We start from the raw sequence: 72,089 nt of genomic DNA, 5'->3' as shown, positions 1-72,089 counted from the left end.
AAGTTCAAGTTAGGCTAATATATTGCACTGGGCACGACTGGACTCACTCGACGTTGCCATCTGTTGGCTGATTATGTGCCGTGCCCGGAGCCGGCCTCCACAAATATGTTCATTATTATTATTATTATTATTATTTTTTATTTCTTAGCAGACGCCCTTATCCAGGGCGACTTACATTTGTTACAAGATATCACATTATGTTTACATACAATTACATTATTTTTTTACACATTATTTTTACATACAATTACCCATGTATACACTTGGGTCTTTACTGGAGCAGTCTAGGTAAAGTACCTTGCTCAAGGGTAGAGCAGCAGTGTCCCCCACCTGGGATTGAACCCACAACCCTCCGGTCAAGAGTCCAGAGCCCTAACCACTACTCCACACTGCAGAGGACTCCACAGCAGAGGACGCTGGGAGTGGGAAATAGGGTAAGGGAAATACTGTTGTTGTTGTTGTTATAAATGTTGTGATTATTGTAAGTGCCCCTATGAGTTATACCCTGTAACTGCTGAAACCTTCCCGTGTTGTTTTATGTACTATGTGAATGTCACCTTAAAAGGCGGGGTAGCCCTCTGGGGTGGGGAAAGGGCTGTCTGTGTGTGCAATTGAGAATTTGGATGGTGCTGGCTGTCTAAATAAATCATGTTGTAGCTGTGAGCTTTGGTGTGTGTGTGTGTGTGTGTGTGTGTGTGTGTGTGTATGTGTGTGTGCGCGCGCGCGCGTGCGTGCGTGCGAGTGTGTGTGTGTGAGAGTGTGTGAGAGTGAGAGATCATTCTTGTGCATATGACAAATTGTGAAGCTATTATCTTACACTTGTTAAGTGTACATAGTTTATATACAGAGAGTACAATTGTGTACTCGTATAAGTTAAATTGTCACTAAAGCAGTGTTACTATCACTCTCCCAGTGTTATTTCCAAACCACTTAGGTAGTTCAATACAATAAAGGGGTGCTAGTTATACACTGAAAGAGACATAAATTTAACTCCCATAGTGTTAAATGTTTTACACTATGAAAGTATTATTAACTTTTTCAGAAGTGCAACTTTTACACTGTGGAGTGTAGAGCTATATGTACACTGGAAACGTGTTAGATTTGATCTCTGATTTAACACTGGCCAATTTGCTGTGCACTAAGATAAGAAAGACGTTTTACATAAGTGCATTTTTAGTCTTGACTTGAAAACTGTAATGGTCCCAGCTTCCCTGACAAATGAAGTCAGAGCATTCCATAATTTAGGAGCTCTACAAGAAAAAGCCCTACCTCCCGTGTTGCTTTTGTTGACCCTACGAATAACCGCAGCCCCACATCCTGTGATCACAGAGTGCAGCTTGGAAGATGGGGTCAGTAACTCCTCCTAATAACTAGGTGCTAATCCATTCAGGGCCTTGTAAGTTAACAGCAAAATCTTAAAATCAATTCTATACCGCATACGGAGCCAATTAAAGAGGCCAAAACAGGGCTAACATGTTCACATTTCCTGGTTTTAGTCAGAATTCTAGCGGCGGTATTCTGAACAAGCTGCAAGCGGGATACCACACGTTTTGGGACACTGGAAAGAAGTGCATTACAATAATCCATTCTAGATGAAACAAAGGCATGCATTAGTCTCTAGGCATTAGATACGGAAATAATTGATCTAAGTTTGGCTATATTTCTCAAATGGTAAAAAGATACTTTAGTACCTTCCCAAATATGAGTATCAAATGATAGATCAGGACCAAAGATGACCCAGAAACTCTTAATTTCTAGTTTTAAGGTTAGATGAGAGACTGCAAGGGTCGAGCTCATGTAATCCCACATTTCCTTTTAGTTGGTTCTGTGATCCCACTAGCATAACCTCTGTTTTATCTGAATTCAACATTAGAAAATTCTGTGACATCCAATGCTTGATGTCTGTAAGGCAAATAGCTAATAACACCCAGGCAGAAGAATTTCCCAGTTTAGGGATAAATATAGCTGGGTATCATCAGCACAGCAATGGAAGTTCACTCCGTGTCTGTGGATAATGTCACCTAACGGTAGCATATATAATGAAAACAGCAAGGGACCTAGAAGGGAGCCAGATACACCTTCCAATAATGCCAATTTTACCTCCCCAATAGAGACGAACTGAAACCAATCAGAAAGATAAGATTTGAACCAGGATAGGACAAGGCCAGACAGTACTGCTGTGCTTTCAATATAATTCAGTAGAATGGAATGGTCTACAGTATCAACGGCAGCACTGAGATCAAGAAGAATTAAAACTGATGGAAAGTCAGAGTCAGAGTTTATCAGCAGATCATTCACAACTCTGACAAGGGCTGTCTCGGTGCTATGTGCAGCACGAAAACCAGACTGAAACTTCTCAAATATACCATTAAGAGTTAGAAATGTTTGTAATTGAATTGCAACAACTCTCTAGAACCTTATCTAAGAATGGTAGATTGGAGATTGACCTATATTTATTGAGGCTTTACCACAGCTACCTTAAAGGGTACATAAGGTCCTTTTTATTTTATTGTGTTACATGTTCCCATGTGTTGCTACAACTGTTTATGTAAGGTGTGTGTATTGTTTTAATTTATTTATTTATTTTACATTTTCACCACTTTTTAAAACTTTTAAATTGCATTCCCTGCCTCAAGATGGCTTCACATGTACCCACATGGACCTCTCAGAACTACATTTCCCATCATCCTCCTGCTCACATATGTAACTGAGATGGATTTACCAGTGAGCAGGAGGATGATGTGAAATGTAGTTCTGAGAGGTCAATAAAAAAAAAAAACTGGAAAAGTTTGCTGTGTCATTGTGCTTATAAATGAACAAAATATGACTTGAAAGTCCAGTACATTCTGCAATTAAATCAAAGCACAACGTTTTGCACAGACAAAGGGCTTTCCCTAAATACAAGACATGGCAGTGCACCAAAATACAGTAATTATAAACAACTTTTATTTGTGCTGCAATTTCTCTTCGAGTTAAACCGCAATGACGTTAAACTGTATTACACAGCTGAACACTATATCTCTCTAATTAAAATTGTTATACCCTTTTTATTGAGTAAACTATTCAGTAAAGTGAGCAGAAACATAATTCATAAGATTAAGGCAGTTTACTCAGCACAAGACAGTGGGATATATCAATATTCTTTTAGTTATATTTAAAACATTCTCACTGTTTATTGCAACATTTTATATTTTACCAGAACTATAAATGATTCCTATTTACTTTTACAAGGCATGTTCCTGTGGAACCTGGTTGGTGTTTGATGGCATATTTTGGGGGAGGTGGAGACATAAGCTTCTTGCTGTGGAACAGTTGTGACCTAGAATAACAGATATGATAGTTAGCAATTCGCACACATTTTCCCAATTATAACATTGTTCAAACATAGTTCTTTCTTGTAACTCATGTTACGCCAGTTAAACATCAAAAACGGGTTAATAACTACTTACTGCCGTGCAGCGCACACACCCCTTAAAAGAGTGTGCAGCAGCAGGCACCTTTGAACTTAATTACTGATGAATTCACATACAAATTTCCGACTGACAGTGGAACACATCACCCTGCCTGTGTAAATAACCTCCCCCACTTCCCTTTGTGGTTACTATTACTCAGGTTTGTGAGAATTTTATTTCAACTAGCTCTGATAGCAGAATATGTGTCTGTGTTCAAAGGATCAATCACTATAATTGGTGAACATATTCCGTTACTGGTGGTCTGAGATCCAATACCTTTTTCTGCAAAACTTTTCTGTGTTTTTATGGCCAAAAAAAAAAAAAAAATAACATAACCATGATATTCACAGTTTGACAGTAGTTAATGCAGTATGTAAGTGATCACTTTTATCTTTATTCTTATTACTCAATGCTAAGAAAGCTAATTTTAAGATAATTCCTTCTAGAAATATAATATACGGATACTCTTTAAATATTTATACTAAGATTAAACACTGTTTGAAATGATACCCTTCAGAGGGTATAGTATACAATGCTGTGCCTTTATATAACTGCACATTCGGTAGGAACTAGTGAGTGGCTGGTTTTCTCCGACCACTTTTGCCTTATATAAATATAACTTAACAATAGTAATCAGAAGACATTGTCTATGCTGCAGACCACATAAGTGTCCCATGTCAAAATGTTAGAATGACAATTGTGTGACTTAAAGATAAATGTGTCTACTACAGGAAAAGTTGTGCTTTCAGTTGTGATTTACCTGTTGAAAACATACCAAACAGTATGGCTCAAACAATATTTGGGTAAACATTACATACACAAATGGGTAGAATGGCACCTTTGTTAGACCAATGATAAATATGAGCCTTTCCTGTGATGTCGTGTCTCAATTTTTCAGTTGTTCATGTATACACTATGCTTTTATTAGAATTAACCCTTGTGTGTCATCCTTATATGGAAAAGTGTGAAACATGCCATTAGGAAACCATTATTATAATACCAGTGTGACGATCCATTGCTTCTGTTGTTTTGATGTGTTGTGCATATGAAATCGATACCACTGTAACTGAAAATCTTGGAAAATTGTCAAAATAGGCAAGTTAGTGATTTTCTGATTTAATGTATGATTTAATAGGCTACACGTGCAATTAATTTAAAATAGTAAGAGAAAAGCAACACATAACTCATGAGACTTTTTAGAAGTTGTTTAAGATGCCTAATTAAAGCACAGTGTTCTAACATTTTCACACATGAGTGTCTATTGTTTTATATTAGTGATTACTGACCGAAAATTGAAATTCTCACTCCCAGTTTTCATGCAGGCCTCTCTCTCTCTCTCTCTCTCTGATATAAATTACAAATCTTGAGGTGTTCTAATAAACTTTTATAACTATTTTGTACTCGAATAATGAAAAATAAATGTTACAAGTGGTGTTCCTGTTTAACATTGTAGTAAAATAAATCTTTCTAACGCAGACCTTTTAAATTAAATGATGTATAAGCTGAGTCTGCAATTTAAACACCTTTAATGAAAAAGTGGTCTTTCATCATGCATCGTTGTTCTATGCATAAAAGAGTCTAAAACAGGCAGACACAGTCTATTAAAAGATTAAAAGGGATGATACATCTTGAACATAATAGGCCAGCCTTGTCAGAATAGTTTAACATTATGCATAGCAAACACGTAATCACACTATTCCTCATTTAAAAGTGCTATCTTTGTTAATGTGTTTTAAAATGCTGAACCCTGCGTGATCCGGAGAGTGTATCAGATGGGTGGCACTCAATTTTCGGTTTAGCAAATTCCCTGAGATAGAGAGGGGTGTGGGAAATTCTGAGGAGTTCAGATCTTTCTTGGATCAGCTGATGCTTTTCCCTTTTCAGTTCTTCGTACAGTTTCTATTGACACTGGGCCAATCTTCTGAGAAAGTCTGTCAGACAGAAGTGTGGAACGTGACTAGCACATATGCTGCCTGCTCTTAACAGTAGGTTGTTTTCATTGAGTTTCTAATTTATTCTGGATTGGTCATCTGATGAAAACAAAACATTGTACATTGAGTTAGATATTCATGATTGTCATACTACGTTCCACTCAGTAGATTTTAATTTGAACTGTGTAAACTGTAATGTCAGATATATTCCACTGCATATCATTAAACTCATGTTTCTTATATTGGAAGAATTTACTTATTGATGAAGTTTAATCACGCGCTCAAATCAAATCACTTTGCACCTGTTGGATAAATCATCTTTTTTTTTATATGACACCTTTTTTGAGGGATTTTAGTTCTGTTTCATAATAATAACAGGTTTGTTGTTAATAAATTCACAAATCCACTGTAGTGTGCCAAATTAGATCTGATCAAGAAACACTTGATCTAATAAAAGGTCATGTAACAGTGAACCAGCTGGTATAATGTAAAATCCATTCTGGAAGGCAGCATAGAAAGAGCCGATTGTGGGTACAAGCACAAAACACATCCAAACATAGACATCCTTGTTCCATGATTCCATTATATATACGGCTCTTCATTTTCGGTTTAATGTTTGGTCACGTGCTGTCTCTTTAAAGTTATATTGAGCTGACTCTGTTTCTTAATGAAACTCTCGGAAAAGCGTTGATAATGTAACAAACAAACAAAAAAAGGCAGCTCCTTATTTTTAATTCAAACCAAACACAAAAAGTGAGTTCAGTTAAATAACTTTTCCTGGATTTAAAATCTTAATGACTCGTTGCAAAAATGTTACAATCTGTTTTTCAAATAATAGTTTCCTCTTAATTACGATTGAATTAAATCAGTTTAACTTCAGTCGCTGTTTGTGTTCGGTTTGAATTAAAAATAAGCAGCTGCATTAGCAATGAAACAGAATCATAGTCTCAATCAAGTTATGGGAAAAAAAGCTAAAGTGAACTTGTTTCACAATCAACACTTTTCCAAGAGTTTAATTAATAAATGGAGTCGGCTCAAAAAAAGGGACATCACGTAATCAAAACTAAAAACCAAAAACGAAGAGCCCTAATTATATAGCATGCATGAAACAGAGGTATTGTTGTATTATTTCAAGATACAGTACAGCAAGTTCTAAAGCGTACTTTTAATAATTGACTCTTTTGTATTATAGTATATAATATTAGTACAAGTTTTTAATTCACATACTATAGCAGGATTTGAACCAGAGATCTTATGAACTCCAAACAAACATGTTTGTTAAAAATTGCCCACACTTTTAAAATACCGTCAACTGTATCAGCAGTGATTTACCACTAAAAACTGTACATAATTAGGTCAGCCTGATAATGAGGATGAGGATAATGCTGATTGTAATTGTGTTTTAATCAGTCAGCAACCTCTTCAAGTCAACTTACCATGAATGGGAATTAATCAATCATGATGATGGTAATAATGAAGATGTCAAAGGCTATCATACACAGCTCGATTTACAACATTTTAAGAAACCAAAAGTTAAACATAATTATGTAATACAGTTTTAACACACAATAACTGTCAATTCAGCAAACCATAGCGCTTAAACAGATCTTTAATAATCTGTGGGTTTTTTTGTTTGTTTTTTGTTTCTTTTGTGGATCCATCTGTACCATAATTTATGTTTGTGTATGATAATGAGCAGAAACTTGAACAGCACATGTGTTTCCTTGAATAAATTCCCCATTCACCTCCTCCAAAGGAATGCTCACGTTTCTCCATTGAACACTAATATTGGCATTTGTGGGTATATGACACCAGTGGCTTGGTGTGTCAGTGAGGAAAACTACAGACAGACCATTAAACCCGTTAGGAATGATGCTGGAGCAGAGTAAAAAGAATGGACTGGGGGCCACATTCATAAAGTAGCAGCATGCTGCCATTATGAAGTCATACACATGTACTGGTGCTCTAACTCTTTATAATCCTTGTCTAGTGGAAGAAGGTCTTAATTGTGTGTGTTATGGTCAAAAGGAACAAAGAAGTATAGTGGTGGCATGAGTTAATGTCTCCAGAAGCAGACAGAGTAGTGTCAGGCCATGGGTTTGAGAGTGAGAACAATGACAAACTCAAAAGGAAGTACAGTGACCCAGATTAGCAGGTATGTGTAGTGCTGAAAGAATAGGTTGTAGATGCAGCACATCCGGTGCCTACAACATTGAGAATAGTGGGGTTGTAGGGGAACGAGAAACACAGTTGTCAGGCATAATTAAGAAAAGCTCCTGACGTCTGTGGATGCTGAGATGAGAAGAAAGAGTTTCCTCAACTCGGTAGTGGGAGTTAGAGGATTAATTGATATAAAATTGAATTAAATAGAACTTGCATCTGTATATCAGAGTCCTTTGCATACACTTGGTGTGGTATGTGTGTGTGTGTGTGTGTGTGTGAATGTGTTCAAAATGGAAGGTGGTGGTATAAGAGTACACTGTTCTTTGTGAGAAAATCAGTCACAGATGCTCAATTCTGGATCAATTATTATTATTATTATTATTTGTTTATTTAGCAGACGCCTTTATCCAAGGCGACTTACAGACACTAGGGTGTGTGAACTATGCATCAGCTGCAGAGTCTCTTACAATTATGTCTCACCCGACAGACGGAGCACAAGGAGGTTAAGTGACTTGCTCAGGGTCACATAATGAGTCAGTGGCTGAGGTGGGATTTGAACCGGGGACCTCCTGGTTACCAGCCCTTTTCTTTTGCCCATAATCAATGCTGTTATTTTATTGTACGTCTTTCAAATTTGAACTTATCATAAGGTTTATTTTGCACATGATTGCATGTCCATCAATGTGTTTGAACTTCCTGACTAGGAATTTGTTTTTTCTACTGAATCGGTACCAAATATACTGCTCAGAGGGGTTTGGTACCTTGCCAAATGAAACCTCAGTTATATCCCCACCATTTAAACAACAAACCTCCAAGACAAGTAACTTGAGATAACATTGTCAAACATACTAACCCACTCATAATTTATTGTAAAAAGGAGATTTCCAGGAATCTAAGAACTGCCTGTTGAAAATCACATTCGGACATTAATCACACACTCACACACACACACACGCTCTGACACACCCTCCCACACACTTACTCATATCTTTCATTACAAGGGTAAATAAATCACTGTGTTCCTGTAAGTAAACGGTACTACAGTATGCCAGCAAATAAGGACTGTGAAAGCAAGAAAACATAACAAACTGACTAGTGGCTTCCTTTTTTGTTAGAAGAGAGACATTGTTGAAAGCCAGCGGTCTAATGGTTTGGTATACCACAGGAATGTGTCAGGAGAATGAACAATCGGCACAGGGCACATTTACCTTATCTGCTGTCTGCCAAAGGCTGTGTCTTTTCCCCTTCAGGTTACTCACATGAAATTATCTTGGAAACCCAAGTGGAATTCGGGAGGGGTATAATAATGTCCTGATATAATGCTATTCTTTGAGTAATTCCTCTCCAAAACTGTCATTGTATTGGTCCTTTCTTCAGTGTTTACTATAAATCTCTAAGCTAACAGTACTTATAAAAAAAAAACCTTGTGCCTAGCTATTTATATAGACCCAACTCACCATCAAGACCATTCTTCACAGCAAAATATTTCAGTGCCTATGCCTTTGACACTTAGTAAGTTGAAAAAGCTTATTCTTGCTTAATGAATTGTTGAAGATGTATAAACAGTAATTTAGGCATCTTTTGACTTCAGTTTGAATTCATCATTTTCCTGATTTTTTTGTACTGCTTATGCATGTTTTATACACATTCATATTGCATGTTGATGTTTAAAATGACTTTTGAAGATGACAGAGTACCGGGTCTGTTTATTTTTTTAAACCTAAACAGAACAGCAAACTGCATTACTCCTTCGTAAATCTCTGTGATTTGAGGCATCCCGAGTTTACATTTTTTGTCACAGAAGGTCAGGACATCTGGCTCCACACACAATGTTACTGCTGCCAAACAGTTTGAGATTACGAGGTCACAAAAAATAATCAAAGAAATTGATTACAATCTTATATAATTATGAGTCTTTTAATAATAAATAACTATGCCGGCCTTATAGATAATGATCCACAAAAAAAATCAATTTAAAAGTATCTGTATGTTTTCTGTAAGAATGTTGTTTATAGCATTCAAACAAATATAAAGTAATTGGATTCCACAAAGCATCCTTCAACAATAAAAAAAAACATTGGGTAATCTTGTGGTTTGGTCAGATTGTCATGGGATCAGAACATTACATTTTCATATAATCCAGTGAAAGAGGTTTATTCATTTAGAAAACCAACAGAAAGGGGAGTGGGAAAGTAGTTGGGCAATGCCTATTTTTATGGCGACATATAAACATAGTAACAGCAGCCGCAGCTCACAGAGAAGTTACATCTTTAAGAAATTATAATCATTATATCAAAATCTTCCACTGTAGAATATGTTTGCCTTGGGAAGAAGCAACAGTGGTTCTGCTGCAATATAATAGGTAATGTTTGATATCCAGGCAACACAGTAACCAAGCAACAAACATAATCCAGCATCACAACCAGTTGGATGTTCCTCAAAAGATATCCTACGATTTAATTCCTACCTTCTTGACCACCACCCTCGGTGCAAACCCAGAGAGGACCCAATCTGCATCAAGACATGAGGAACCTGCAAAGTTTCTATAAGCAGAGAGTTAACATTGATATACTCTCAACTGCTACTGTATTCATTTTGCCTAAGTATGTAACAGCCTATTGCTTTTAAGATAACAGCCCTGTGTAAAGATTTATCCATTTCAACAGTATACTGACCTGTGACCATCAATAGGAGCACACCAGTTACAACATGTAAATGTATGCTTAATAAAACCTGGGAGGGGGGCAATTTCAAGTCCATTTGCATTTTCAATTCCTTTTTAAAATCAATTCCCAATTCCAATCCCCATTCCCCTTTAATCAATTCCAACACATCATTGATTAAAATCGCAATTACCAGTGTTCTGTTATAATGAGCTTCTCACAGTGGCAATACATTTCTTAAATTGAAGTCACTGTTAGTGAATTAAATTGGCTTCAAATGAAAGCAGTTGAACGATTAAAACCATTATAATGTCTCTAAAGTATCAATCTTAATTCCAGCTCCTTTGAAGGAATCGGAATTGGAATTGGTTTTAATAAGGAATTGGAAATGGAAATGGAATTAAAAACAGGAATTGACCCCAGCCCTTTTGCCATTGATTGTGCGACTACACAAGAAAGCAGATCCCCTGGAGGCGGTGAGCCAGCTGCTAAATCAACAGTTGTATTCATATATACTGTAAGCAGACTCCTTTTGTCTGTATAAAATAGTATGGCACCACTCAATGTATTATAATTGCTTTCCTCCAATTTTGTTTTCTGACACCTAAAATATGCATATTGTTGTTTCAAAATGTTTTCCTGAAAAATATTTTGTTTTAAGATTTTTGTTCAATATCAGATTCCTCTGGAATGCTTAAATTCCATAACTGAAAAAAAAAAAATTCTGTATTTTAGTTTGGAATGTTAGCTGAAGGGCAATAATGCTTCAGAATGTGCTGGTTACTGTTTATCACTTATTTCTGAACACGGAACACTATTGTTTGCTTGAAAAAAAAATTACTATCCATAAACCAATTAATTACAAAAACAAAGCATTGTAGTTTATATTAGAAACCGCCACACTGTTATCCACCAATCAGAAAGCTGCATCGCCAGGCACTACATCAGTGTAGAACTTTCAAATAGAACAACAAGCTTTAAAAAAGCAACGGCAGGAAAGCAAAACACTGAAAAGGTAAATAAATCTGTAAATACATGTTTGAAATGACAACAAAGGCACTGCTTATAGTTTTCTATTCACAATAAAAGCCCTATTATTGGGCATTACCTTGGTAGTTGTCCTTGTCTATACAATAGTGGTCAACTACCAGACTGTAATGTCCTCTAATCAGTTGTCTATTGCTTATATAATGAATACTACCAAAACACAATAATAATACTTACTAAATAACTGAATTCAATATTAGTATTTAAAAAGGTTATTATCAAATATAAATTATTTCTATTAATTTAATTACTCTCAAAATTCTACTTGTTTTAATGGTTTTATGTACCAGTATTTATTTATTAAAATTGGCACAATACAATGGATGATGCTTCCTGTTCCTTGTTGTATTTAAGAAGAGTTCACTTAGACTGTTCTGCATAGACATGACTTCATATATAAACTCTATATCAAACTTCCCAACACCCTAAAATATCCTTGACTTTTATACAGCACACAGAATGAAAATCTAATTTTCCCACAGTCTTAAAAACAACCTGTGGTGGTTATTAAGACTGCTTTTCTTTCACTATTTTCCTTAAAAACACAATCTTGTTTATTTAAATAGTCATACATTTTAACTATAAATAGCCATGCAATTTAACTATATAGATCTTATAGATGAGAACTACAAATGAAGCCATGAGAACCAGAAGCCACCGTGTCAAGAAGATTACAATTTCTCTATGACAGTCAGACAAAACTGAGCTAAAGGAGCAGGAGGAGGTCATAGCCTCCCCATCTCCTTCAGCAGCCCTCTCGGTTTCCTATTTCTGACTCCATCTTACTGAACAGTGTCAGCAGGCCACATAGACTTGGCAGGAGTGATGCATTACTGAGCAGACAGCCTCAGGGAGGTGAAGGGAGAGAGAAAAAAAAAAAGCTGAGGAAGACAGGAGCAGAGTGAGTGCATTGCGGAGCTGCTTCAGGGTTAGCGGTGGCAGGCTGGGGGTCCTGTGAAAAGGGCTGCCTCTACTGGCGGCCCTCCAACAGGAACTTCTCACAGGCTTGTTCTCATGCCTCCCAGTCCCAGGGTCTAACAAGGCTTCAAGCGAGTTACATTTAATGAGCATCACAGAGGTTGTTTTGTGGGCCAGGCCTATGCCTGTTATTTGTTTTTGATCCCTTTTAAAAAGCTGGCCTGGCTGCCCACTGGGGTTGCCCTGAGCCAGAAAACAGGTGACATTCCTACTCTGCCCCTGACTGAGTCAAACCTGCTGAGCAGCAGCAACAAATACAAAAAAGCCTCTGTCCATGCAGAGACAAACCAGATCTGCTGCTCCCCTACTGCAAGAAAAAGAACAGATCTGTGTTTTAAAGTTAAAAGCGATGAATTAAGGAAAGAAAAAGAAATACACATATTCACCTCAAGTATGTTTCTACAAAGCCCTGGTTTTACTGCATTTTGGGCTCTTATTACTATTACTAAAAAAAATGAAATCATTACATACAAAGGTGCTAATGAGAGTGTGAATAAGCATGCTAGTAATTTTATTGTATTAATGTCACAAGTGACGTTTTATTAATTATTATTTTGTGCACTGAAATGATTTATTATTGTGTTTCCCATTTACGATGTACCTTTATCTGATTTGTTTTTCTTTTGTATTTTCTTTTTGTTGTTGCACTTTGCATGTTTTTAAAGCTACCAGACACTGCGAAACTCACTGGGATTTTAGAACAACGTTTTTTTTGGAGCTGTATACATCTTTTTATTTTTTTTGCTTGTGCTTGTGTTTGGCGGGCTACATTGCAGGGGCTGTCCAGGTTTGAGCAGATGGTGCCAGGAGTCCTGTGACCGATGAAGAGAGAGAAGGGAAGTGACGTTCATTAGTATTTGCTTATTTTTTGGAGACTTTGATATATTACAATCTGTATATCCATAACTTATATTTATCCACCCTGAGTCGACTCTTTGTTCTGTCAGGGTACGCCTGAAGCCCACCAGGGTGATACTTACCGGTTCCATGTTGGAGATCGAGGTCCAGGGGTCCATTCCAGGATGATACTTATCTGTCCACCGTTGGGGGTCAAAGCCCAGTGGTCCAGTCTGGGGTGCAACAGTCGGGTTTCAGAACCAGAGAGAGGGAGATACGCGAGACTCAGAGATAAGCTAAGGGGAAGTAACCAGCTGGGACACAGAAGTGTATGAGAAAGTTTTACTTGCCGTTGTACACGTTTCTGACGGTCTCCTTCTTTGCATCCCCCTTCCCCCTCTCAGGTTTCCCGGGATCTTCATCTTCATCTTCTTCAGTGTGTGGGTGCATCGTTGCAGTGAGGTCCATTGGCAGTTCGATACATGGGACAGTGGACGTCGGGACGAGTGGGCAGCTGAGCGGTTTGGGAACCAACTTTAATTGGAATTCCAATACTTTTATTGGACTCTTTGTGTGGCAGCTAAGCACAAACATTATTTTTATATATTTTTTTTAGAGACTTTTACCAACAGGAGGGGATTACCTCAGTTTGTATTTTTTTAGGTTCTCCCTTATTTTTAACTGTTTCTATTTGTTGTGAGTTTGTGTGTGGTTTACTTTGGAAACTACGTTTTCTTTCTGAAAGGGAAATCCACCCACTAATCACATACGTAATCAAACTGTTCCTCTAAATAGCCCCCTCGTCTACGCCTCCTTGTCTTTTTGTCTTTTTGTTTGTTTGGTTTGGTTTGGTTTCGTATCTCCGCAGGTCGTGTCGGTGGTGTCTCTTACCTTCGCATTATGGACTTGACTCTCCAATTGTACACCTTGGGCACGACATCCATTTTCAAGCAATGTAATTTCATTCTGCTGCATTTCTTCATCCTACAGTTCCGGTAGAACAGTGTTTACCAGTCCAGCCACTCCGTTGCCAAATGTCCTCGTTCCAATAAACTTGGGGCGCCAGCTCAATGGAACCCCTCTTCAGTCGTTTCCAGGAATTGTTTCTGCATCCATCTACACACATCTACGTGCTGGATTTCCTCCCAATAATTATTCCAGACATTCCTTCAGAATCAGCGCCGCCACTTCAGCTGCTTCAAGGAACATTTCTCCGCACTTGATCAAGACATTGGGGCGATGGACTTCTGGGGCAAAACTTTACATCCGGAAAAATGACTTGGACATTTTAGCAGCACAAAACACTGTTTAAAAAAAATAATAATAATAACTGTTATTCTGTTCTATACCCAGAGGAAGGGTAACCCTCGGCCATGGATTCCCTAAGGTTTCCTCCTGTTGCCGTTCGGTGAGTAGTGTTTTTTTCCTTACCTGAGTGCTGGGCAGTTTAATTCTGCAAGGTGGAGGAGCTTGAGGTGGGCCTGTCCACGGGGAAAGTGGAATGGCTTCGCTTGTCCTGCCCACTGGCAAGATATGTTTTGTAATTTTACTGGCATTTTTTTCTCTTTCTTTTTTCTCTTTTCTTTTTAGGTAGTTTGGCCAGAAAACGCAGCGTCTGTCGAGCGCCAGTGGACAGGCCTGGATCAAACAAATGTTTTCATTCTAAGCGGTCTGTATTTTGGGCTCTAGTGATCAGACCTTGAATGAATTCATCAATAAGTTTAACAAAAACTCCTCTTTATCCTTATCTTTATCATAATCGTGAGCTGTGCGATTATTTTGTATTTCAAGGTAGGCTAGGCAGCCTTGTTCTTTTGGGGGTAAGTGGCCCATACTGCCACACGTCTACCCACTGACAAGATAGGTTTGGCATCCTATTTTAGGTAGTCGGCCTGCATAGAGGCGGCCTTGTCCTTTTGGGGGATGTTGGCCCATAGTGCCACTTGTCCTGCCCACTGGCATTAGTTATCATTCAATCAATATGCATTTACGTCATAGTTCGGCCAGCGGATAGGGGCGGCTATCGAGCTACATTGGACAAGGCCATGGGCCAAATTATATTGGGCATGGTCATTTGTCAAATGCAATAAAGAATTGTTCATTTCAAATATTGTGGAGGTCTCCTTTCTGAATACATGTATTAAGAAATTACATTTTTTTTTAAATAATTTAATGCTTATGATAATGAAGGTTTCATGTTAGTGTTTACATCCACAATGCCAATATATTTGGATTAAAAGAGTGAGTGGTGATCAGTATTTTAAAATACTTTATTACTTTGAATATCTTGTGGTTATTTCTTTGTTTTTATACTTCAATTCCAGATATTCAGACATTTCAAAGACAACACAATACAATTATAAATGGCTGATGCTTCTGAGCACTTGTCTTCCTGTGTTATATATTTAACACTGGTTGCTGTGGCACTGCTTTAAGCTGTTAAGCTGAAAACTTTAAAAAGAACAAACACAACCTTTTAACTCAACATTCACTTATGACCCCTCGACCAAGTGGAAGAGTGAATGGAGTGGTATGCATGTCAACTGAAGTTGGGGTCATCTGAAAGAGCTGCACTATGGTAACAAGAATCAATCTGATGTGCACAGTGCAAACCTGTTGGATTGGGAGCTGTCACACACATACACTCATCCATCTTCTTATAAGGTCAGCTGCCAGTTAGTCTGACAGTGCCACCTCTTCTAGGACTACACACAAATAAACAGTGTGACAGGTCAGAGTACTGCAAAGAACTACAGTGGAACTAACACCTGTGAATGCAGAGCTAATAAAGTGGTATTGCACGGTGTATATTTCTGCTAATCTAAACCTCTCTTGGACATAACTTCTTAAAAAGAAATGTAAATGGAAGATTGAAATAGGTTTTCATGAACTGTGCTTAGAGCCCCAGTCAACTGAGAAAGATTTGTACAAATATTATAAGAGATGTGTGACAGAGAACGAATGAATCCTAGTCAACAATCTCCCTCCCGACTTGTGAGGGCACGGTGTAACAGGAACAGTGTGCCCTGGACTGGATGGTTTGACAGTTCATTCCAGGGTCAGTCAAAAGTCAGCCATCCAAAAAGGAGGCGAAGCCACAATACTAGAAGTCAGCGCCTTACTACGGTAGGTGATGTGTCAGTCATGGATTGGAGGAGACGTGATTGCACTTGCTACCAAAGGGGGCGTGACTGAAGGTATATCAGGGGATGTGGCTGAGCGATCTGTTCCTTTGTTATGGCTACGGACGGACCTGTAAAAGGAGTACAGATATAAAATAACCGTGAGTGTTTCGTGTTTTGTTTGTTGTTTGTTGTTCGTTGTTCTAACAGTCATTGTTTGTCATTGTTAGACAGCTAACACTAGCCATGAGCTGACGCTAAAGGCCAGCACTGAACCCGGACTACACTGCACTGTTTCAAAGTTGTTGTATAGCACCACCTGCACAAAGAGCACTCACTGTTTGGATAAGTGATCGTGTCTGTGTTGTGTGTTATTATTACTGCATTATTATTTCAGGACTGAACCCCGTGGTTTAACTGAGCAATACACACTGGTGTGTAGAGCCAGTTATTATTATTTACCAGCAAATAAAGAGCTGTTTAACCGTGAACTGTGTTGTTTCAAATCATTCCTGAACACTGCATCACCTCTACACCTGTGCACTACAAACCACTTTCCCACAAGATGGTAACAAGAAGGGTGTTTGCCTAACACGGCTGTGCTCATAGATCTTTAATAGTCAGTGGGTGGATTTCCAGAAAGATGAGAAGTTTAGAAGTTACACGCCTCACAAGTTTTTATCCAAACATGGAAATGTATAAAACTACATGCAGCTCGAACACATTTTAATATAACATACAAGTAATATCAGTATACCCAAGGCAAGATAGATACTCTACCAGTCCCTGGCTGGATGTTACATGGGTCAAATAGTGTGGTTTGTCATTGAAATCAGGATTTTCTTTGTGGTCTCTGAACTGGAGTCTTAAATAACTAAAACTAAATACTGAAACCAAAACCACCATTGTGGTCAAGAACCCCTGAATGTTACCCTACCCACCAACGCAGACCAGACCATGTGTAAGCAGAACACTCACGCATGCTGAGCGGCAGATAAATGGCCCCTGTATTTTCTATTCTATATAAAAAAGGACAAAGCTGTTTGGGAAAAAAACTCAAGCTTTGAAGACAGGATCGTTAAGGGAATACCAAGAAGTTTATATTGATGGGATGCATTTTTGTTTGAGTTCCAAGACAAGTGATCCTTATTACTATGCAGATTATATCATCTGATTACTGGTATAATGCACAATGCTTATACCAAATGGGCCTTAGCAGTCATAAACAGAAAGACGCTTACACACAACAACAGCATAGCCAGTCATTTCAATTGCAATTGGAACATTTCCCACTGTGGTAGGAAGACTGATCACCTCTTTGATAGGAAATGACCCCACTCCCACCCCCTTGGTGCTATCAAGATCTGGACACTGTTTGCTTCATGAGGCAGGCAGATAAGAATCCAGATCCCTGTGGTACTAGGTGGCAAACTAGCAAGCTTTAAATGCAGAAAGTTACCTTTATTGTCTGTTTTTAGTGCTATATTAAAAAAAAAAAAAATTAAGTGTTGTGGGCTGGTTCACAACCATGCCATCATGTGGACACTTTTCTTATACTACAATATCTTACTGCATTCCTCACAAAACATACCTGAAAGGGTGATGAGATATCTGTTATATATGAGATCTCACAGCAAGTTTTTTTAAAAACCTTTTTCTACATTATAATACATCTTTAACATGCTGTGCTTGTTCCTTGGCGATTGGATTTGTGTTTTTCTCCATATGGCAGCCTGTGATCACCCTGAGTCTTCACACCATAAATAATCAATAGCTATTTATTCATTTGCAGCAAAGTACAAATATAAATTGTAATATCTACTGCAGAATGATGCATTTAACATAGTAACCATAGTAAATGTATAAATACTGTAACCACCTTGTATTACTTACTGTAAATAACTGCAGTATATGACAGTATACAATAATTTACTGCATTTTACAGTAATATACAAGTGTGATTTGGAGTATTTACTGTACAGTACTTTGTTTGCCATCAAGCTGAATGGCTGTGGAGCAAGAGGTCATCGAAAGAGAAGATGTGAGTTTTTTTAAACTGCATGTTTCTTTAAACTGCACATTTGAGACCTTTATAGAAAATACAATTATTGACAGGTAAGATTTATGGGATCATTTTGTTAGCTGCAGCGATTTTAAATGGAAAACAAAGAAGTAAAAAATAGTTAGAAATTATTGAAATGTTTGATTCCTAATGGGGAAAAAGTTTTAAGATTAATTATTCCCACACAATGAATCAAGTGGATCCCAAAAATTAAGAAAAAAAAAAAAGTTTTCATAAAATAAATGTCAGCAGTCCAGAACAATAAGGATCAGTCGTCGGCTTGGACGCACTGACGTTTAGTCTGGCCATAAGCAGGCAGGCATTGAGGAAATGCTGAAGATAGCTGAAGGGAGGCTGCATCTGGCCACTAATGAGCCTTTCAGAACAAGCGTCGTTCTCATCAGTCCTGTTTGTTTTCTCAGGCTGCCTCTTGTTGACTTTGGGATTGTTTTCATTGCCATGCAGGACAATTATTCTCAGGCTTCAGGCTTTTATTTATTAAGTGACTGCCCTTTTCTTGTCTGGAGCACAAAAAGGCTAAATATAACTTCACTCCTGATTTTTAACACTATAGTGGCCTCTACAGACAGTTACCATAACCCCCCTCCCTCCCTCCCTCCCCTCCCCTTCCCTCTACCTCCAGACCTACTACCTACTGTATTGATTTGTTTGTGTCATGCTAGAGCACAGGGTGAGGTTGCCATGTAAGGAGGTGGGCTAGACAGCTGTGCGTTACTGGGCAGGTTCTTAACGCTTAACCTGTTGTCAGTGCAGACAGGAACTGTCTGTGAGGAGCACACTGTGGTTCACCCATATCTCACAGCAGGAGCCGAAACTAGCTAAACAGAGAGGTCACAGTATAAGGAGCGTGCCTTTGTTTTTATGTGTCTGCTTTTACTGAGAGACACACACATGGATAGACCATGGCCACAGTTAGATAGGCCATAGCCAAACAAGTACACTGGACGTATTACTGAAAACTGTAGACATAACAAATATTGTGAAGGTGGTCCATAGGCAGCGTCTGAGATAGTCAATTCTCTTGTCTTAATAGAACTACAGTACCAGAAACTGTTTTCACACCCAGTAATTGAGAAGTATGCTGTTACTAATCATTTGACATATCCTTCTTAATCTAACAGATAACCCCTTTACACTTCCTCAGCTGAAGCATCTTTCTGGGTCAGAATAAGATTGGTTGCCTGTGACCTGGATGGCTTGTGGGTGACGCCAGACCAGGAAGAGAATGGACACCGACAGTACTACGGGGTATGAAGCGCTGGTGCACACATTTAATAATAAATGACAGGGTTAAACAGAAAACAAAACACTTTCACAAAGCAAAACGGCACGGTGGCCAAAAGAGACAAACAAAACATCTCTTTTTTTCTCACGACCTCCGTCTCTCGTTCTGCCTCTGAATACAGTAACCCTGTTCAGCCAAAGCTGCAGGTTTATATACATGTGACTGTCTCCAGATTAGTAATACATTAATCAATCTGGAGACGGTCACATTCTGCATGAATTTTAACCCCATCCATGCTGTAAAATAATTAACAATAAAACACTGTATTTTTACGCACTAAACTATACATTTTAAATAGTAATAATACAAAATAATACAAATACATACAGGGGTGGGGTGTACCCCGTTACATTGCCATAAAGCATAGTGGCTAATTATTATTATTTTTTTTATTTTTTTTTTCTGGTTGGGTCAATGGTTTTTCTACATTTCTAGGACAGCTTAGTGAGCCCGGGGGCTTAGGAACTGTGGCTTTTATTAAGTAATAGTTAAACATACATTTTTTCTTTCAATGAACACAAAGCTTCTTTGGAACCTTGGAGTTTAAAGACTAATGTTTATCACTGAATTAATTAAACAGTAAAACAAATCAGCCCACATTTTTAGCTACATCTACCCTGTCTAAAAGGAGACCTTCTGTTTTTGTCAGCCCTACCTTTTCCTTCTTCTGCTTCTGTGTTGTATTATGATGTGTTGTATTTATGAGGTTCATTGACCCCAGATTTTTCATTTGTGAATGAAGCTGGATTTGGGCCACAACAAATAAGCGTTCAGTACAGTTTGTACAGGTCTCTTGAATAACTGTTACACCCCCAAGAAGACTAGCCTAGAATCAAATATGTCCTTGTGGCAGGATGGTCGAGTGGTGATGTCATAGACCAGGAAGTAACCACACACAGGCAAGGTACGGGTGAGTCGCAAATGCCCACTTTCTTTAATAATTATAAATAAAAGGTTTAAACAAAACAAAAGACTTTTACAAACAAAACGACACAGTGGCCAAAATAAACAGGTACAATGTGGCAAACAAGTATCATGCTGGTTTAAAGCCAGCACGAATAACAATTGTTATTGTTACTGATTCGCTCTTTATATATACGTGACCATCTCCAAATTGGTAATTGTTTAATTAATTTGGAGATGGCCGGATTATGCACACATTTAGCTGGATGGGAAATTTTAACCCCATCCATGCTGTAAAACAACAATAACAAAAACTGTGCGTATTAACACTAGAACTGCTACGGCAGTCATTTTGATGGTTTTCACTTTTAAAATTTACATTACTCTGCATGTGTGAACGATACGCGGTTTTCCGTTTTTGACTTTTCCTAAATACATGTATTAATTACCCTGATGGCATTTGAAAGGCAGGATCGCAAAAATAAAGTTATAATCCCCTATACCTAGAACCGCAAGAGCAGTAATTTTGACTGCCTTTTACAGTATGTTTTTTTATTTATTTTGAACATAACCTACAATATTCAACTGTATTTTTATATACAATTATTGTTATCTTTGTAAGGAATGCACCGGGGAAAATATCAGTAGGAGAGATTTCATCTTGAAGCTAGCCACAGTGCTTCAGCAGAAACATTTCGATCAGAAAACTGCAAAGCAGCAGCTCAACCTGAATTCTGTGCTGCGAGTGACACACACGCAAAAGAAAACATGTTACTTTCATTTTAAATTAAAAACTACTTTCGTTTTTACAGTTTTGTATATACATATACCTGTTTACACACTAGTTTCCTTTGAAATGTTTATTTTATTATAGTTTTAAATTTTTTAAAGTAGTGCTTTATATCTGGTAAGATAGACAATAAACCCTTTATGTTTAATTGTTCATTTATTGTTTGTTTATTTTGCAGACACCTTTATCCAAATCGACTCACAGAGATTACAGTACAGTTGCTTTTGTTGCGTTTGAAAAGATATAAAACCTAGCCTACCTGCAAAGCTTTTTGTGATTGGACATCAATAAGGAGCACTCTGTCCAGATATGACTGTGACATAAATGTATTTGTCTTTGATGTTCACAGAACAGGCCCAGGCACATCTCTGAGTAGCATCACTCCCCAGTTTGGGGCAAACTTCATTTAAATACAGTGTTTCGGCTGTGCAGATGTTTGATATGATGTGCTTGAATAAAACTTTTGAGTTGTATCCGATAGTGTGTCTTTCATTTTAATATTGATGTTGTTTAAAATGTAACCGTCATAATGACTGCCGGCGGTGGTTTTAGGTCTGAGTAACCAGGGCGGTTCTAGTGTAAAACACCAAACAATACATTTAAATCCTAATTCTATAACACAAACACAGTATATATCAAATATATTTAGAGATATCTCTAAATATTTAAAGATATCTCTAAATCATTTCCAGATATCCCTAAATATTTGAAGATATCTTAATTTAAAGATATCTAAAATACATTTAGAGATATTTCAAAATGATTTACAGATATCTCTAAATGGAGCTTTAAATGAAATATCTAAAATGCATTTTGAGATATCTTTGAATCCTTTGAAGATATCTGAAATTCAGTTTAAGATAATTTAAAATAACTTCCTCGTCATTCAGAGATATCTCTAAATCATTTGAAGATATCTTCAAATACAGTCAGCACTCACATACCGGTATCCGACCCTATAAAATTTTGTCTACAGTAACGGTTAAACGTGTGTGACACATATCTGATTATTTCATTTTGGCCCGTTCCATCCCTTGTATTTTTTTTATCTTCCCTGAAAAACTGACAATATCAAAAATACATATCTGAAAGAACTGTCTTTTAAATATAAGTAGGCTTCCATTTAGATGTACTGTATTGCTTTTGTTGGTACAGTACTATATTTTTAACAGAAGTTGTGTTTTAATTCAGAGCGAATTGATTCTGAAAATATCACTTGCCAAAACTAAAGAGACGACACATTAACAGTAATACAGTACATACTTTTAAATCCGGTATTCAAAATTGCAGAGTATAGTGCTTGATAAGGCCCTAATGTCACAGTTCACTTGCAAATGAAAATGCACAAGTGCAGCAAAAGAAAATACATCACTGTATCTAAAACTGTTTAATGATTATCTGTTACGTTACACTAGCTTGTCTCATTTGCTTTGTTTTGGCTGCATATTTTCATCAGGTGAAACTGGAGCAAGCGTTGTGTAACTGCACAATATAAGAAAATATGCAAAAAGTATTTTCTATATATGCATTCATTTGGCATCAACCCTAACTTGGTTTGTGGGCTCACTGACTGGCCGACTGGACGAGGCGGAGACCCCCAAAAAGAACAAGCAAGTGTCAATGCCGCAAGTAGTACTGGATATAGCCCACTAGAAGGTTTAGCCAGCCTTTGACAAGGACCGTCATCGCGCAGGAGAGGAAAACAAAACCCAAATTTGGGAAATAAACCTCTGGGAATCCATGGCTGATCCGATTGCCCTTCCTCCAGGAAGGCTACTAACGCTAACAGTATATCTGAATAAGCATTTTTAATATAACCTTAATAAGCACCAAAATTAACTAACTAGTCTCTTGTCAAGGGTGAATTAGGTGCATTGGCAGTATTAGATCTGATTTCTGAAATTCGGCTGATTGGCTGGAGAATGGGCTTCCCCGCAGTGGCTGCAAATGAGAAGGAAATGGCAAGAAGAATAGGAGCAGGCTTCTTTGTTGAAATTGTTGCAGATCTGGCAGCCGCTGGGGAACGAATGTTGCAGCCCTGACCGTCTTTTGATCTGGAAGGGATGAAGGAAAAGAGGGGGAAATGCGTGGGAGGAAGGAGGAGGATTGCGAGGGAGGGACATGAGGGAAAGGGGTGGAGGGTCGGTAGTGGAGCAGGAAATGGTGGGGGGTGCAGTGGAACCCCATACAGAGGGTGCTAGGAGCTGGAGACCTGTGAAGAGGAAAGGCACAGAAGGTGGCTGTGGGGCCTTGTTGAAAGCCTGCAGCTGGAAAGGCAGGAGGAAGAAAAGCATTTGACAGAGAAGGGACCACTATGAGAGCCTGCTGGACGTTAATAGTGGCCAGGGAGGTCACTGCAAGGGCCTGCTGGATGTCTGCAGTAAGGGGGGTGGGTGGGGGGTAACCTTAAAGGTTACGGTTGGAGGGACATGAGGGGACAGGGGGGGAGGGTCGGTAATAGAGCAGGAAATTGTGGGGTGAGTGGTGGAACCGTATACAGAGCATGCAAGGAGCCAGAGACCTGTGAACTAACAGGAGAGTATGTCCAGGGCACCCCAGTAGATCCTCTGGTTCCATTGCTGGAGACGGGCAGCGGCTTTGGCAGAGAAGGCTTTGTGGTATTCGAAAAAATAGGATCCTCCGAATCTAACTGACAGATCTAAAATGATGGACAAATAATCATCCAGCTCACGTCGGCGGTTGGGACAGAACTCATAAATGATGTCCCTGAAATGGCTGAAAGCTAAAATGAACTGGGAAATGTAAGTGTTTTGAATAAGCGGGTCGGAGGTTTTAAGCGTAATTAAGAGGTCGACGCACTGGACCACCCTGGTACTGACAGAATCTAATTTGTTAGTGAGTAGGGAAACTATGTTAATATCTGCACCTGCTAAAATCTGGTTATGTAGGCAAAGGGACACGGGTTGGGGTTGTAGATCAGGGCATTTCCAGGAGGAGGCAGGGCCAGAGCATTTTTTAAGGAAAAACCAGACACTGCGGAGGGAGGAAGTAAAGGGTGGTTGTCAGAAAACTGGAGTGCTGGGGGGACTTAGGGGACGCAGGCTGAAAATGCGGGGTAGTAGGAGGGAGCGGCTATGGGGGCCTGCTGGAGGCCCATAACCATGGGAAAAGAAGAGGAAAGGAGAGCTAGGCCCTGCTGAGGTGGGAACATGGAACCTGCTGGGGGGGGGGGGGGGGGCTTGCTGGGAACCTAACATGGAAGGAAGAAATGCAGGAGCTTGCTGCGAGCCTGGGAAAGAGAAGGATGCAGAGGGCCTGCTGGACTGCTGGGAAAAAGAGAAGAGTGGACAGAAAAGTGGGAGCCTTTTGGACACCAGTATGAGGTAAAGAATAGAAAGGGGCCCTGTTTGAAAGCCACAGCTGAAAAGCCAGAGGGAAGGAATGCAAGGGCCTGCTGGACACCTGCATTGGACAGAGAAGGGAACACTATGGTGGCCGGAGAGGTCACTGCAGGTCCTACTGGACACCTGAAAGGTTACAGTAATGCTGGAACCTGGGGATCGTCCAGTTTCTGCTGTCAGGAATTGCAGAGGAACGAGTGGCCAAGCGGGAGCTGTGGCGGACAGGAGAGCGAGCTGGTTGTTGTGCTGAGTGACAAGGAAAAGAAAAGGGATCCGGTGATGGTTCTGGAGAAGCAGACATATGAGCAGAGAAGGTTGGAGTGGTAAATACAGCCGATCAAAGTTGTCATGGAGTTGACCCGGGAGGAGCTGGTTGAGCTGGTTGTACTGGTTGAGTGGATCTCGGCTCCGGGGTAACAGCAAACAGTTCATCATCCGATGAAACGGAATAGCTGACAATGTTCTCCGCCACAGTCCCACTTTAATTGTGTTACTTTAATGTTTTCCTTTTGTTTCCCTCTTGGAATTAACTTACTTCAGTTAATGCTGTTATCAAAATAAGTTTTTGTAGGTGTCATGCTGTAGTTCCATATTAGTTGCTATGCCATACTGTGCCACATTATTAATGCCCCCACTCATACACATTTGGCACAGAATATGATCCACAACACATTCTATAATGTCATGATATTGAGATAGACAAGGCTAAACAAACACACTTTTGTTATGGAATATTTATAGAATGTACAGTGTTATGCATGCATCAATTAAAAGTAATTACTGAATGGTGAAGGGATAATTCCAAAAAGACCAATTCCAGTTTCCAGAAAAATAAATCAATTATGTTCGCAGTCTTTACATTTTTTTTCTTTTTGTTGAATCCTTATGAAAGCACATTCTCAAGCTCCTTTTTAAAAAATGCAGCTAAAAGACCTAAGGCTGACATCTGGAATAACAACAATTTTCTTTCATGTGCTCAGTGCACTTTCAGATATTGTTCAAAAAGATACTGTAACAAAACAAAGGGCTGAAAAGGATTACGTAATTTGGTATCCAGGTGTCTTCCTGTTTTCTCTATATCTCAGTCAGGGTTTACAAAGACATTCAGTCACATTAATGCATAAAACAAAATGAAGGGCAATTAAGCTTTTTAACAAGTATGTCAGTAACATGGCAGTAAATTCAAAATTAGAGCTGTTGTTATGATGCAAATGTTGATGGCCATGGCATATTTCAACAGTAAAATACAGAGTAGTATAGAACAATGACATGTTTAAATACAATAACTGTTAACGTACGCTAAATAATATTAATCCCAAGTTTCATGATAATTGGATAAGTGGTTCTCCAGATATATTAAAAAATGCAGGTGGACGGATGTACAGACAGACAGCCATCTCTCAATAACTTAACTTAAATAATGTTATTACCAAGTTGCATACCAGTTGGATAAGCAATGTGTGAAGTGTGACATACGTGGCGTCCAAAGCTTCATAGCCTTATTTGCAATGGACCCAGGTCTGATTGACCAAAAGTGCAAAGTTTATGTCTATACAAAGGTCCAGGTCTGGATGACGGCCCTGGATCATTTTTGTATGAGCTCTACGATGGACTTGAAATTTGCAAGACATTAGCAAAGGTCCACAAAGGTCACTGTAGAGCCATGCAAGTTAAGTCTTTATTCATATCATATTGTAATAAGGTACTGTACTTAAACTCACATTTTTAAAATGGCTGTGACTGACACAAAATTGCTGACAAGGTGTCACTTCACCGTCACTCCAAAAAAGAGACAAGCATAGGACACCATATATGAAAACACATAACAAGTTCAGTATTTCCCATAGTCATGCAGCACACAGGAGTGTAGTACAGTTTGTTGAAATAAATAGGAATAAAAGATCAATAGCAATAACAATAGAAATGCAAAATAATTTAGGCACAACCCTTGCAGGGGTATTCATTTTTGATGGAATAATTCCTTTGAACTGAGACATTTTGGGAACTGGGCTACCCCCTTTTAATTGCACTGTTTTCCCATGGGAAGCATCCAATTAATTAACACTATCCTAAACTGAACGATTTATCACCAAAGTGGCGATTTCCTGCAATGTATTCAAACATTTGCTTTCAACAACCACACAGTATGGTAATTGCAAGGTCACATGGTCATGCCTAACCACAGCATTAATAAGAAAGTGAAGTACTCATGCTCTGTGATTTTGTTCTCCAAGTCACAAGTCTGACTCTTTTTTTTCCCCTGACTAAACCTTTGAGGTACCGGTACTCCGGTTTCTCACAAGGTCTGAAGGCCTTTTGTAGGGACATGCTCAGCCGTGGATGTCTATGTTCCCTGGTCTGTTTCGGTTTTACCCAACCCCTCCTTTTCTATAAAAGAGCCTCCACATAGCTAATGCATTATGCAAGCTGGTGGGCCCAGCCAGGAGGGTTGGCAAACAGTGGCGCTCTGTGCTACCTAGCAGGAAGCATGAGGCAGGCTCTTTCAGCGGTGCTGGGAGACTTGTGGCCTGGGGCTAGGTTTCAACCCTGTGGGCTGGCACCAAGCTGGGAACAGTGCGCTCTGTCAGGGATGAAGCCGTGGGAGCAGACCTTGAAAGGGTGATTGCTTGGTGAGACACTCCTTTTCTTCCCTTTATCTGCAAGTCAAAACTAAGAAGTGGGTCACTGACAACTGCCAAAGATAGAATTACAATTAATTCCGCTAAGACGCCTAACTGTTTTTGTTTATATAAAATATGCTATTTGAAAGGTTCTACAAAGATTTATATATATATATATATATATATAAGACATGAAGGAAAAACTGCATACGTTTATCACTAGACAGTAAACAGTACATTCAAGTTTACTTTTAGGGATGAAAAATGTAAGCTGTTGAATAAGATTTTTTTTAAACTGTTGCTACAAGGCTAGTACAGTATCATATCATACTAGAAAAGCATTTTAAAAAACAAAATTAATATAAAACGTATTTGTTTATTCTATGGGAATCTGATAGGAAACCAACCAAATAATACCTTGATGTTGTTGATTGATCCAAGTAACTTTTCCATTCTATTAATTATTTTGGGTGCAACTCTGTTTTAAGTATGACATGCCAGTTATAATTTATTTCTACTCAAGGCACTACTAATGTATGGCATAGCAATAATGTAACTATTTGAAAACACATTTGGTAACACAATTTCAGGATACATCAGAACATGTGCAGGATTAGCTTGAAGAGAAATAAGCTCTGTTAATATCACACTGTTTAATATATTTATGTCAATTTAAAGTAAATGGATTCCAACATGAATGTTTTTATTACAGTATTATTTTGAATGTCCTCTTTACTTTAAGGCAGACTTTAAATTTGAATACAACAATGGTGGCATTTTATTTAAAAATGTAAGCTTTCTTCATTTAATGGTGGATAATAATTTGTATTTTAGAGGTACATCAATTTAGGCAGTGTGGTTCGGTGGTTAAAGAAAGGGGCTTGTAACCAGGAGCTCCCCGGTTCAAAACCCAACCCACTCACTAACTCACTGTGTGACCCTAAGCAAGTCACTTAACCTCCTTCAACCGTCTTTCGGGTGAGATCCTGTTGTAAGTGAGTCTGCAGCTGATGCATAGTTCACACACCCTAGTCTCTATATGTCGCCTTGGATAAAGGTGTCTGCTAAATAAACAAATAATAATAATAATAATAATTTAGCAATTAGTTACGTAATACCCGTAGCTGCAAAGTTAAATGAGTATAGTAAATGCACATATTTGCTCAGTTCTATAATGTTGTTTTAACATATCATTCTAAATAGGCTATAGGCTGTAAAATACTGTTTATCTGAAGATTATCATAGGCCATTATCAGAGATGGTATTACACTGCAAGAGGCCAAGATAACTTAACTGTCAACTGTTTATATGGAACATAATTGTAAACAGTAACCTGATATTACCCCATGCTATTGAATGCAGTTTTTTTTAGATGAAAATTTAAGTTCTTGTGAGTATTCTGAGCATGAAAAAAGAGCTCTGATGCACACCTGGGTATCCACCGTGTAGTAGGAAAGGCATACAGTATTATAGTAGTGTAAGAAACAGGCTACATTGACCTGTAATAATTATACATTACATTTACTTTAAATAACACAAGATGCTAAACTTTGCTGGAAAGTTTAAACTTTATTTAATGCAGGAAAATCCCAGTCTTCTTTCATGGGGACACATAGTGAGACTTTTCTGTTAACTAGCCATATCCAGAAAATATATTTATAGTTAAAAAAGACACAGAAAAAAATCTACAATGGAGCATTTTGAGTGGTCTGAATATATTTATTGTTTCATCTAATTAGTGACTGGTGAATAAAGCAACTATTTTTTTCATTTGAAAAGATTTTGCTGAAGTGTAACACAATTAGGAATACAGTAAACATTTTATAGCTCTTTTTATATATACATGCCTTCTCAAAAGCAGTACAAAAATAAAACAAAGGGGTTACAACCTTCATTGTTCTATCTTCATGTATCGATAAGGCTACAAAAGCTCCCTCTTTCCTGAGGAAATAAATTCACAATGTTCCGCAGTGAACTGTCTTTAGACCAGGCAAGGTCACACGCTTCAAGGTCCTGCTCCTTTGAGGTGCAGGGCACTCTACCACCAAACAGTGCCTCCTGTTTCACCTGCCCCGGCCCTAACCTTCCTCCATTCACACGGCCCACAGGAACAGAGGACTCTGCTGTTTGACAGCATCTCCACACAATGAGCTGACATGGGAGTGCAAGTGATGCCTATTTGTTTGCCACGAATATCACGGCATGAGCACTGACACAAAGCCCCATTTGGCAAATAGCGTGCTACGGAACCAAGTGCAAGCAGCTGGGCAGATTCCAGTGCAGTGGATCTATTACCTGTTACTCAGGCAACCAACAAAAGGGATGCATGCTTTATTTACTTGTTGTTGCAATATTTGCCAGGAGACTGTTTGACGTTGTTAAATTAGGAATATCACAGATCAGATGCCAAATGCCATAGCAGGCGCTACATGCATTTCTAGCTTGCAGTCTTTAAACTGTAAACGATTTTTACAGTATGAAACCAGACATTAATAATAGAGGCCTTTTGTATATCAGGGGTACAGTAGAACAGTGTTAGACAAGCTTGTAGTATTTTTCAGTTTGCCTTGACAAGAAGAAAAAACTTCAAAAGTGTGGTAAATAACTTTCAGAATAAAAAAAATACAGCTTTAAATTGACACTTTGATGATAAAAGAGTTTCATCATTTTTTTTCCATGTGTCTCGAGCATTCGCCAGGTGATAAAACGTGTGTTCATTTGATCATTTTACAGCAGATGAATGGAAAGCTCAAACTACAAGTGTGTTGCTTTGATCTATTGTAAAAACATGTTCCCCCCCTTTACCTCCTGTCCTTCTCTGCTAAGCACCCACACCTTCTATTGAAGCTAGATCATTTTTAATGTTATTTTTTCTTAAGAGTTAGTTCCTGGTGAGGGACCTATCCTACCTAAACTATGGGCATAATACAGTATTACAAGGCTTAGCTTTCTTTTAGATCTCTAGGTAATGTTTTGTTAAGATCCATAAAAAAATGAAACCTTGTATGATTGCTATAAGAGGACAGCCTGTGAGGCAAATGCATCATAAACACTGTTCTATTGGAATTACCCAAGTATCCCAGCCTTGTATTTTGGCCCGAAAGGGCTTGATAAGCAATGTATTGTTAACTGTTACCATAACTACTCCTTGCACTTTTATGTCTGTTTATTTATATACTCTTCAGCAGTGCAAGAGTTCAGCAGCACCGCACATACTGAGTCTCCATGATAGACAGTGTGACCACTGACGGACTGGTCTTGAGATAACACATTTTACAACAAATTCACAACATTTTATATGGTAGATGCAGGTTTCTGGGCAAGGGCAAGGGTAAACAAACAGGAAAAAAACCATTATCTTGTGCTTCCCAAACCCAGCGCTCTCACCACTGTACAAAAAGAGCATGTACAAAATGCATCACTCCCCAACATGGATCAGTCTCATAGCTCTCAACACATTAGAATATGTTATCCACATTAAATTGACATTCCAAATGATCTGGTCCTGAAGTATATGTTCAAACCACTCACTAGTGATTACTTTTGCCTGTAGAAAATGTAGCCCTAAGTATCAGAATCTTAAAAATATGAACATGTCTTGTTGTTCCATATAGACAGCAGTCACAGACCATTGATTGTATAGTTATGTGTTTGGTGGCTAACACTAATCAAGTTGAGAGTGCATTTCTTGCACACTCTTTGCTGTGCTGGGTCTGAGGGTGACATCTACACTCTCAGTGAAATTATTAGAGCAGTTGCTGCTAATAGATTCCAGTGTGGACGTGACTTATAATGACTGTTAGTAATGATTTGCACAGACATTAATTAAAGTTAAAGTCTGGTCTTCAGCGGCTGGTTAAGTACATCTACTGGTCTTCATTTTATTCAGCTAGGCAGATCGAATCAATAAACAGAGGGTTAGAATAACAACTACCGTGATGGTCTTGAGGCAGTCCTGGATTCTTATGAGAAACTGAGCAGCATCAGACCATCAGTGTTACACAAGTCTACTAAAGAAGGTAAAGGCTGGGAGGTAAAGGCTGGACAAGGACAAGGACAAAAAAAAGACGTTAAAAATAGAAAAGGACAATACTGTGACTTCCAGCCACATTGCACGATGAACAGCCAATTACCATTTAGGGTTACCTGCCTTGTCTATTTTCTGCCACAGGGGGACAATAGGAAGGAACAGCTTGTTTCCTGTAAATAGAGAAAATTACAGCTATCAGTGTTTTGACAACGGAAGCTCAGTGGATTTTTTTTTGTTTATTTTCTTTTTTTTGTCTCACTCCTGACAGCCGTCATAGCTAACCTGCAGAGGAATACATCCTAAGGGTCCTTTGGAAGCCTTCACACTTTTAAATGAAATGTCTCTTGGTGTCAGATGAAATTCTAAGAGACGAATGGTATGCTGCTTTAACGGAATGCAGCCCATGTTTTGATAACTGCTTGGAAGTTTTTGCCGCGGCAAGAAACGTGTTGAATCTTGAAGTCGGAAATGTGTCAGATCGTTTAGCTGGAGAACTATGAATCCTTTTTCCCACCCGACTACAAATATGGTGGAGTTAGGTTTCAACGGATTTTATTATCTTCCATAACAGTGATTTTCTGTGATTTTGGTGCTCATGACAAGCTGACTGCTGTCCTCTCTTATTTAAGCTCAGAGCAGTGATAGAATTTGCAATGTGACTTTCCCTATAAAGTTCCATAAGCACAACTCAGGTCTACCCTAGAGAGGTCCCCTTCTAAGGAGGTGAGGCAGCAGTTTAGTATCCCTCATAAGACTGAAAATGGCACCTGGAGGTAAAGTTCCAGCTGTAGAAATAGGCCATAAAGACGGTTTCTGTTGACTCTTTGCTGTAGTTCAATTGTAAACTTGTAAAAGGGAACCCTCACTGTTACACTGAAAATTTGAAGGTAAAATAATATAACAAACTTCAATGACCTTTTCCTAGAAAGATCACAATACCATTTCAGGAAAAAGCAGAGCACACACATTGGCCTCATTATTACAGCCTTCATTAATCTACAGGTTGCAAATTTGTTAGACTATAGCCAACTCAGATGTAGCTAGAAGTGTCTAGGCTAGGGGTCTATGTTAAAAGATTGTGCCAGATTTGTGAACTTTTAAGTCAGTTATCTTCTTCACCATGTGACAGATGGACACACCAGTGCATAACAGTCCACATTCTGAAAGAGGACGCTAAAAATGAATATAATTTGATGACAAAATTCAGAAAGGAGACATCCATAAAAGATTTAAAATGAGCAATTCTTTATTGCATTTGACAAATGACCATGCCCATAATGAAACGTAATATAATTTGGCCCACGGCCTGGATAGACACCCCTATACGCTGGCTGAACTATGATGTAATGTATATTAACTGAATGATAACTAGGGCCTAATGCCAGTGGGCAGGACAAGTGGCACTATGGGCCACCTTCCCCCAAATGACGAGGCCGTCTAGCCTACCTTGTGATACAGAAATAAAATCAACCAGCCCACGATTAGAATAAATGACATTTTGTTAAAGAAAAATCCTCGTAATTACCTGATGGATTTTCATTCTGGGTCTGATCACTGGAGCTCGATAGCCGCTAATGCTGGCCGATATAGCTAATAAAACAAAGCAAATAAAAATGAAAACATATCTAGCCAGGGGGCAGGACAAGTGGCTGAGACCACTTTCCCCCAAAGGACAGGCCCACCTCAAACTCCTTCACCTTGCCGAATTAAACCACCTAGCGCTCAGGTAAGGAAAAACACCCTACTCACCGAAAAGGCGACAGGAGGAAACCTTCGGGAATCCACGTCCGATGGTTTACCCATCCTCCGGGTGCAGAACAGAATAACAATTATTATTATTATTTTTTAAACAGTGTTTTGTGCTGCTACAATGTCCGAGTCCTTCTTCCGGACATAAAGCTTGTATGCCCCAGAAGTCCATCGACCCAATGTCTTGATTAAGTGTGGAGAAGCAGCTGAAGTGGTGATGCTGATTCTGAAAGAATGTCTGGAGTAATTATCAGGAGGAAAATAGCAAGTAGAAGAGATTGTCGATAGTCGTAGATAGTCAGAGCCAATTCCTGAAGACGGCTGTTCCTTCTGGGGTGAGGAAAAGGGGATCAGATGAACTGGCAGCTGGGCGCATCAACAGGTAGATGAAAGAGCAGAGAAAGCACAAATAATAGAATTTGTTCTAAATAATATATGTGTACTCCTTTTCATTCCCAGTCAGTCTTAGAATATTTTAAGTGTAAGCAATACATGACATGATGAAGATCTCCGATGTAGAGGTCGGAAGGGTTATAGGTTGCTCGGGTACTTGATTCACAAATAAGGGAATCTGAGGATGGACACTGGTTTAATAAAGGATTAGATCCTTGAAGTATGGGCATGGTACTGGTAGAGAGTCTCCCAGTAGTTGACATGACCGAGCATGATTGAACTGGAATTACCGAAATAATATTGTAATCTGATAACAGTGTAGAGAAGAGACACGGAATACACTGATGAAGAAAAAGTACAATTATAGTAGAATTTTCAGTATATGACCTGACTGAAACTTTGATTGCGTACCGATCTGATAACAACTGCCACCCCATATTACAGGATGCTTGGGTGCTTGGAAAATGATTAGCCATTAGGTTGGATGCTGTATCACGAATGTGTCTCTGAATAGGTGTTTGATTCATACTTGATTAGGTCCTTGAACAATGGGCATGAAACCCAGTAGAGAGACTTTGCTAGAGAGCCAGTACGGGCCACAGAGCGAGCGCACCTCAGGGAGGCTCAGCTCCGTACTGACGGCTAATCAATGTCGTTAATCATTGTCGAGGCTTATGCTGACCGAACTACCTAATAAAGAAAAAAAAACTGCAAATAAAATGAAAACATATCTTGCCAGTGAGCGGCCTTAAGAAATAATGCAACTGACAAAACTGAGAAGTCCCAGATGTGAAGAGTTACCGTTTGAAATGGTTCGTTGATCCCCAGTCTCGTCCTAATATATTTCCAATTCCCTACTGGTAAGTCATACCATATTATTTCAGAACGGAATTTAAGTGAATCCAGTTTGAACTCGAGAAATGCAAACAAGTGTTTTCACTGTAGATACAGCATGAAGAGACGAGATATGCCTTGCTGAATACATGGACATATTGAAATGTCCAGGGGCGATGAAGTTACCATTTGAATTATTTGTTGATCTGGAAGAATTGAGTGTGAATGAGTGGATATATGCAATGAGATGGTTGACATTTAGAGAAGCAGGTGTCTCGAACAAGAATGAGCTTTACTGCAATAGCTGCATGTCTATAAAAGGCATTGTTTCTTTGCTGGATGGTATTGTTTGACCTTAACTTTGCTGTTTCAAACATTACATCTGATCTGAGGTGGGAGGGTGTCGGTGACCCGTTGAAGCAGGGTGGGCCAGCAATGTGCAGCACTCACTCACCTCCATTTATCCAAATTGCCAATAACTTTGTCTGTTACACGCCATCCCAAAACCTTTAAGCATGTTTGTGTGGTTCCACTTCAACAGAGCTCCAAAGTCTGACCACCCTATTATTACCAGCAGCGTAGGATGGAAGGTAAACAAGACCAGTGTGATAAGTTTCAAAAATACTGCATGCATGCCGACAATCCCTATATGGTCGGGCAGTGCTGATTTCTGAGCAAATTTCCAGTGTTAGCTCTTGCCCCCGTAGTGTTTTTTTTTTTTTTTTTGTCTTTAGCGCTACACTGCAGGGATTGTGTTCACATGGCCCAATCTCAGATCAGATACAAGTAATATCCAGTCACATTATAGAAGCGTATTCTTTCCTCTCTACTGCTGCGATGTGATTTGATGTGTATGAATTAAAGTAAAATATGGGAGCCAGTGGAGGAAATTCAGTTGGCTGAACCGCCCCATCCCTGCTGAACAGTTTCCAAATGTTGGACAAAATTCATACTGAGCTGAAACGAGTACTGGGTATGAATATGGCAACGTGAAAGTATAAACCGCCGTTTGGAAAGACTGACCTGTAGAGTATGAATGTTGCATTGTGATCTTGTTGTGCTTGTGATCAGTCTCACATTCAGCTACCCATAACACATTGATGTATTCCTGATGGCGCATTAGACACGCATCACGGAGCTGTTTCTATGAATGAAACAGAACCAATTCCAGAAAATTTACTATTTTGCACAAGCAAGGTGTTGCAGCCCAGAACTCAATTTCACAACTTTCATAGAAAAAGTAAAAATCTGACTACATTTACATTCCTACCTTAGTGAATTTGAGAATGGAGTTTTATTGGAATGAGGATGTTCGGCACCAAAGTGACTGGAATTGCCAATCTACCGGAACTGTAGAATGGAGGAAAGTAGCAGAATGAAAATATTGCAATGCTTGAAAATGGATGTCATGGCCTGGGTCTATGACTGAAGGAGTTGAAACCATAATGCGAAGGTAAGAGACAACACCGACATGACCTGTAGGGATATGAAACCAAACAAAGAAACGACAAGACAAGAGGGCTATTTAAAAGAACAGCTTGATTATGTGTGTGGTTAATGGGTGGATTCTCCTTTCAGAAACATTTAAAGAGGATTAGCACCAGGCATTAAATCAGAAATGCAAAAACCAAAAACAAAAAAAAGAAATACATTTTTTGTTAAGTATAATGTCCATGCATGATCCTTTAAAAACAGGTATGATTTATGCAATTATTTTTTTAGCTACAATTCCTACTGTAAATGTATTCATTTAGCAACAAAAAATACTACTCAGAACATTTTGTTTCCAGCAAGGTTTACACTTTATACACAGTTGCGTTATTCCGCTCAGAAAATGTGCAATTGCATTTGCACATGCTTCAAAACAGGTTTGGTACTGTAAGTCGTTTAGATATATATATATAAAAAAATGTACGAACTGCATTGATTCTTAGTATAGTGATTATTATTATTATTTATTATTATTATTATTATTACTATTATTATAATAAATAATAATTAAATGTCCCTTCTTTCTGTTAATGTTCATTTTCTTATTGTGAAGGACTACAAAATTGTGCTTATGCATCAACATGGCCAAGTATCTGCTTTGTTAGTTCATGCAATGCATTTTACCTAAAAGTCCATCAGTACCTAGAAAATAACTGGAGCCTTCATACATTAAAATGACTCTTTAAATAGTGTTGTTCTGAGGGTAATAAATCACACATGACTCACACCTAAATTAGTTCATGAATCTAGTTTTAGCAGTGCCTTAGAATTTTTAGTACAGTAGTTGCACATACAGTAGACAAGAGATTTTGTAAATAAGGCTACTCCCTACTCAAATCACTGTATCATTTGCACTTTTCTTTTAATTATACAGGCCACCAAAGGTCACCAAAACGTTTTTCTGCTACCAGCAGTATATTCTAGCCAATGACAATGACAGGTTGAATGGTTCATGTACTGTCAAGATGTCAAAGCCTATCATTTGGAAATACTTACAGGAAGACCCTAGTTTCTTTGAAGGGTGTGCAGCACACATTGCAGCGGCTTACAGAGACAAGGTGGAAGAGTGACGTTGAATACATTGGGAGGAAGATGCTGACATCCAGGGTCGACAACCGCAAATCAAATGAACCAGCCAGGGGGACAGGCAGCTAATTACACCATAAATAGCAGCACAGCTGAACTCATCCAGGAAGGAAGTTGTCTGAATCCGTATCCACAGTGAAGGGATGACACAAAGCTAAGGGTATGAATGAACATGCAGCAGCAAAAACAATAAGGAAACTAGAAAAAGATCTGACAATGAATATTGGAAACTGTTTCACCTCACTTTGCAGTGATAAGCTAACAGTCGACTGATCAATGAATCTTTGATACACTGATTTTTTCTTTTTTAACATGGCTCAAAAACCAGGAATATTGAAAAATAAAATAAAGAGCAGATGTGACAACATGCATAAGGTGAGAGAAGAAAGCAAGCAGTGTAACCAACTGGGTGACTCGATGGATTCAATAGGATATAATGCGTTTGACCTCTAGGTTACTGGGTAACACTTTATATTGCGTGGCATTAATTAATATTAAATAGATATGCAATTGCATATTAAATTAATGTTAAATTCATATTTAATAAATATGCAGTAGTTGGTTTCTTGCTAAATGTTAAATGTCGATTGAAAATGTAATTGCGTATCATGTCCATTTATATTACGTTCTGTTAACCTTGAAAACATGTAATAATTTCCCATTGTGTACATGTTTTTAATTGAAAATACAGTTAATCTGACTTAAATGTTAATGGAAAGTAACAAGGAATAATTGAACGTAAATGTAATATCAATTGCATATCTATTAAATATTAATTTTACATTAATATGCAATTGCATGTCTATTTAATATTAATTTATGCCACGCAATATAAAGCATTACCGGTTACTGTACTTTGTCAAATATAGCCAAGCTCTGTAGTGACAGAACAAGTGCAATGGTTTCTGATGGCCTCAGCCCATGTCTTAGTGTCACTATCACAATAGGCCCTAATTTTAAACCAAAATGTGCTGTAATTTTTTTATCATAAAAATATAAAAACCTAATACAGCTCACCTATTATTCTACATACTGTATACCAACATTTTTTACTTTCCACGTCCCATATGCTGTAGTAGGAACCACCTCTGTATCTTCATGTCAAACACATTAGGTGCAACAGCACTTGAAATGTAACAATTCCGTCCAAATGTCTCTCTTCCTTCGTCTTCGTAATGTTCTAGAGCCTTGGTGTAGGATGTTCATTTGTTTGGGGTCCAAAGTATGAGACTCATAACACATGAATTATGGTCCATATGATCACTGTTGTTTATACAGTACAATAATATACAATATTCTACACATTAAGGAGAGCTTTGAACGCTGCGTACCTGTAATCTACAAAACAGCAATACATTTTGTTCAGTTGAAATCAAGGACACAGTGTGCTAAAATACAAAGTGGGGATAGATAAGTGTCTTGTGCTAAAGTGATGCAAAACAACACGCCCAGTTCTTGGAAGACTGCTGTTCAGTTTAGACAATAGTAGTTTTCAATGCAAAAAGAGAATTAAACCTTGTAATGAAAAAAAAAAATGATAGCTACTGACCTTCAGCAACTGTTATCTTGAACAGTTACATGAATTAAAACATCAACATCAAAAGGGTCTTATCTAATGGACTCCACATCCCTATTTAATTTGTATAATTTAAAAATGTATGAGGAGTGGCTACGAGATTTCAATTCAAAGCAGTGAATAGTTTACAGTGTGTGCTAAGTCAAATGCTATCAGTTTCCTTAATACCTTCACTGTGACTTGTTAGTACATGAGGGGCAGAGTACTGTAGCACAGAAAGTTTGCACGTTGGTTTATCAAAGAAAGCCCTGTGCTAGCAAGCAAATTTGAACACGATGCCTGGAATACTTTCAACTGTGGTCATTAAAAATTTGATTAACTGGTAAGAAAGGTAAAGCCGTTGAAGGAATTATTGTGCCATTCAATGGTTTTCTTTTGAGGATAATGCCATTTGTAATCCCTATGCTTATTGTAAACAAAATTATGGCAACTGAAATATACTGGTTTCCGGTTGACCAAACAAAAATACAAGTAAACAGCCAAAAGCTCTTCAAAAGAAAAAAGGGGAACTAGAAACTAGAGCCATTGAACCTATTCACCGCTCTTTAGAACTCTTCACAAGTCTTTAACTTTGGAGCTATATGAAAACTGTTTTGATTATACAAATATATTCATTATTTATCAAACTAGTCTAGGTTGTTGTTGACTTATTAACAAGAGCCTAAAATGGTTTCAAACTGTATTTGGTCCGTCACAATAGACTTAAGTTGAAGCTGTGAGAATAAGGTCCCAAGATTTAGACTTCTGACAAACATGCAACCTCAAACGCTGTGCCATCCATAACAAGACTGCCACGCAGATACACTGCTGATAGCTAAACATAAGCACGTGATCTAACCATTATTGAAGTTGTAATCTAGTTACAGGAACATTTCCACTTAGATGTTTTGAATCTGAGCTTTTAAACAGCAGAATAGTCTGTTTTTAATTACAACTGGAATACAACTCATGTGGTCTATTCTTTGTTAATAAAAATGTTGACACTATCTCACACCTAACCTAGCCCTTGAAATCTAAATTATCACACAAGTTTTATAAAAGTTGTATACACTGGTAAAAGCATTATGAATTGCACCAGTATGGTTTGAAATAGAAAGATAATAATAAAAAAAAAATAATAATAATAATAATAATAATAATAATAATAATAATAATAATAAATATAGGAACATGTTTGCCCTTCAAGTAATCCAGCATTCTGAAATGTATTCATAGTTAGTAGCATTCAATCTAGCATCAAGTCCAAACTATTCCATTCCATTTCAGTGTTCCACCAGCCATGTCCTTAATTATTCAGTTCAACAATCCCTGAGCCTTGCTGCAATCAAAGTTTGGGTAAAAACACTTTACAGTTTTACGTTCTTTCAACTATACAAGCATATGCAGTACCCATATAAACAGCATCCATCGGCTCGTGGCATACTGTGTTACAAATACAATAGGGGCGGCATGAGGCACCGGATCCAATCAATATTTGTTGAAGATATTCTTCTAAATTTTTCTCAGTGGAAATTTGAAATGTGTAACGATTGGCATGTATTAAAATGCCACTATCACTCAACAAAGAAATGGTCAAATACCAGTACAAAACGTGTTACCTTATACAGCCTAATCGGACAAGTAGTTAATCAAAGTTGCACAACAGTATGTTTTTGTTTCTTTGTTTGTTCTCAATCCCTCGATGTTTTAAAGTATGTATTCGTCTGCAGTGCCATCTACTGTTGATGTGACCACCTTGACCACCAACTACTAATCCACTCACGACTCTCGCGATCTCAGACTGCAATGTTTACTTCCGGTGCCTTGCAAATAAATGGCAGACATCTAGATAGACAGCCAGCATGCAGAATTTACTGCAGTTTATGAAACTTATAGGACAGTTAAAGGTGAATGATAAATAAAGAACCACACGTTAAACCTTTTCTGTGCATATCTAGGTCTGTCACTAATTAGGTGAATCTAGAGAAACGTTAAGTGTCTTTATCTGAAAGAATCAATGACTGCACGAAAGAATGCTAGATCTATAAAACGTGTGTTTATTAAAAACGTACAAACTACGAAATTATTAACATTGATTATTTAAATAGCAGCATGTAGAAGCTGTGTGGATCCATCGGTATAAACGTTTGCATAACTATAAGATTAATGCATTTTTCTCAGTAAAACCTTTATTATTATTATTATTATTATTATTATTATTATTATTATTATTATTATTATTATTATTATTATTATTTTGTACAACTTTATAATGTTCGAAACACAGTTAAAATACTAGTCTTTGTAACTGAAGCAGACTTGGATATAAATAATTTAAGATTTGCATCAAAATTGTTTATGGGTCAATTAATTTGAGGCAAACACATGTTTTCATAATAATAATACTGTAATATCCACCATGTATTCTGTCGTTTACTTGATGCTCAAGAGCCTTACTTAAACGAATGAAAAAAAAAAAAAATCCATGTTATATGTTGAACCTAGAGCGTCTTCCGATGTCTGACAGGAAACACTTCTAGCAAAATATGGGCGCCTTTGCTGAATAAATTAACATCATAGTCTCAAATATATCTACAGTGATTACTAAAATGTTAATGTTGTATATTTATCGTTTACTATGTATAATACATAATTGTCTTTTGAATTGTGCCTGTGTGTACTGGTTTCTTACATTTGTTTTATTGTTTAATGTTAACATTACACGTCTGTTTGTTTTTTCATTTCAGAGAGTACCCCGGACAGGGTGGGTGTATAGGAATGTGGAGAAACCAGAGAGTGTATCTGATCACATGTACAGGATGGCTGTGATGGCCTTTTCAATTGGTGATACAAAGCTCAACAAAGACAGGTGTGCATCATTGCTTTGGTTTCTGTGGGGTGGTGTTGGTGATGACTTACACTGCAGATATTTGAACCCAAGTCAGGCCCTTTTAAAGATTTTCATTAGTCATTGACGCCTTTATGTTTGGTATTTTGTTATTATTTTACTCTAAGGCCATGCAAATGTGTTAACATTAAAATAAGACCCATTTAGTTTGCTGTGCTGCTCATACTTGATATAAAATTCCTTGACAATGTATGCATGTGATATTTTTCAGATGTATAAAACTGGCTCTGGTTCATGATATGGCAGAATGTGTTGTTGGTGATATAGCACCAGCAGATAATATCAGCAAAAATGAAAAACACAGAAGAGAAGAAGTAAGTGTTAATTACACTGTGGTACATATGTCACAGATAGTTGTGTGTGAGAGTGCTGTTTGGACTTCAAAGTTAGTATTTTGTTAAGTACTTTAAAAAAAAAAAAAAAATGTTATACAAATTGACTGAAATAACCTCAGTAATCTGTCTACATTAATTGATTTAATTGTAGATAAGGAATCAGATAATTTGTATCTACGTTACTTAGGGTGTGTATTATGATATTTATCTGAGTTCATGTAATCCACCTTGTTGGGAAATAGTGGAGCCCCCATGAAGTATGATCTTATGTCGCACTTCTAGAGAACAGCTTATCCAATTGTTGGTTAGGACATTATGTCACATTTCCATTTTTGCATTTGTACTTATTTATTGCGTATTGTTGTTTTTCAGGAAGCAATGAAACATTTGACTGGGCTGCTAAGTGAAGATGTACAAAAAGAGATTTATGAGTTATGGGAGGTAAGTGGTTGGTGAACAACTTGGGATATAGTTTATGTTGATATTTTTCATGGACCTGTAAAATAAAAAGTTATGTCAGCCAGGGTGTCCTCAGCTCACCGTGCACCAGCGACCCCTGTAGTCTGGCCGGGCGCCTGCGGACTTGCCTGTAAGCTGCCCAGAGCTGCATGGTGGGTCTGCAGTGTGAAAAGAAGTGGTCGGCTGATGGCGCACGCTTCGGAGGACAGCGTGTGTTCGTCTTCGCCGCTCCTGATTCAGCGCTGGGGTGGTAGCGGTGAGCTGAGCCTAAAAATAATTGGCTATTCTAAATTGGGAGAAAATGCGACTACTAAATTTATAAAAAAATTTTTAAAAAAAGAACACCACCTTCTTGGCAATGGATACAGCACTGTTCACAATGGATACAGTACTGTTTTGTCATCGCAAGAGTGTCTTGAGGGACACTGATTGGCTTAATACATTTTTCCAGAACCACCCTCATATCACTGAATTATTTTGTATTCTGATTTCCACGAGTGCACCTCATCACTACAAAATGGCATCAAACAGCAATATAGAAATTGTTTGAGCTCTTGAAAAAAAACCTGAATCAGACACTAAGCTGCCAAGCAATTTGGTGTTTCCCGTTCTGGTGAGTTGCTTCATCATTCTGTTAAGTAATGTGCATGTCTTGTATATTACTGCTGCATTTTATAATGTGTGTAGGGGTGCTGTGCATAGACTGGAACACACCCACCAGCTAATTTCATAGTACATAGCGATTTAAGATTTTTGACTGTGTTGTTTTGCTTTAGTTTTATTAACGTTAGTTTGTCTCTTACTTTATTATAATAATTTAACATACTTGCCTATTGTATTGCTTTTACTTATTCAATTCATTTCATATGTTGATGCACATGCATCATGACAAGTAATACATATGTATATATTTATTTATTGATTATTGGGTCTGGTGGCTAACTCTTAGAGAACAGTTCAGCTACAAGAACACTGCTTGCTTCCCGAGGGGTGTTCTCTTAGCTGTAGACTAGTGTACGAATATTGGACTCTTGATCAGCTAGATCAATAACATGCATCTTTTTACAGGAATATGAGTATCAATCCAGCCCAGAGGCCAAGCTAGTGAAGGAACTTGACCAGTTTGAAATGATTCTTCAAGCATATGAATATGAGGACCTGGAGAAGAAGCCAGGGCGACTGCAAGAGTTTTTTGATTCCACAAAAGGTCTGCGTACAAACTCATCTTTTTGTTATATACACAGTATTTATAATGTGCCTATTATGGGACAGTGTAGAATGCTATAACTTCATGATGCCCACTCAACTCACATAGGTCAACATGCATAGACTGGTCACACAATTAGTGACATCAAAGCCCACAATGCAGACTGTTGTTGAGGGATAAAGTGTCTCTTGTCCAGGCTTCTGTTATTTCGGCTATAGTACGCCATGACCCACATGCAAAGTAAAGTGTACTATCCCGATGTTGGCACGATCTTGCATGTGTGAAAAGTTTTTGATATCTGAAAGAAAGTACAATGAGCAATTCACAAACAACTATGAGAAATGTATGCGCAAAGATGGAAAAGTAAATTATGTAACTTTTTTTTATGAAATATGCAATGCCATAATATTAAGTTTTCAGAAAATCCCCAACTCATTCACACTATAAATCTGTATACGGTCCAGCCAAAAGTAATCTCATTGTGTATTGTGAAAAAGAAGTCAAAATATGGATGTCATGGAAGTATTCCTAAAGGGAATAAATAATATGAATTGATAAAAATAACCCAGTTGCTTTTCTTTTACAGGGAGGTTTCATCACCCAGAAGTTGTCCAGCTAGTCAAAAGTTTAAATGAAGAAAGAAATTCCCAAATGTCTGCTGCAGGCAGCAGTTCTGAGGGTTCCCTACCACAGGCAATACAGTCATAGCTGCCCAAAGAAACATGAGAAACATTCATTTGTTAAATAAATATGTACTTTTTTTTTACTCATGCTATATATATTTTTAAGGCACATTAAAGGGATTGTGCCTCAAAGGGGGATGAAACAAATTGCATGGATTGTGTTGTTGTTTGCAGTCATACAGTATGATCATTATCAACCTTTTGATGGCCAACTAAGATGCAATCAGGTGCAAGTCAGGTTTTGTATAAAAACAAAGCACAGTGAATTTCTGTTTAGCATGGTGTTAAATAGTTTTAACATTTTACACAAACCAAAATATTTCTTGACTTCATATTTAAAAAGCTGTATTGCATAGTAATAATGTGTCACTTAGGTCAAAAAAAGGAGATGTAAAGGCAGTAGAATTTCCCTTCATTTTTTCTGTTGGTCAAAATAAAATGATGTATGTAAGACTTTTGTGGCTAGGATCAGTTAATACTGTATTTAGTTTGATCAGTTCAATGGTATATGTTGCGCTGCATATTTTTGTTCTGTACACACCAGTTACTGAGGTTTGGCATCATCACGACCGTTGCCATTTCAAACATGTGTTTCAGCGAGGTTTTTATGCTCTTGCAGTTACAGCAGCACTTCCTGTAGCAAAGGATTTCTTTTGCTGGAGATGGAACCTACAATAACAATAATAATGAATACTCACCCATCTGTAACATTGGCATGGCATGGTTCATGTGTAGGACCATCCTTGAACCGAACTGGCCTTGCACATCTGCTTGATTCTGGGATTGTGATAAAGCTACACTAATGTGCATCATTTCATTTGAATTAGCTGTTGAATTCCTGCTGGTCATTGTAAGTAGCTATTCTTGGACACATTCCCCTCTTATGATCCCCTGCCACATACACTGTATCTGGAGAACAGTTTATCTAATTGTCATCAAACTTGGTAGTAATATTATTTAGCTTAAGTTATTGAGAAAATCAGATTCTGGAGCTACATGGGGGTGTCTGTATGTCCGTTCATCCATCCGTTTGTATGACACATACATTTTTACATGAATCTGGAGAATTGCGTATCAAATTGCTAATTCTTATTATAACTATTCTGTTATACTGTTGTGGTCATCAACGTTTTCATAATACAATAGCTCTAGTAATTGAATTTACAGGCGTGGCGGGACATATATGTTACTGACATACTTCTTAAACAACATTAACTCCATACAGTAAATATACACACATTTTAAAATGTGACCACTTATAATTATGTTTTTCTGCAGTGCCTATGCATAACCTTGCTAATTGTTTACTACATATTTTGGCTTACTTGCAGGAACAAGGAGTCCCTTGAAAACACAGAGGCCACAGTTCATGTTTTTATTTTGTTCTGGTGGCTTATCAGTTGTTGGAGCAACTCATCCTATTTTTTAAAAATTAACTGGCAGACTATATTCATTATCGATGTGTGAATAGCTTTAAGGTCAGAATTGCCTTTTTTAAGTATGTCAATACATTTTTAATGTACAGTATATTTGAATAACATTTATCATAACTTCATATGGTACAGCTTATGAACAGGCATAGATTTGTTTTGACTTACATTTTTTAAAGTAATGCTTCAACAATTGTGTATTTGTGCTCACATGCTGTAACAGTCACAAAGTCCATTAGTCTTCACAATAAATAACAAAGGACAAGTACAAACATGCTCTGCAGTCCTAAAAGAGATTATTGGTAAAAACAAAAGAAAGAACACATTTACAGTGCTCAACCATGTATAAAACCACAATAAAGCCTGAATGTTAATATGAGATTTATAAATATAACACTAACATAATGTGAGCTGGCTTCAATATCCTTGGTAGACAACAATATTGGGACAGGTAACCTTGGTAACAGAAATGTGGTGCTGACCAAAAAAAGCAAAAACATGTTTTTACAACTTATAACTTGTTGAAACCTATAAGGCTTTAAAGTTGTGTCTGGAGATAATTAAAAGACCTGTGGGACCACTTTCAAGCCCAGTTTAGATTATCTGCAACCACAGGCCTCATAATGCACAGTTACACACTTTTAACAGTTATTTATTTATTTAACCTATTTTGTCTCATTACCATAATACAGTACATTGCTAGGTTTGACTCATCTTCCCAGATTGGTTTAACCACTTCAGAACCATCCATAATCACATATCTGCCAGCGTGATGTTCGCACATAGCTTCATGGGCCAACAAATGCATAATTATGATTTTTTTTCTTGTTTTTATGACTTCGTAATTTGTATAAACCCCATTTTTTTTTTTCTCTGCAGCAATTAGCTTCCATAATTAGTTATGTACAGGGAAAACAAATATGAAAAAGTTAGTTAATATGTAAATACTGTATGCATTAAATAGAAATCCTTTAAATACTAGCACTGATTACTACAAACTGTTACCTTGCATATCAGTATACTGTCATGTTTAAAAAAGCGCAAATGTAAATTCAGAGATTCTCCAATCAAATGATAGGAGTAAAAATGTCAGAGCAAAACACATCACATGCTCAAAACTACTGACAGTATAACACTTGATTTGTGTCTGATAAATCATGAGTCAATTAAGGACAGATTTTTCCCATTTTTTTTTTTTTGTTTGCACTGAAAAAGTAATGTTTTTGAATATATATTTTAATTTATACTGATAGGACCACTCAAGAAGCATTTTCATATTCAAAGTACTGCATAGTTGTGCTTATAAATATTTTAAGTAAAACTGCTTTTGAGGCCACTTTCCAGACATGTGTGAGCCTGATGCAAACAATCTTTTTTTCACTCTTAGTCTTTTGTAAGTAACAACAGAGGTTTTTTAATACAGGCCTCTAAAAGTAGTTTTACTGTCAGTTGAATCCTCAGGCCTCGTCTCTCTTGGGGTCATCCTCCCTCTGTGCTCAGAATGTGAGGAGAGTCAGTGTTCTAACACTGTTGCTCACTGCTCTCTGTCAGCCTGGTAGCAGCAGCAGGTGTGTCCTGGGCACTCGCATGGGCAGCGGATGACAGGACCTCTTCAAAACTTCCTCCACTGTTACTTGGAACTCCCACTTTGGACTGGCCATGCAATAAACACACAAAAGATGGATTGTATATAAACCTTTCCTTAAATTATGCTCTACATTACCACACTTGCCATGTTATACAATCCATATATCCACTATACAGTCGACAGTTGCCCCTTCACACAGCTCCTCAAAAAAGTCAACATAGCTGCTTCACAATCCTTTGTGCTGTTGTTAAAAATGTAAAACATCAGTCCCCATGTCTCTAGGGGACTGTCACCATAAAAAAATATGTATATATAGCTGACTATACAAAGTGAGGAAAAGACAAAGCTACTTTAAAAGTAGGCTATTCTAGGTTTTTATTTATTATTAATTGATATGATCAACTTTAGCTACTTTCTGAGTAAGAATATACTGAAGTGTGAAGTACTGGACAAGACACTAGGGGGCACAGTTGAGCCAAATTGTAAGATATTACAGTGCAATACCCAAGGCATTGAACATCATGGTGACAAGTCTTGAAAACTGAAACATCAACAGCAAAATAATAAGAGGGAAGTTATCTTTAAAGGCATAGTGTATCTGTTACCTGACATATTATTTCAATCATTATTATTTAAATAATAGAAATATAAGACTATATACAGACTGGTTCACGCTTTTTCCTCACCTTTAAAGTGGATACAGTGCTTTCAACCTTCTCTTCAAAGGACTTGAAACTAGAGGAATTCCTGTGCAGAAAAAATAACCTGAATCAATCACTCAAAGACTGGAGTGTGGAAAGCTATCAATCAAGCTTTCTGAAAGATCCACCAATACATTTAACAATGACACTTACACTTTCATTATTTTTTATAAACAGAAAAAATAAAAAATAAAATAAGAAAATGCCTACCTCAAAAGAATCCCCCTACTGGGATGGATACATATCTGTATTTTGTCTAGCTCTCCCTGTGTATCTATGTATGTTTTGCATCTGTAGTGGGGTACCTGCTGAACAATATGCATGTATATTATAGTGCTGTAGTGAGCCATGCATCTGGGAACAAGTTTATCTCTTTGCCTCAACAAAATATCCACTGACCTCACCACTGAAACAGTATTCACTCTAGAAAGATGTTCCTGAAGGTATAATGTAAGACTATTTAAAAAGACAGATATTTCTGAATAAGACGAGGTCTAGAAATACAATGACACGTGTGTGTGTGTGTGTGTGTGTACAGCACATAGAAAAACATCACACAATAAACATAGTTTCACTGTTAAGACATTCTTACATGTCTACGCACTGGAATATATGCATTTATGACTTGTTTCTTTACCTCATAGCCGGCATGCTCATTGAATGATGGACAGAGTAGCTGCCCCATGAATGCATTAACAGAGTAAAAGAATTTCAGGATTAATACAGTATAAAAAACCAAACGTTTAAAAATGAAACATGAAATTATACACCTACAAGAAACAGATAAAACATGCCTTGGTGTTTATTTTGGAAACACAATTAAACTGCACACTGATTATAATTTTAAAAAAACCTACATTATTGTTCTCCCAGTAAGAATACTTACGAATGGGTTATGGTTCACCATTTAAAATAATTTTGAAAAGGGATAGACAGTATGTGTTATACAGTAGGTAGGTAATTATGAACACGCAAAAAACACCAAAATAGCAGTCACAAAAGAAAGAAAGAAAGAAAGAAAGAGAAAGAAAGAAAGACAAAGAAAGAAGCATTTACGTTTTACCATTGTATTTCATTGTTTTTGGTCAGCTATATAGGCTTTAGATACATAGCAGTAAAAATGTTTTGAACACACAAAACGCATTAGTGTTATGAAACTAAACATGGGATACGTCTCTCGGATTTAGTGTGAGAAACAGAGTGTAGATGTATCATTATTGTATGTGAATGAATTGTGCAGGTATTTCCAAACGGAGAGAATGCAGTAACAAATACAAAACAAATGTTGCCATTTAACAATGAATTGTAGGCTATTTAATGTAACTGTGTGGTGCGGCCTTGCTGTGCCATTTGTCATTTTATTAAAACAAATAACCAGAGCTTGCTGATGCTCTGTGCCTTCTACATTCTTGTGTGTTGGAAAGGAAACGTGTGCTAACATTAGGAGGACCCTTTTTTCTCAACCAAAAGTCAAATATCATGAACTGTGACAAAAAAATATGTATTTCTGGTGGTTACAGTTCTTTTTCAGGAAATCATGTGCATATATAAGCTATATAAAAATATAAAAATATATATATATTTTTTATATCATTTTTTTTACCTTGACTTCGATATTTCTGACAACCTGTCTGCCTCCAGACATAACGGGACGATGTAAACAGGCTGTGTATGCCACTGACGTCTTAAAGCGCAAGTAGCAGGGTTCTGAAATATATAGCGCAATACGTTCCCATTTGTTGCTACAACTGTTAAAATAGTGTACCTGTAATTTTTCTTTTCATTGCAAACAGCCTGACAACTTTCTACACTTATAAAACTTTAAAGTCGGTTTCAAAGCTGTTTTCAAAATGGCCGCTCTAGTGCACTGGGGTTTGAGATGTGTCCTCTAAATCACAGCAGGAAAAAAACAAAATAAAAAAAATAACAAGTGCTCTGGCTTTTCTTTTCCATACCACATCATGGATCGTTAGTGCAGCCATTTTGAAAAGAGCTTTGAAAGAGACTTTAAAGTTATAAGCGTAAAATGTCGTCAGGGCATGAACAATGAAAATAACAATTACAAGTACATTATTTAAAAAGTTGTAGCAACAAGTGGGAACGTTTAACGCTGTATTTTTCGGAACCCCGCTACTTACTCTTTAAGTAGAGGACACTGCTCATTTGCATACCTCTTGACAACTGGTTTGATACAATCTCTCGGTAACAATCCGTGACAGCAAATCACAACCCATTACTGGCCGTTAAAATAACCAGGCAGTAGTTTTCTAAAATCGGCATCTGTTATGCACATGAGCCTATTTCTTTAGGGACTGCAGCCTAATTACTAACTTAGTCTAAGAGGCCTCACTGTTTCTGATAGGGTTAGGTAAATAATTAATCATAACTCCCAGAAAACATTCCTGCTCTTGTGCAGACTAAAAAATAATCACCTATAGCAGCTCATTCACCAGCTGCTAAAAAATATATATTGTTGCAAAAGTCCTCTCTTTCTAAAGTAGACACACAACCTTGGAATGGTACTTTTAAGATAAAGGGCTGACTAGAGTTTTAGGCACCTGGTATCAGCCTTCAATAAACAAAAAAGAAAACAGCAATCTAAATAAGGGTTCCTGTGATCTAGAAGCCAGGTAGATTGGTTACTGCATAAACTGAGAAGAGAAGCAGTTTACTATTAGTGGAACTCGGTCTGCAACTCAATCCACAACTGCAACATTGTGACTGAAACGCACATGTAACAGAGCTGGAAACCTCAAGGTCCACAAGAGAGTACAAAAGGGTCAGATCCATTTCCGTTGGTAAGTAGGAGCAGTTATATCCCATTACCCCATCTTGCACAAAACAAGTACATTGCCTAACACGGCACAACCTAGCACTAGAAAGGGGCCAAGTCTCCTCACGCAATAGAAAGTAGTTTGTACGCAGCTTCCACCAGTGGCAACCCACTTATATAGATATTTGCTGTCTGACTGCTTTTAAAAAAAAATAACACAAAAAAAAAGAACTTAATTGTTTATTGACATGGGTTTTGTGGGAAAATAAAACCTGAATTTCTGCATTATCAAGGGATGCTCTAGAGAAGATGACTCTACGAAACAAAATAAATAAATAACATCGCTGATGTTCCAAATAGACACTAAACACCTATTTTCATAAGCCTACATTGTGTATTTTGCATTTACTTGTTTAAAAAAAAAGTTGTGTTTCCAAAACTGCAGCTCCTTCTACTGTTCTTTTATAACACCCTGTTGTTAATGTACAACACCTGACAGAGATGCTGAAGTCTCTTAAATTATCAAGACACCTGGATCTGAATTTAGAGGATGAAATTTACAATTTTGATTGTAAAACTATGGGATATTTGCCAGCAGTGTAAGGTATCAACTTGCTTGAAAAATGTAGCACAATTTCAAAAAACCGAAAACATTATTTAACTAATTTAAATAAAAATAATTGTAACTTACCCAATGGACTGCGATCTATGGCAGCATGTGGAAAGACAGGTAGAAAAGGATCGAACACAACAGATATCAACAGCTTGTACAGATTTTGTTAATTTCCCCTAAAAGCAGGTAGGCTATATAAAGGAGTTGAAATGCCTGTGTTTAGACCCTCAAAGGCTTTTCCACAAACTTCTATTCATTGATATTTTTGTTTAGAAAAAAAATACAATATTTACTCACAGATTGGTCAAACAGTTGGCAGGATTGCCAGTATTTCACACGTGAGATCATGCATTAACCAGACCTACGTGTACCTATTGCATCCGATTTGAATAATAAAGATAACGGATAAAGCCAGGTATTTTTTCTCCCATACAGATTTATGGTACACATTTACTATAAACTTCTCCAAGGACTTTCCAGATATCCTCCATCTGCCCACTCCTGTACCCAGTCAGACCACATCACTCAGCCAGGATAGAGTTTTGGGTGAACCAACAGCTTCATCAAAACACCTGTTTATTCAAACCTCTTCCCCACAGCAAATCAGATAAAAAAAGAGTTCTACAGTTTTCTTTTCATCTACAAGTACAGGTACTGTAGGTAGTAGCAAAACATGCATGTTTGGCTCAATGTCCCTGCAACTGAAGATATCAAATTAAACCAGACAAATATAGCACTACACATCCTCATGTGTTGCTACAACTGTTTAAATAACATACCTGTAATTTTTCATTTAAATTGTTCTCATTCCGACACCCTTTTTACACTTATAACTTTAAAGTCTGTTTCAAAGCTCTTTTCAAAATGGCAGCGGGAAGCATCTCAGCAGGTGGCCGTGGTGCTTCCTACCCCGTGCTCCGACACGAGGTAGGCTGAGCCATTGGCAGGCCCCCCTGGCACGTACCATCACACGAACGGTCCCAGTGCCCATGGCCCCGCTGGGTGACCTGAGGCATCACCTATAGGCCACAGCAGCGATGGGAAACCAAGCCCCCCCCCACCCACAGAGCACAAGGAACGCAGGGCGTGGTGCATCCGTGCAACAGCGTTCCAGGAGGCAATTCCGGGGCCATCGTCCTAGGCAGCCACCTCGGAGTACTCCGCCCCAACCTCAGCAGGGGCCCTGAAGGCTTGCGACCTCAGACCCATCCTTTCACCGCACAACAGCTGCAATACTGGCACGCTTGCACCTCGGACACCTGGGTGCTCACTACTATGCACAATGGTTATGCGCTGCAGTTCCGTTTGGGACCTCCCCCCTTCACAGCTCCCGCGGAGAGGGGTTCTACTCGAGATATTTTCTTAGTACCCAAGAGGGACAGCGGCTTTCGCCCCATCTTAGACCTAAGATTCCTCAACAAGTTCAAGGAAGGGAGGTTCCAAATGCTGACTCATCGTCACATTCTCCAGTCAGTCCGGCCGGGCGACTGGTTCACCACCATGGACTTACGGTACACGTATTTTCACGTTCCCATTCGTCCAGAGCACAGGAAGTACCTCTGCTTCACCTTTAAGGGGAGTGGTGTTAACTCGCCAAATGGTGACGATGGACGCCTCCAACTTGGGTTGGGGGGTGGTCTGGGAAGGCAGAGGAGTCTGTTTCACCTGGTCAGGCCGTTGGATAGCCCTGCACATAAATATGCTGGAGCTGCAGGCTGTTTTCCTGGCTCTCCAGCACTTTTTTCCAGTGTTGCACGGAAAACATGTGCTGGTCCGAACGGACAACACATCAGTGGTGGTGTACGTCAACCACCACAGCGGCGTTCCCGCCAGTACTGTTGCTCCCGGCCTTCTGGAGAAGGTCCTGTTAGAGAAAGCGACAGTTCTTCTAGTGGCCCCTTGGTGGCCTGGATCTCCTCAGTCAGATGAGAGGCACTCTGGCATCCGGAACCTGGCAGGTTCTAATTATGTGTCTGGCCCCTGAACAGGACCGCTGAACTGCTTGATGCTGGTAGGTCACCTTCCACATTGAAGGTGTATTTAGCGGCTATCTCTGCGTGCCATGCCCCCATAGATTCAGTATCTCCGGGTGCGCATTTCTTAGCAACCCGTTTAATGAAAGGTGCTCGACGGTTACGCCCTTCCAGGAGGGTTGTTCTCCCCGAATGGAGCCTTGATGTTGTACTGGAGGCTCTCACGAAGGCCCCATTTGAGCCCATACACTCCACAGAGTTGAAGCATCTGTCTATGAAGATAGCCTTCCTCTTGGCTATCACTTTCGCAAAGCGGGTCAGTGAGCTGCAGGCACTGTCGGTGCACAGCTCCTGTATGCGTATTTGGGACGATGGCAGCAGGGTGTCGATGGCAGCAGAAAACCCTGCTTTCCTCCCTAAGGTGATCACAGCCTTCCATGTGAATCAGTCTGTGGAAGAAGTCTTTCCATCCACCTCCGTTTGCTTCAGAGGAGGATAGGAGATTGAATTTTTTCTGCCGGGTGCAGGCATTGAGGTGTTACGTGGATAGGACAAGAGCTCTGTGTCAAACTGACCAGCTCTTTGTCTGTCACGGTATATGGACCCTAGGACAGCCCCTCTCAAAGCAGCGACTGTCGCACTGGATTGCGGACACAGTTTCTGCGGTGTATGACAGTGCTGGCTTACCCCCACCTGGGAGAGCAGCTGTTAGAGGGTTGGCTACATCTTGGACAATAACAGGCAGTTAAAAGCAGACATTGGAGTCACTGGACATTAATACAGCCTACCCGGCATTTACTCCTCCAGTTACAAATATAGTTTTGATAGAGTCTGGGCATTAACTTAAAATGATAAATAATTGAGCTTTTATTTAATTAGGGTAACAAATAAGTTTACCATTGCATTGTAACTATGATCTTAATTAATCACAAAAAGGCACTCCCTGAAGGTCCTCAGGCAAGATCAGCAACTGGGAGGGAATGCTGCATTGACCTTTGCATTTCCACCGGTATAGGGGGGAAACTGGAAAAGGGAAGTTCCAGCGACCACTGTTGATCAGATTCCTGTTGATCAGGATCTGTTCAGACTGTGCCCCATGCCTTCAGGGTTCAGTAAGCTTGGTAACACCAGTTGCTTAGGTTTGGCGGATGAAGAGATGTGATTGGCTTGACAGTAGAAACTGAAGTCATTGATCTTCAGTTTTGATTTGTATGTGGGTTGCAGCAGTGAGCGGATTTTAGATTTGGGAGTAAAATGGATTTAATTTGTTTATATCAAAAATAAAAACAAGTAGATGAAGGTTATTTGGCACTAGGAGTATATGCTTAAATAAGCAACCAAGCCACACAATTGGACGCCACCACACACATCAAACTCATGCAAGAAAAGAAAGTGGTACACAATACTTAATGAATTTATACAAAAAAAGTATTAAACAACAACTATGTTACACTGTCTTTAATAGTCCAGACCTTTTAGCGCACCAGACCTCTTAAAATTGAAAGGTATCAGTTTCCTGCAGTACTGTATTGCTAGCATATTGAATGCATCCTCTGAAACAGGGATTCTAACTGCAGCAAGCCTTTGAACTCCAAACCACACACACACACACACACACACACACACACACACTTGTTTCCACCTCACCTTTTGGGGAACAGAATCTGAAGGCCATTTATACTAAAGTAAAAAGAACATTTTGACATTCTTTAAGCTGTCATTACTGATTATAGCAATTAGATCCTTCACTGCATGACTACACCATTAAAACATGACCAATAACCCCATGCCAAGAGTTTCTTTAACTAGCCAGTATTAGCACTTGTCAGCACAAATAATCAGGTAAGCATATTATATATGTAAATTCTGTAACACTTTTTAAGTTGATTGATGGGTTGTCATGATTTTATTTATGGTTACCAGCCTTGTGGGGTTATCAAAAATCTATTGACAGTGGGGAAGGGATACCCCTCTTTTTTATCTGTTCAAATAATGAATAATTCATATTTTCCTAAGGGCTACTTACATACAATAAAGCATATGAACCCTTACTGTAATGACACTTCTGTCAGTAGTGGTACTCACACTGTACATTTAGGATATCAGGACTACATTTGTTAAGTGAGAGTAGGGATGAGATTAGGGACAGAGAGTTGCAATTCACTGTCTTTAATGCACTGATCCTAGACTGCTGATATTAATCTGGCCAACAGCAAGCCGATCAAACCTTCCTAGTTATGTAACAAAAATCATGACCCTGCTAGAAATCCTCAGAGTAACCAGAAAGAAAGATGATTAAGTCAGTAGTACATCATCTCTGCGTTTTATTTATTTGTGTACAGTATTAGGATACTGCCTCGTCTAGTGGTACAAATTCCTATTTTTTTTTTGTAATTTCAGGTCGTTTTATCAGTAGCTAGTGATTTAAATAGAAATCGAGTTCTGCTTCACTGGTTTCTTCTAGACATTCTATCAGAACTGAAATGATTCACCCCCCCACTGTACATACCTGTTACTAGATTAAGGTATTCTACAAATAGATTACAAATGCAAATAATTCTACAAATATTACTGCAGTTTCATTTGTTCACAACAGAGTGTTGGATGCTTGAATTTTGGGTACCTCATATCGCCAAACTTCCTGCCGATTGCAGTGCCTACATTACTGAAAGCTGCGGAGGCCTTTTGTCCTGCAGTGCTGAAGGTCTCCTGTGTCTTCTTGTACCTGAAAAAAAAAAATAATAATAATAATAATAATAATTATTACAGCAAATGAATACTAGTCAGTTATCAATATAAATCTTTCATACACAGTTTTTTTTTTATTGTATTAAAAAATCAAAAGGCAGTATTAATATCGGCTGCTGTTTAAATCACAGAGCGCTGTCAAATTATTGTCTCATTTTAGTGTACATATTTCTATGAAAGAAGTTTATGTGACTGTTTTGTACTTCTGCATAGCAGTTATGAGGTGTAAAATAATCTAGGCCACTGCCATCTGGTTCCTGCTGTTAAACATATGCCACACAAAAGAAAAATCTAACAATAATACTGAATTTATATCAAAGGGAAATTGCTTGTCACGACACCCTTGGCATGTTATTGTAACTGGCTTTACCAAAGGCAGTCTGAAAATTCCATGGTATTTTTTTTTATCTTGTTTAACTGACTTCCTTCAAAAGATACCCGTTTGTGAAAAAGCAGATCTGTTCACCTCTGGACATCCAGTTGTTTGTTAGTTGGTGACCATTAATAATAGCCAGAAATAACTGTGTATTGTGTCAATGTTTTACAGACTGTTAACTACACATGTTGAGTGCGAGAAGATGGATTCAAGGGGACTTCACATTTTAGTTTTAGTTGAAACCACATAAACCTGTTCTAGAACCAGAAATACAATCTCTTGAATTAGACCTGCTAAAATCCAGCGTAACCAGATCTGACCACTAAACTGGTGCTGGTGCTGGGTTATATATTGGTATTTGGTTTCATAACCCTATAGAGAGCACCCCACCCACTTGAGGGAGATGAGCCCTACATCAATGGCTTTGAGATCTAGCTTAAGCCGACAGTGCAAGAGTGCAGGCGTCTGACACACTGAAGCATGGTACTTACTTCTGCATGTTGAGCCACTGAGTCAGAGTCAAAGGCTTTGGATGCACTTGTAGACACTTACACACATCATCATCAGCCACACTGCCATCTGTGTGAGGGATCTGCATGATATTTCTGTTTTCACTGCATATATAATGTATCACTGCTTCTGGACAGAGACAACTAACCTTATTACAGTGGTAATGAAATTGCCAGTATTCTTTTCTTTTTTTTCTTGCTTATACTGTTCTTTATCTGTCCTTGATATGCATTTTCAGTTGTGAAAGGAATAATAATTATACTAGTGCTGAACAACATCCCTAGTCGTGCGGATATGGGACCATATCTTAAAATTGGTGAGATATTTGCACAGGTAAGAACAATTGTAAGCCAATGAGAAGATTGCTCCTTGCCATTTTATAAAACGCAATACTTGACTCTAGATGGTGGCTAGCTGTATCACCCCTATTTCTCCCAGTTACCGGCTTTTTCACATTGATAGTAAAAGCTCCATAGCAATAAGTTACAGGAGTACCAGCACAGGAAGCCAAGAATGCAGAAAATCATAACTGGCCTGAAAAAAAGGAGTGTAGACAGCTGCAGCATTTCACAGTATCAACATAACACCTATTAAAACATTTACCACTTGAGTAACCCAGGCCCTCATTAGTTAGCCTCATTTAGTTCTGTAATTGCTTTGTTTCATATAAGAATCCGACACAAAGCACATTACCTTCTCACATACAGCATAATTGATACTGCACAATACCTGGAAAGATTAAAATAAATGTCTCTTGGGAGTCAATTATTTCACATGATTTATTGATTTCTTTCTTTTTTTTTTACTATGTACTGCTTATTTTGAAAATCCTACTTCATGCTGGTATTTAAGGTACCATTATGAAGGTCCAAAATACAAACCTCTAAAGTAGTCCAGAGAAAGTCCAGTTCTCCATATAGAATATGCAGCTCCTTTGGGACACAGTAAACTAGGAAGGGAAAACTATACCAAACCACAGGCCAGTATTTTATTTCTTTTCCTGCTGACTTAGCTTAGAGAGCTCAGCATGTCTATTAATTTATTTATTAAGACAAAAAAAGACATAGTCACCAGTAAATGACCTCAAATGTTATCCTTCAAACTGTGTTTGATCGCTGTTCCATTTTCTAATTAAACAATAGGACTTCAGCTCTGGACATTTAACTGCACAAAGCAGGCCTTACCAGATGGTAAAGCCCCCTTCTTCAGGTCCTACTGTTTAAAGAGGGCCCTATTTAAATGTTGCTTTTACAATGACAAAAACTGCTCATTGGTGCAATTTGGGGATTGTTTTTAGGTCAAGATGTTTTCATGGCATATCAAATACTGTATTTTCATTTTAGCGCTCCCACAATTATGTTTAAACACCAGCATAGTGAAGGAACACTTTACTGATAGAGAGTGTTCAAAAAGTGCATAAAAAATGTTCTCAAAATGGATACTGAGAAACACAAAATTATCGTAAGAGTAATAACTAAGTGTAGCACAGCAGGGAGGGGGTTAATATGCTCCCTGCCTAAAAACATGAGTTAATTGTTTTTGATTATTATTTTATTGTTAATTATCAATAGCTGTCCGGTTTATTAAAACAGGTTCCTGACAAACGTTTAGTTAGCGCTCCGAAGGAGCTAGGTGTTTATTTTGTTTTATTAAAAAAGTGCGCTAAACCTCCAGTTTTTGTGTCCTGGGTCTCATTAAAAAGGGGCAAACGAACGACCGTGAGTGTGTCAGTGTTATACTCAGGAAATTCAGGTCTAAAAAAAAGCTTATTGATTTCATCCCAGGTTTCTTCCCTCATCTCTCTGTCCCCGTGATTGTGGTTTAGACAGCCCTGGAGTTTTTCACAATTAAATGCTTCTGAGCACAAACTGTATCTTAAGCAGTTCCCTGGCTTATTCAGTACTAGCTTATATTAGTAAAACTAAAATTAAATGTTATCAATGTCTTTCATGCTATAGCTACTATTGTATGGAATATTAAGGGCACACATTCTGTATTCACAGATGATTTTGTAATATCATTATTACTGGCACACATTCAGTGTTACCTAGAGACCTGTGCTGCTGCAATAAAATAAACAAAGAAATAAAATGACTTTAAATGTTTGTGGACCTGCAATGTCACTCAGCAAATCCTTCAACTTCCAGATTTGTAAGTATTATTCTGTGTGCCAAACTGGATTAGCCTAATAAAATGTCTGGTTAAATCATTCCATGTAAAGTCTGCTTAAAGCATTAATAGAAAAAGTATTTGAAATCAGGGGAAATGCAGCACAGATTACAATGAAACTTGTTCCCTTCTGATAATGGTTCTAAGCGGGCATATGTGTCCATTTCATATGCCCTGCCAGAGCTAGCTCAAACAAAGCACCTCACCTGACCGTTTCAGTTTAAAGCAGTGCTCGGTGATTAATTAACCAATTCAGTCCCAGTGTTATAATAATACTAAGTACTATATTAAATGTTCTTGTTTCCAATTACCTATTAATAATTACCCCAAATAATGAAAAACAAATATGGTTACCCTAAATAATATGGCTCACATTTTTCCTTTTTTTCTTTAAAACTTGCTTTTAGTTACATTAGCATATATCGAGAGAACTGCCCATCCCAATGGGATGACATTTGGAAAGAAAAGTGTCAGCACCAGTTATTTCAAGTCTTAGAATCTGTTTGTAAGTGACAGTACTCTACATACACTGGACATAATAATAATAGCTCTTTATATTACTTGGCATATTACAAATGAATGCCTATGTATCCTTTTCGGAATATTCATAACACATCTTAAATGCTAGCATTGACATAATCTGCGTCAGCTGATCAGCTACTGAATAAAAGACCGACAGCACTGGTGTTATTTCTCTGGGTCAGTAATCTGACAACTCAACCGGCTTGACTCTGGCAGCTTTTCCATGGCAACAGGGATCTCTCAAGGGAAAGGCTCATTAGAAGGTGACGTGAAGGAATAAAGGGGCATCCAGCCAAGGAACCTGCCAACAAAGTCTAGCCTACTGAGTCACCCTGAGCTCTGCTATTAAGAGATGTCTGCCTGGCAGTTATCGCTTTGAGAAAAATACACTCATTATGGTAAATGATCTGTTTATTATACTAAGGAAAAGCAATCTGCATAATCATTGAGTCTTTATTTCTTAATCTTTAACTCTTTTTTTATTTGCTACTCTGAGAAAAAGTTACATTGAAATATTAATAAATAATTGTCGCCCTTCCACTGCTTCCCCGCGTTCCACATCCGGTCAACATGCAGCAACCCAGAAAGACTTGGAAAAACAGCAATTGGTTACAGAGGAGTTGGCTATTGTTGTTTTCATAAACTCCTAGAAGCCACATGCCTTGTCTCTCTTTTCCCCAGTAATCGACTGCTGCATTTTCAATGGCTCAGGTGTGAGCTTTTGAAGTAGAATGGAAGGACATGACAGAAATGCAGCATAGAAATATCCGGAAAGAGGAACCAGCAAATTTAGTTCATCAATGGATTTGAAACAAATTTTAAATATGAATACATGGGACTGTGGCAGGGCTGAGGCTTTGTACATGAAAAGTGAGCTTTTTCTTTTGTTTATTTTTCGTTCAGGGATTTTATATTTGTTTCTTTTTGATTATTAGAATCAGACACTCCGTCTGGGACATGCTACCTGCTGTGTTTGGTTGCTGGGAAAAGTAACTGGAGACCAGCTGTGGATCCCTAACCAGCAGATGGCCGTGTCCTGGCAGAGTGTCTCCCGATGAAAGGGAAACGCTGACATATCTCCTTGCTGCAACCATGGACAGGAACGTCCACGCTACCCAAGACAACAAACTCGCCACAACAGAATCAAAGAAACTAAGACCTTCGACCACCGTGTGTGGAACCAGGTTCAGAGTTTTTATTATGCTGTTTTGCAGTAGGGATTAGTTTAGGGATTTTTAGCAAGGTGTGTCGACGGGACATTATTATTATTTATTTCTTAGCAGACGCCCTTATCCAGGGCGACTTACAATCGCAAGCAAATACAAATACATTCAAGTGTTACAATACAAGTAATACAATAAGAGCAAGAAATACAATAATTTTTTTTTTTTTTTTCCTTGAATAGCGGAGTTGCGGTCGCCGGTTTTGGTTTCAGTTTCTGTTCGTTTAACAGGACCTTTGCTAAAATAGAGCTCAGCAGAGTAAGAATCAAGGGATTGTACTGTAGGTTAATGCTTACAAACCTAAGTTCACTGCAGCGGAGAGATAAAAACCTCTGGGCTTTCATTCAGCAATGCTTCTTATCCCTTTGCTAGACAGATGCCAGATTTGACAGTTACATTCATAGATTGCTATCATTAAAAGACAAAAATGCTGTCAATCTAGTTGAATAAATTTCACAGAACGTTACGATAATATATAGAAAGATGTTTTCCTTATGTCCACAATGTTATAGTATTGAGTTTGCGAAAGCATTTGTAAGAATGGTCACATTTTATATAGCCTTAGTCAAGTGGTTAATTAATGTGCTCTGTAATGCTTTAAATTACATTTTAGTATCATAACATTTTCGCATAAAAGTCTGAAGTATTTCATCTGAACTAAAATACTGTTTATTTGAATTAATTAACTATTCATAATAATTTATGCTCAATCACCACTGGTATTTTAACTTATCTTTATATATCTTTTTAGAATGGTATTGTTTTTCGTTTTGTTATCATGAAATCCTAAGAGATAATAATGTCTGCTGCATTTTAAATGTTCTGTACTTACGCTGTGGAGGTCTGCATTTCATGCCAGCTTTTATTAAAGTTCTGTCTGAATTCACTTAGTGGGTTAACTCCGAGTTTCTGTTTTAACTCGGCGTGGTGCTTCTCTTTGGCAGTCAGAACTTGTCTCAATGTGGAGATTTCTTCCTCTAGCTTGAAGAAAAAGAGCATGTGGGTTAAGTTGAAAAAATACAACTGACTGTTCAGGGTTGGACTACAAATTTATTGACATTAGCAATATTGAATAAGACTGTACTGAATAAACATCTAAATATAGGGTTCACCATACTGTGTTTTCCACACAACCAGGACAACTTAAAAGTACAATGCAAGTTTAAAAAAGCTAAATGAAAAACATTTTTGCAGTTTTAATGACTTCAGCCTCTTTAGCTTTTAATGCAAACCCTTTCAACAGTCATGCAAATCAACAAAAAATGTAATTAAACTGCAGTCTACAGTACAAAAATACTGAAACACAAGATACAATTAAAAAACACGGTGATGGGTATGAATCATTTCTTAATTGGTAACTGTATTACAAAATAGTCTCATTAATTCCACTAATAGAAAGGTAAAGGAATTACACTGTAGTAACTGCATGGTGAGATTAATGCCATTTATTCTACACTCTTCTTATCTATGTTCTTTTCAAAATAGCATCCACTTCTGTAGACAGTGTGCATATTTAACTACAGTATACCTGAAAATCAGAATACTGCACAAAGAGCTTAAAAAAATATTTGAATTGTGTCTTAATTCTACCTCCTTTTTGACATTTGAGATAAAGTGTTAGAAATATCTTCCAAACAAACACCAGTGAATTATGCAGTAATAGTTGTTTGGGTCTAGTTTTGTAAAACTAACAGGTGTAAATTAAAGACTGGGGTAATGTTGTTGAAGCTGACACCCTGGGATCCTTCAAGAAGCTGCTTGATGAGATTCTGGGATCAAGAAGCTACTAACAACCAAACGAGCAAAATGGTCCGAATGGCCTCCTCTCGTTTGTAAACTTTCTTATGTTCTTATGTTTTTATGTAAACGCTTTGAAAATATCATTTTGTGAAATATTTTACAATTGTTAAAATGTGTGGATATACACACAGGCAACAAAGCCTGCATTTTTATGTACGTGTTTGTTTATTTATTTATTCAGTTAGTTTAGTCTTCTCTATGGCTAGTATTACTATTCCTCGAGAAACCTTTCAACTACCATTTGATTACCATTAAAAAACAACACACAATGCACAGAATATCAAAGTACACCAAATACCTTGTCTAGCTCTACTTGCATCTCTTCTCTTTCTTCATCAGAAACACTGTTGCTCAGGGCTGCTACCACGTCTTCATCTACTTCTTGAAGAGGCTGTGTCTCCAGCAGACCTAAATATAAAGTGAAAAAAGGACAAACACCTTTAACCTGTAACCCAAAACACTGAATCGCAAAGCTGCTCTTCCTCAGAAAATGTAATTCCTTAATTCCTGATACATACTAAATACCAATTAATATATATATATATATATATATATATATATATATATATATATATATATATATATATATATTGGCAGATGCCCTTATCCAGGGCTACTTACAATTGTTACAAAATATAACGTGCACCTTGTATATAACATGCAAGACGGAGCTACATTCATTTATAGTACATCTCTTGGATAATGCGTACCTCTTGCATACTACACTACCAACACTAACGCATGATATTTACTATGCTATAACCGTAGATTACTGCACATCATGCATACAGCTCTCTCTCTCTCTCTCTCTATAATTATATATATATATATATATATATATGGACTGGACTGGAGAAGAGGGCTATAGTGGAAAATTATTGCCCCGAGGGAAGACTATTGTTACCAACAGGGGGCTATCATGCCTGAAGCCACAGGTCAGTCAAAATAACGAGCGGCAAAATTGGATAGCAAATGTGACTTTATATACTGTAAAGCCATAAATATCGGTTTTATGGGTGTGATACGCCAAATATTTTGGTTGCAAATATTTATGGTTTACAGTATTTTGTTTAAATATTGCTTATACAGCATAAGTAAAAAACTATATAACGGAAAATAAACAGAAAATGCTTTTAAAGTTCATACCGTAAGTTTTTTTCTTTCTTTTGCAGTATGTTTTGTAATTCATTTTCTGTTAAGTCACAGAATCGGCGGTCAGCAGTTCTTTCATTCAGCCATTTTATCTTGTTATGTGGTGGACATTCCTTTGAAAAGCGGCGGGACTGACAGTGATGTTAACCAATCACATGTCAGAGGGAGGCTATTGCCAGGTGGTGCAAGGATGTTAAGGCAATATTTCAATCTATTTTTGCTCATATGATGAGGTTTTAGCCAATCACAGGACACAATTTCCAAGCACTGACTCATTTTTTAGTCTTTTTAGTGGTTTGCAAACGCTATAGAAAAACACAAAAATACACTTCTGCACATTATCCAGACACAGACTTTGAAAACTACCGTGGCTGTAATGATGACATACACAGAATCACAAAAAGGAGTTTTTATGTAAGCATCTTTGTCAGCTGTTTTACACCATGTGCTCATATATATTAGAAGCCTGCTGAAGCTGATTGAGATCAGTTCACGTCAGTTCACGAGGAACAGACCTGGTAACTATAATTATATCCAGACTGGACCACATTTTAAACAAGAATCACATGTTAAAAGACAAAAAATCTACAGCAGCCTTTTCTTTTTTTCAAGTTAGTGGGACAAGGTCAAGTAGAGACCAAATAAAAAAGTTCTCTATGTTTGAATCTTCCAAGTACATAATTCAAACACTTGCATACATTACGGCAATTGTATGTTTGACTGCAAAGTGGTGTCTTTCTTGGTTTTAAAATGCTGTTGGCAGAAGTGTTTATAAATATGAGATTTACATTGTGTATGTATATGCAGCAACAAGTTTACACACACATTTTCTAAAAGCAACAGATTTTTATAACCGGCCCTTCAAATCCTACTGAGTCTTACAATTGCAAATACATGTATTACTGGAAATTATTTCAAATAATTTTAACACTTTGGGTTGACACAATATGCAAAAAGTTATTCTCATGCAAATTAATTGTATATCTCTCTGCCCACCCCCACATATTCTGCCAAGGACAATCAGGTTTCTCATTAGCATGGGCATTTAGCTTGCAAATACATTGTTGTAAAAATATTAATAATCCTTTTTATCCTGGATACCCCTTTAGAGGAAGTTAGTTTCATGTATTTAGTACAACTTTGTGGTACAAAAGTGTCGATTTTCCAGCAGGACAATGCAAGACCACACAGTGCTAGCATTACAATTGCACGACTTCAAGAAAACAATGTCAAGGTCTTGCCGTGGCCAGCTTTTTCTCCTGACCCGAGTCCAATAGAACATCTGTGGGACCAAATCGCCAATGCCATCCACAGGAGACAACCGCAACCAGCCAACCTTCACCAGCTGGCTGCAGCTGCACAGGAAGAGTGGCAGAACATCCCACAGCTGTCAATCCAGAGGCTGATCAGGTCTATGCGTCAACCTGCCAGGATTGTGTTAATGCTCAGGAAGGTCATACATGATACTAACTTTGTAATGTTTTCATTTTGACAATGTGTCACGTTTCATACTGAAAACTTATGATTCTTTGATCTGTATTTTTGTTCACATTTTCTGTGATTCTGTGATATCTATGTTTAAAATATTTGATTAAATCCATTAAACCTGAGTGTTGCGTTTCTTTTGTGCATCAGTATACTGTATGTATGCGTGTATATATATATATATATATATATATATATATATATATATATATATATATATATATAATTATAAATTGAGATGAGGCTAATGTGACCCAGACTCAAGTAATAATTGCATTTACATGTTTAGCATCTGGTCCTTGCCAACTGCTGCTCGTGCCTTGAATCATGATTCAATGGATCTATTTATCTTTTTTTACAGAACTTAGTAGAGTAATAAAGGCTTACAGCAGGGGAACAATGACATGGTGACTGAAATGAAGAGATGCTCTTGTTATAATGTCTCTTTTTTGGTTAGCGTTAAAAAAGCAGGGGTTACAACAAAATAGTCACAGTCTTCATTTACCGGTAGTTTTCTATTAGGCATACTGATAAGGCATACCGATGAAGAATGATTCAGAAACATAAAAATGATATAGTAAAACAGAGCATTTTACTATGAGAATATAGAAAATAGTGTGATGCTGGGCTCAGCAGCAAAGTGTTACTAGTAAGAAAAAAAAAGGATTCATGGTTTCTGGTTACATAAGCAATGGATAAATGGAATGTGATATGATATGAAACATGTGATTAGGTTTGAAAATATAATTGCTGTCAAGGTCAGATGGGGTAGAAACTCTGCCTTTCAAGTGTACCACTTTCAGTCTCACTAGCAACAAAAATGCAGTTTAATTAATGATATTGTAACACACCACTGCATAAAACATGTATGGTAAATCATATTCCCATGTACAGTAGGACAGTAGACAGTGTCTTTCAGAAGTGTCCAGGAGATCGCATACTATAGTTTTACAGCTCTGTTAGGCTGTAGTTTGAACAGCAGCACTCTACGTCCATTTTATGAACTGAAAAATGATGCCTCCCTTAAGCAGCTACCTGAAATATTTGTGTCTTTCAAGATTAAAAACAGGATGCATGTACTCTGGGCCTTTTAACTGATGCCCCAAAACATAAAACATAGAATTTTTCAGACTGCTTTGTGTTTCTTTTACTATTTCAGAAAGCTGACATCCCATAATGAAAGAAGAACCGTCTTTCCTGTGCACCTCACCAATTGCTTCAGATATACAGGGGCAAGTCTTCACCCTCCCCCTTTCTTTTATACAAGGCAATCCATTAAACAACATGAAAGCAGTCTGAATGCATGAATGCATATAAAATGCCACATATACACCATATAACTATTTCGTTTTTATGTTTTTTTTTGTTTAATTGACAAGGACTTGACAAGGATTGCCAGAGTGTGACAGATTTTTTGTACATAATCACTGTTTGTTTTTTGTGACAGGGCAAGTGGTCCCCCATCTCGTTACTGTGGTAGAGCAAAGTCCATCCTACAGGATTGACTGCTTTCCTGCACATAACCAAGTTAACACCAGCTGGGGGGAGCCTGGTGCCAACTGCCTTGTGTGTTGTTGACTTTCTATTCAATGGGACAACTGTTTAATTACTTAAATGGATACAATGTAATTGATAGCAATTTAAATGTTAAATATGTATGAGGTTCCATGTGCGTCCTTAAGATGAATACTGATACAGACCTTGATTAGTACTAGTCTTGGACTACCTTACCTAAAATAAAATAACATTACGTAGACTAATATTAGCACTAATCCAGGTCTATGAAACCAGACAATAAAGTACTAGGAAAATTGGGTAAGCTGTGTCTCTTTCATAAACACCTATGCTTGACAAATGACATTTCTTTATTTATGTGCGAGTGAATAAAATTATGCGGAAGCGCCTATACACAGCCCTGCAATTCTTGCCGACTTGTATCCACTCTGTTATAGGTTGTTAAAATACTGTAATATTGTCAACTTCAGGTTATTTAATTGTAACAGTGTATTTACAGTATTCTAACTCGTGAGAGCATTATTTCTAAAGCAATTGATTTGCTTCCTGTGGTTTATGGTATACAGCAGGGCCCTCTCTTCTTTGGAAATTAGATATCTCTTATGTGCTATAGGTTTCGATGGTGTGCTGCAAAATGGAAGCACATAGCTGAACTTGCAAATGATAGAGCGATAAAGGCAAGAAAAAATATGACCAAGCGTATACATTTATATTCACTTTGATATTACTGTGTAATCTGAAACCAACTGCATTCACCATACCATTTACAGCAGCAGCAGTGTAAATCTCCCATCCTTTACATAAATGATTTACAATTAGGACAAGGTTGAACACAAAACAGCCAAGCAGTCAGACAAGCATGTACGAAACGTGTACAAAAGAACGAGTGGCTACATAGACAAAATGTGAAATCTCATGCTTTACTTGTATGGCTCTGGCTCATTACCCCATTGTGCCTGTTTTACTGCCAATCCCTTCTTGTTGATGTGATATTCTACAGTTGGCAGAAAAGCCTTTCCATCAACATGTTAAAAACAAGTCAAAACTGTTTATTTAAATCTCAAAATAGAAACAATTTTAAATGTGTAATCCATACTACTCAATCAGTTCAACCCAGTATAAAGACGTATTCTTTGGTTAATATGCTGTATTCTGGCCCTTAAGGGTTGCTTTTGCTATTTGGTGTGCTGTATACATATATTTCCCCGCTGGGGATGAAATCCCTTGAGAAGGGGAAAAGGTGGAGGTGTCATGCAGATGTAAATGTGTTTGTTGTGTTTTATATTTTACTTTCACAATATGCTTGCAATGAATTTGCATTATTCAAACTCCGAGCTGTTCTAACTACCTCTGTTTGTACTGAATCAATTCATTCGTGAGTTCTGATTGAATCACAGCAGAAAAAAATGGTCAATACAATAAAAAGACTGACTATCATACATTAATACTGAGAACACATACAAATAGAGTGCATTATCTGCCTTGGACCTGTAATTATGCTGCTAGGCAACCAATTCCTCAAAACATATTTAAAACAGATCATTTAGGGGGAAAAAAATATACAATCCACTTTGTCTAGAACATGCACAATTATGTATTGATTCATTTTAACCAAAGAAGCAAGAATATCATTCTGATTAAGCCTCTTGATTACAGGAAACTATCTTCCTTCCCAAATCATTAAACATCTGCGTACTCAAGCAAATTAAAATAATAATGGATAAAGGTGGCTGTCCATTATTTGGTCATAAATTATCTAGGGTATTCCTCTAGCTTTGGCCAAGTAAAAATTTTACAATGCATTAGTAAGACCTCATCTAGAATATTGTGTCCAGTTCTGGTCACCTCGTTACAAAAAGGATATTGCTGCTCTAGAAAGAGTGCAAAGAAGAGCGACCAGAATTATCCTGGGTTTAAAAGGCATGTTGTATGCAGACAGGCTAAAATAATTGAATCTATTCAGTCTTGAACAAAGAAGACTACGCAGTGATCTGATTCAAGCATTCAGAATTCTAAAAGGTATTGACAATGTCAGCCCATGGTACTTTTTTTTACCTGAAAAAAGAAACAAGGACCAAGGGTTAAAAATCGCGATTAGAAAAAGGGGCATTCAGAACAGAAAATAGGAGGCACTTTTTTACACAGAGAATTGTGAGGGTCTGGAACCAACTCCCCAGTAATGTTGTTGAAGCTGACACCCTGGGATCCTTCAAGAAGCTGCTTGATGAGATTCTGGGATCAATAAGCTACTAACAACCAAACAAGCAAGATGGGCCGAATGGCCTCCTCTCATTTGTAAACTTTCTTATGTTCTTAAGTAGAGGGTTAATCCAGATGGGGAAAGGGCCTGATTTTTATATATTTTTGTTAAATACCAGAAGGATTATGAGGAGCTCGGGTTCTGAAAAACAAAACTGAAAACATGGAAGCCACAGATAGCTTGTTTTAGAACAGTGTTTCTTTTTGCATGTTTTTCCAGCTTGCTTGATCTTGTGATTCCTGCCCACTTGAAGCCTTATCTCTCTGTGTTACAGTGGTTAAGTGGCATACCTGGGGAAACTTTGTAATGTTAACACAATTGGTTATACACGTTTTAGTATAATGGATAAGGGCGTCTGCTAAGAAATAAATAATAATAATAATAATACAACAGTTGAACAAGAAAAAATTACATAAATGTCAAGTTGGCATAAAACACAATAGTCTGACATACTGTAAGGCTTAATTTCCTGTGACTAGAAAGGATACTGACATTGTCCCCAGAATGGAGCTGTGGTGTACACTATTGCTTACTCAAATGGTGTTAAATAGTAAGCCACCATTTTAACAGACAGGAGGTGATGGATGTATTATTCCCATTGCATACGAGTTTGATCCATTCCATATTTTACTATGTGCTTATACACTGTGCAAAGGTAACATGTTTATGTGTGTCTTAGTAAGCTCACTAATGGAATGGCTCAAATTGCAGTGCAAAGTGAGTCTGCTTCCATTCCTGAACAACCCATGTGAAGCACATCATGAAAGACCAGCAAGGCAGACATTCCAGCAGGGTGTCATGGTTGACAATGTAAAATGCTGCTGATTTGACTAAGGTGAGCCAAAGCTGTGCTGCCAACACATTTTCCTGAAACGTAGAGGCACAGGTGGAATAGATTCAGATGATAGGTAGCCGAGTCATCAGGTGGAAGTGAGGGTTTTATAAGTGCAACTGGTATCTGTCCAGAAGATAACTGCCTATGTGTATAACTAAATTGCCAGGTTCAATAATAGGAGACCTCACTAAAGTACAATAGGTGAGTTAGGGACAGCAGGTGGAGAGGGCAAGTAGCTGAATACTGACAAATAATGGGTTCAGGAACCAGCTGCAAAAGTAATGCAACAAGTACAAAAAAAGGCAACAAGTACAGAAAAACGGCTAGTGTTCTAAAATACAGCATCTCCTGCAGTCTCAGTCTTGTTGGTGCCTGACAATGCCGTAAGGATCTGTATCACAACTTTCTGCCCGATGTCCAGGTGAACATCCTTTAGTTTGATGAGGTCTTTTGGAAGGGAGTTCTTTGGCAAGTTTGTTGAGTGGGTTTCACATCCAGACTGTGTGTCAGTCAAATGCAGCCAAGGTTGTCTTTTCTGTGCCTTCTGTGTTATTACTATGTTTTCCAACTCAAGCACTCCTAAGTGATACCAAATCTGAAAACTGGCCTTAGATGAAAATGGACATGTGACTTTAAAAATAAATATGTAGGAGAACAACTCCATCCTTTCCTGGCAATCTTCAGGAATTTAAGGGTGTTCTTTTGAACATCTGGCAAAACCTGGGCCATACAGTAGCATGGTAACTGATTGATTTAATGAACAGGTATGCAAATACTGTTATTTCATCATTGGTCAATGCTGGCTTATGCAAACACATGGTGTCAGTCTATGATACAAAGTCATACAAAATGTAATACCTCTAGTCACAAGATCTCACAGATTTTGGGATAAGTCACATGACATAACCTGGCACCCACAGTTCACTTAAATCCCATTTGAGCCTATGTCAGAAAACAAACCACAGGGGTGGGGTAAGTGGTCAATATCAACCAAGTGAGTAAGTGAACTGACTTTTTTTTTTACAGCAGTAGAATATTTATGATCCTATGCCTACAGATTGAAGTTGCCTAATTGGTTAAAATGTCCTCATTTGTTTAAGATGAACAGAACTGTATTTGTTCTCAGTATGTTCCCATTGCACGATACCCCCTTCAATTAAATAAAAACAAAATTGCAAATACTGTACAATTCATTACGAAAGTCATAAATCCCCCAGCTATCAAAGCAAAAAAAATTCTAATTTTGTTTTCATTGAAACATTGTACATTTACAGCCCACAATACATTTGGCAACTGCACTGTAAATGTGACACGATTATATCTCTTAAACGTTGTTTTTGCATTAATTTGTACAGAACAAAAAGCCATTGTAAATGTATTGTCTTAAGTTACATAAGACGAAACAAGAGTACTGCATCTATACAGTATATGAACAAGTGTCCACAAAAAGACGGTGCCATCATAATATACCAATTACTTTTTAAAGCGAAAGAATATAAATAGAGCAGAACAATGTGGGTTTTACCTATGACAAGTTATAACGACCCCGTATATGTAATGTGTCCACCGCTAGCCATGCAGGTAGAAAAAATGAACATGGCAACTTGTATGTGTAGGAAGAAGAAAACCACCACTCCCTTAACAGCTTTAAAAAAAGATTATTTATTTATTCACTTAACATTTTTAAACAACAAACGCTCAAGAATAATTTACCAGAGCAGACGGTGTCAAAACTACACTAATGTGTAAACATCACCCAGTTTACATTCAGTCTGAAGCCAGCAAACAGGTCAGTAGTAGACATTGTAAACTTCAAATGCTAGCACAACAGGTCATCACTTCCCAATTGCTGCCAAACAAAACTGCAATTGTATAATTTGTAACGCATCTTACCCTGTTGCCTGGCCTCCATCTCAGTGTTTCCCCTGTGTACGGTTCCTGTATTATTAGACACACGCTGTTGTGCGTTGTACTGGTGATCCGTATTACTGCGAATCCCTCGAGCAGCTGTCCCTAACCTCTTTCACTGGACTCCTGTTAATTTCTCTAAGATGTCACTCACATGACCGCCTCTAACGGGTGGAGCTACAGCCTGCATCAACAAACCAGCGACGACCTACAGAGGAGAAACAAGTAGTACCACAAAATGCAGTCCAATGCAAGATAATAGTACACGTTTCCATTAGGTACTACTCTACTTTATCAAAGAACATTGTCTGTGGTGGCTACAGTGAAATTTTTATCCTTGAGTTATCATTTAGAACTGTTTATGAAGTTTTAACTATTTAAGGAAATAGTGTATTTAAAATGGTTACATTTGTTTTGTTTTTAACGGTACCTGTTGTATTGTATAATTGTTTGAACATTGTTTTTATTGTAAAGTATTAGTATGTCACTCATTTCCGTAAATATTGTATAAATAAGAGTAATTAACCCAGCAATCCACGTG

General features: G+C 37.8%; 2 protein-coding genes across 5 annotated transcripts; one reads left to right on the top strand and one right to left on the bottom strand.

The window, feature by feature from the left end:
* Positions 1-40,159: 40,159 nt before the first annotated feature.
* hddc2 (HD domain containing 2) lies at positions 40,160-44,418 on the top strand. 2 transcript variants are annotated; one of them, XM_034018135.3, is made up of 6 exons: positions 40,160-40,282; positions 41,123-41,244; positions 41,495-41,597; positions 41,991-42,059; positions 43,146-43,284; positions 43,871-44,418. In XM_034018135.3, the coding sequence occupies exons 1-6, from the start codon at positions 40,238-40,240 to the stop codon at positions 43,990-43,992; spliced, it is 600 nt and encodes a 199-aa protein (XP_033874026.1). In that variant the 5' UTR covers positions 40,160-40,237; the 3' UTR covers positions 43,993-44,418. The 2 variants fall into 2 exon arrangements, with proteins under 2 accessions (XP_033874026.1, XP_058881103.1); XM_059025120.1 differs by lacking the exon at positions 40,160-40,282 and adding an exon at positions 40,315-40,333.
* A 910-nt stretch (positions 44,419-45,328) lies between these two features.
* LOC117411070 (tumor protein D53 homolog) lies at positions 45,329-71,732 on the bottom strand. 3 transcript variants are annotated; one of them, XM_034018132.3, is made up of 8 exons: positions 71,534-71,732; positions 62,692-62,801; positions 61,426-61,574; positions 55,669-55,770; positions 51,151-51,165; positions 48,324-48,362; positions 47,672-47,732; positions 45,329-47,050 (listed from the first exon to the last, which is right to left on the bottom strand). In XM_034018132.3, exons 1-8 carry the CDS (start codon positions 71,550-71,552, stop codon positions 46,919-46,921), a joined length of 627 nt encoding a protein of 208 aa, XP_033874023.1. In that variant the 5' UTR covers positions 71,553-71,732; the 3' UTR covers positions 45,329-46,918. The 3 variants fall into 3 exon arrangements, with proteins under 3 accessions (XP_033874023.1, XP_033874024.1, XP_033874025.1); XM_034018133.3 differs by lacking the exons at positions 48,324-48,362; positions 51,151-51,165 and adding an exon at positions 54,693-54,725; XM_034018134.3 differs by lacking the exons at positions 48,324-48,362; positions 51,151-51,165 and having other exon boundaries at positions 71,534-71,728.
* Between the last annotated feature and the right edge of the window lie 357 nt (positions 71,733-72,089).

This window comes from Acipenser ruthenus, chromosome 6, assembly GCF_902713425.1.
Source record: "Acipenser ruthenus chromosome 6, fAciRut3.2 maternal haplotype, whole genome shotgun sequence".
In the NCBI taxonomy this organism is placed as follows: domain Eukaryota; kingdom Metazoa; phylum Chordata; class Actinopteri; order Acipenseriformes; family Acipenseridae; genus Acipenser; species Acipenser ruthenus.
Note: the sequence above shows the minus strand (reverse complement) of the source record. Positions and strands in the feature narration are given on the sequence as shown.

Coding starts and splice junctions, on each gene's coding strand:
- hddc2 (XM_034018135.3), top strand. CDS start 40,238: ATGCAGAATTTACTGCAGTTTATGAAACTTATAGGACAGTTAAAG. Junction 42,060..43,145: donor AGATTTATGAGTTATGGGAG/GTAAGTGGTTGG, acceptor ATCTTTTTACAG/GAATATGAGTATCAATCCAG. Junction 43,285..43,870: donor GTTTTTTGATTCCACAAAAG/GTCTGCGTACAA, acceptor TTTCTTTTACAG/GGAGGTTTCATCACCCAGAA.
- LOC117411070 (XM_034018132.3), bottom strand. Junction 61,575..62,691: donor TGCAAGTAGAGCTAGACAAG/GTATTTGGTGTA, acceptor TTTTTCTTCAAG/CTAGAGGAAGAAATCTCCAC. Junction 47,733..48,323: donor ATGAGCATGCCGGCTATGAG/GTAAAGAAACAA, acceptor TTTTCTGCACAG/GAATTCCTCTAGTTTCAAGT.